This window comes from Schistocerca serialis, chromosome 7 (assembly GCF_023864345.2).
Source record: "Schistocerca serialis cubense isolate TAMUIC-IGC-003099 chromosome 7, iqSchSeri2.2, whole genome shotgun sequence".
Classification (NCBI taxonomy): Eukaryota; Metazoa; Arthropoda; class Insecta; order Orthoptera; family Acrididae; genus Schistocerca; species Schistocerca serialis.
This window is the reverse complement of record NC_064644.1, coordinates 366,185,220-366,257,308: the sequence shown is the minus strand read 5'-3', so window position 1 is coordinate 366,257,308 and position 72,089 is coordinate 366,185,220. Positions and strand designations below refer to the sequence as shown.

At 42.2% G+C, this 72,089-nt stretch overlaps 1 protein-coding gene across 1 annotated transcript; it reads right to left on the bottom strand.

Annotated features, from left to right (window-relative positions):
- Positions 1 to 12,486: 12,486 nt before the first annotated feature.
- Positions 12,487 to 58,489, bottom strand: LOC126413093 (vitelline membrane protein 15a-2-like). Its single transcript, XM_050082988.1, has 2 exons — positions 58,351 to 58,489; positions 12,487 to 12,704 (listed from the first exon to the last, which is right to left on the bottom strand). The coding sequence occupies exons 1-2, from the start codon at positions 58,487 to 58,489 to the stop codon at positions 12,487 to 12,489; spliced, it is 357 nt and encodes a 118-aa protein (XP_049938945.1).
- Between the last annotated feature and the right edge of the window lie 13,600 nt (positions 58,490 to 72,089).

The window sequence follows — 72,089 nt, the reverse complement described above, 5'->3', positions numbered from 1 at the left end:
GACCACTTACTGCTGCATAAACTTTACTGGCGTAGCACTTTAGCATTGAAAGAAACAAGGGATCCTGCCTGAATCCCAGGTGTATGTGTTATAATCAAATAAAGTTATATGGTTCTAGAGACGCTTTCAAGACTCGAATTTCTATGATGTATACATGCAGATGAACTGACAAGTGACTCTTTATAAGGTAAAACAAGGTGGATACTGTAACAATAATGCGTGAAAGTATATTCTATCTTTAAACTGAACAGCGAGCTGCAAAACCAACAGTTACTCCATCCGCTTACATCATAGTGAAAATTTGCATATAGGGTGTTCCACAAAATAGTACCGACAGTTCGACAGTATGCTTGGCAAATCGGTAGTGAGACATTGTGTGGGCATGGCAGAAGAGTATTAATTTTTTATGAAATGTGCTACAGTATACGAAAAACTATGTTTAGTAACTAATCTAATAAGCCAAGGAACACACACGAATAAGATTCAGGAAAGTATCAGTCACTGCACAGTGCTACGACACAGGTTACAGATTTTTGTCGTCTCGTAGCTCCGTTCTTCCTGGAAGACTGCACCCACCTGACATATCATAAAAACTCAGCGCATTTTCTGTGTCCGTGGGAAGTGCCCGTCATGACGACGCACAGATCGAATGCTCCACTGTATGTGCGCACCACATGAAACCAGAAGTGTGCGGATACACAGGCGCACAGTATTGAAAACGCATTATATGACCAGTTCCCGTCAACAAATAGTGGTTGTATTGTCAGCGTGAATTCCAGCACAAATGCATGTGTAAAACATGATCGAATGGCTGTAGCCTTAGTCTTGCCACATGAAAATGGACCAACAATCAAAGACCGCAAATTTTTGGGAAGTACTGATCCATTCTTCATCTTCTCCCAGTTTGCAGGACCAATTATTTACAACGAGGACCTTGTGGTGCGGGCATTTTATCCATTTTATCATGATGACAATGTGTTTACTGAATCATACATGGTACCTTTTACAATTTTTGTTTTGTTACAACATTTGGCACAGTTGTTTTGTAAATATGTATAACTGTCGATGCACAACACGAATCATAATGTTAAACAATGGTTTCTGCGGATGAATGAAGAGCTTAGTGCACTAATTGCCACAGATGGTTCCATATTATCTTTTGCAATCGGTACGGATACGCTTGCCAGCTTATTGAGCTAGATAATTCTACATCATGTAACTGGCATGCATTACATTTTTAAATATATTCTCTTGTACATAAGTGCACTCTCTGGCATTAATAGTTTCTTATATATAACTTTTCACAGGAAGCTCCTTCGGGGACTGTATGATCACCAAGCATCACTGAGGAAGAGAGAGCATTTCCATGGAACATGGAGGCAACTTGCTTTGATGTGTCACACAGGGTAACCCACTCAGCCAGGATAATATGAATTTCGCATTACTTTCTTCGAAAGTACCCACTACACAGAACTCATATTCCACGTGTATTCACTCCCTGCTGTGTTTATTGTCACAGCTGTCTTGACGTAGGGAGTGTTTCTAAGCATTTCAACGTGTTTAGCATTTGAGGGTACTTTTGAGAGTACTTGCACAACTGGGTGAATAATGTGTCAGCTACTGTACAAATACATAACATTAACAGCAGCGTATGTGTCCCACTTTGATAGCCATATTAAAGTGCCACTTCCTAGGTAGGAAGTCAGTGCACCGGGCACTGCCAAAGTCTTGTTTACGAATAAAGCAGCATACCCACTGAGCCACTGTGACTTCAGGTATTTATTAATTTCTATTTACAATCACAATATCTGTAGGCATCGGAAGAGGCTACCGAACTACTGTCTCAGTTGCGTGTCTGTGTGATTGCTGGGGAGAGTAGGCATCATCTGAACACTACCACACGCTATCTATCATGTGTAACAAAAAGCCGCATAGACTACCACTAGTGTAGTGATGTATCAAACATACGTGTTTAGATGCGTACTGCACATCAAACTAGTTGACACCTCTTCCATACATTGAATGACTGCTAGAATATCACTTTGGTAGTTAGCAACTGAAATCATATATTGCACGCAAGGCATGATTTCTTACTTTTAGGGCGGTGTGTGGTTTGTCATCATTGCCTGTTGTATCCTTCTGACTTGTCGAGAGTGGTGCAACTGTCATGTGTGCATTCACTGCGGCCATCCATGACTGGGCATGAACAACTTATGTGCGAGTCAGAGGCAGCTGCGGTAAGCCCTGAGCAACCCAGTTATCAAGAAAAAATACACATTACTCCAGTTCCTCGTTGACTCTCTCTGTATTTGTCACAGTGTGCTAATGGGTCAGTCTTGTATTTTCATCATGTTCTTCTTCCAAAGTGGGAGAATATCAGTAACATTGCAACAAATTTTTAACTGCAGTGGGAAAAGTTTCAGAAAATGCTTCTCCTTCTGATGTGTGAGTGGATACCTTTGTATCTCTAGTAGCCTGTGACTAGTGCCTACACAAATATCTCAATGACATGATGTGAAGGGGAAAAATAAAAACCATTTTATAGAAGATATTTTTTATTATTCAAATATACCTACAGTGTCAGTTCACCATCACAAGACTACAGTCATTATATTCTACAGTATTTCACAAATGAATACTAAGTACATGCCTTATGTTCACATTTGCTGCATTCAACCATATAAGAACAACGAAATACTTCGATATTCTTTCTCTAAATTCCACTTCTGTGTAATTTATAATTACAATGACGAAAGTGGCACATTTTGGCATTCGACGAGCACAGCAATTTTTGCGTTGTTGTAACTGAATCATATTTACACTGTGCTCATGCAAACAACTTACAAAGTCATAGAATATGGCTCTGACATATAGCTGCCAAGTAGTCAGTCTGCCTTTCTGTTGTTGTAGCTGACTCACTTTATAGCTCGTGCAAGATGATAGCTCTTGAATGTTTTATGTAAATCTATGTGTTTCCAGAAGTTATTTTCAGCATTACTTCTCGATACATATTGGCTGCAGACATCCTCCTTCCGAACACACGGACAGTAACAGGTGTATGAGATGGATGAAAATTGGTCATCATGATCCTCTCAGCATACTCCATCAAACAACGTAGGTAGTCCTACTTGTACCGTGTATACTGCACTTTAGCATCACCATACAGAGCTTTTGCAATCACTTATTGCACGAAAGTCACATCAGGTACTATTCCTACATTCATGCATTTCGATGTGCTGGTAGTCACTCTTTAAGTATTGCTTCGGGACAGTACCCTTGAACTACTTAACTCTACCTCAGCGAGTTCAAGCATCTATTACAGTTGCAACTGTTGCCGCTGCCGCTGCCGCAGCTGCGGCTGTGACGGTGCAGGATACCCAAACGGCAGATCCAATAAATCGGGAAGGTCGACTGTGGGCTGCTGCTGCTGTGGCGTCACATGCAATAGATTCTCATCCGTCATTCTTGCTAATGCTGCATCAGGAGACCATTGGACTGTTAACACACAGAAACAAAAATCATATTTATTCATGAAATTACACGCAATGTGTAATTGTAAGCAGATACTGAATAATAATATTACTTAATTTAAAACGAGACTGACTTGCTCATTTAACTACGGTTGGAGTCAGTGGCTGATAATGGCCAGTGATCTTGATTTCTTCACTACTATGTACAGACCTCTTATGATGAAACACACTCAATTGGAATAGGAATAAAAAGGGTAGGGAATTTGGATTCCTTTTGGTATAGCTGAGAGTGGAACAGAGAACGTGATTTATAATAGTCTAGGTGGGAGGGAGGGTTTGTGCATTTTTCAAGTCATCAGACTGGTGTAAGTCTTTGGGAGGAGGGTAAACTTGGCTTTGGCTTTAGAAATCTCACAGCAAATGAATGAACCTCATTTTTCAGCTACTTTTAAGTTACACACTTGCTCTTCAGGTGTGGGCAATGTATCTGTTTACATCATGACCTTGAACATACTGCACACGTCCCAGGAGGCTTAGCTCTGGTAAGGGGTGGACTTCTAACAGGTGTCTGGTTAAATCCACACTGCGACCATTCATCACACAATTGCCCAACAGGCATTTGTGGGATAGGGCCTACCGGGTTGCATGGCCGAATTGCATGGTGAGCTTAAGATAAGAACGTTATCTTGGCCAGAACCGGCACAGACCCACTATTATATTTAAATAGTAGGAAATTAAATACACTAATAGTTATTACAATTTCAGTACCAGAAAGGATCTTGCGAAATGTAGCACACAGGGCTGCCAATTACCTCTGCAATAATGGCTTTGACCAACCTGGTCAAACAATTCAAGTGAGCTAGCATGACAGGTACAGGTATGTCATTCCATGTTCCTTGAATTCTATGTCACAGTTCATCAATGGCTGGCACACAGTGGGACGTAAGCCTCTCAGCAAGCCATTACCAACTGTTATCAATGAAAGATTTGTGCGACGGACTGGTTAGGCCAACAGCCGAAGACAATATTTATAGACGGAGGCCACGGCATGATGGACAATCCTTGTTCTTGTATTACCTTATTACGAGGTGACATAACGTAGATCTTGAAGACAGGGAAAAGCGACTGCTCTAACACGTCAGAAACCTAAGTGATATCACCCAAATTATCTGCTACATGAACCATAAACTCTCGTGCTGCGCACACAGTAGCAGTTTCCACCATAACGCCAACCCGGTCTACGTGATAATGACGAATTCAGTCTGGCGCCGTTCGATCTCTCAGGGCGCTTCACACACGGATGTATCTATTGCGAATATGAATGTAGAACCCCCTTTCCAAACGTCGTAACGACACTACTTCGTCACATATTCTAGTTCGTGCACCACTATTAGCGCGCTTCCTTCTGTTGTAGCATCAAGATACTCTCCAGAAATGGTCGCAATGGTGAAATTAAGTGGTGTCCCAGACGGCGTAGCTCTGTTTGCTTTTATTTTTTCCTTTGTGTAGTGAAAGCATATGAGGATACTGAACGGGTAATTCGAAACGTAATCGCAAGCGAAAATTAAATAATAAAATGGGATTGAAACGAAATTGTAAATGTTGGAGTAGAATAAAGGGTTACGGTAGAATATGGGATTGCTAGTCGAAACGGGAGAAGGGAAAAATTAATTGGGTTCTGCAATAAATTTCAGATGCCAAAAACGAATTCTCTTCAAGAATGACAAGAGGAAGAGGTACACAAAGGAAAGGTCGAGTTATACGGGAAGATTTCAGTTACACTACATCATGTTCGGGCAGAGATTCTTAAATGTTACACTGGATTGTAAGCCGTACTCAAGAGCAGGTATAGTCTCAGATCATTATTTAATAGTGATGAAGAGAAGGCTGAAGCTTAAGGTGTTTGTGTGGATGAATCAATACGCAAAGGAGACGGATACTGAAGTGCTAAAGAATGAAGACATATGTTTGAGGTTCTCTAAAACTATAGATACTGTAATAAGGAATATCTCAGTTGGCAGATTAGTTTAAGATGTTTGGACATCTTCATAAAAGGCAGTCACAGAAGTTGTAAGGAAAAACAGAGGTAAAAGGGGGGTAAACGCCAAGTAATCATGACTAACGAAAGAAATACCTCAATTGATCGAAGAAAGAAGGAAGTACAAAAATGTTTGGGGAAGTTGAGGAATACAGAAATACAATTCGCTTAGGAACTAAATATACTTGTGAATGCAGGGAATCAAGGCAAAATCGCTGCATGAAAAATATGAAGAAATCGAAAAAGAATTAACAGTCGGAAGAATGCACTGAGAATACTCAAAAGTAAAAACAACCTTCGATGAAATGAAAAGCAAGGGCAGCAGCATTAAGAGTACAATAGGAGTCCCACTGCGAGCGCAAGACTGGCCTGATGACGTGATAAAAGAACAAACAGGAGTAGACAGGGTAGAGATGGGGAATCCAGTATAAGAGTCAGAATTAAAAAGAGCTGTCGACGACTTAAGAATGAACAGATAACATTCCACCGCAATTTCTAAATCGTTGAGAGGAGTGACAACGAAATGAAAATCCAAGTTACTGTGTAGAATTTATCATACTGGCGATACACCACCATTCTTTCGGAAAAACGTCTTCCACGCAATATTGAAAATAGCGAGAGCCGACATATGTGGGAATTATCGCAAATTCAGCCAAACAGCTCATGCATCGAAGCTGCTGGCAAGAAAAATGCAAATAAGAATAGAAAGAAAACTGAGGATCTATTAGATGATGATCATTTTGACTTTCGGAATACTGAAGGCAGCAAAGAGGCAGTTGTGGCAGTGCGGCCGACGAAAAATCATGACATATTCACTGAATATGTCGACTTGGGAACAACGTTGGACAGTGTAAAGCGATGCAATATCTTCGAAAGGGATAATCTATCGGGAAAGGCGAGTAATATAGCCTGCAATATGTATGTGGACTGAGAGGGAATGAAAAGAGTGGAGGACCAAGAATGAAGTGCTCGGATTAGAAAGAATATAAGACGGGGAATAAGACAGTGATGTAGTGAAACTTCCTGGCAGATTAAAACTGTGTGCCGGACCGAGACTCGAACTCGGGACCTTTGCCTTTCATGGGCATGTGCTCTACCAACTGAGCTCAGTTGGTAGAGCACTTGCCCACGAAAGGCAAAGATCCCGAGTTCGAGACTCGGTCCAGCACACAGTTTTAATCTGCCAGGAAGTTTCATATCAGCGCACACTCCGCTGCAGAGTGATAATCTCATTCTGGGCAGTGATGTAGTGTTTCGTCCCTACTATTCAAGCTTCACATCGCAGAGGCAACGAGGGAAATAAAAGGAAGAATAAACAGTTGAATTAAAATTAGATGTGAAAGGGTATGAATTACAAGATTCCCTGATGACAGAATTTGTTGAATGCAATAAACAGTCTAATGAGTACAGAATACGGATTCAAGGTGAATCGAGCAAAGACAAAAGTAATGCGAAGAGACAGAAATTAAAACAGCGCGGATTTCACCAACGGATTTGGGAATCGCGAAGTAGACAAAGTGAAGGAGTTCTGCTACGTAGGCAACAAAATAACAGATGAAGGATGATGCAAAGAGGATGTGAAAAACAGACTTGCACTGCCAGAAACGCCATTCCTGGCCAAGAAACATCTGCAAGTTTCAAACATACGCCTTAATTTGAGGAAGAAATTTCTGAGAATGTACGGTTGGGGCACAGCACTGTATGGTAGTGAGATATGGATTGTGCGGAAAGAGGAACAGAAGAGAATCGAAGTATTTTAAGCGTAGTACTACAGAATAACTCTGAAGATTAGATGTACTGATAAGGTAAGGAATGAGAAAGTCCTGTGTAGAATAGCTGAGGAAAGGTATATACGGAAACCACTCTCATGAAGAAGAGAGAGGATGATAGGTAGGCCATATATTAAGATATCGGGGAATACCCTCCAAGGTATTAAAGGGAATTGTAGAGGGTAAAATCTCTAGAGGAAGACAGCGATTGGATCACATCCACCAAACAACTGTCGACGTAGGCTGCCATTGCTACTGTGAGATGAGAAGTTTGGCACAGGAGAGGAATTCGTGGCAGGCTGCATGAAACCAGTAAGAAGACTAATGACTGAAGGAAAAAATTTTAATTATAAATGAAATAAAGAAGAAAAGGAAAATAATGAAAAAAGTAAATCAAGATACAAGTCCAAATTTTGGCTTAAAGCACATAACGCGGCAGTGCAATGCTGCACGGCCGAGCGATAACAATATATTTTTCCTGTTAGTAACAGCCGCGTAGTGCCGTTGCGATCCTGCGTTCAACGTGGCCTTTCTGAACCCCTCTACTCCATATCTATATGACATTACTTGGACCCTGACCAACGAAATCAGCAAAATCTCGGATCGATTAAGCACTATCTGCTGTCGGATTCCGACAACTCGCGATAAAAGATCCTAGCACTCAAATGCGGTTGCTGAATGAGAACTGCCGTATGATCTGTCTATACGTTGTAGTTGATCCCTTCTACATACTGTGGCGGCTGCAGCTATAGGCTCATCTCTTGAAAATCCAAGGAAATTCATGCAAATTTGAAGTTCGTTGCATACCGCCTTCATGGAGTTGCTATTGTAGTACCCAGCAATTTTGCTTCCCACATTAGCTTCGGTTACTATGAAAGGTCTGAAGGTTTCTGGTACTGAAAATTATTTATCGGCTGTTTGAACACTGACAAAATATAATGTTTTTCAGCCTACAACTTCCCTTGATGATATGCCGTTTCTTTTACAGATTGTGGGGCACCCACTGCATAGGCATTGTGTTATGCCTTTAACCAACTAGCCCATCCAATGTAGGATATCTTCAGACATTTTAAGCTTTATTGTCATCAGTTTTTAATTTATTATACGTTTTGTGTTTTATATTAATTTTAGTAATCTACTAACGACCAAGCTTTAGAGAATTAATGCTCTCATGTAAGCCTGTAAGACTGATCATAATAATCGGATGCAGAGTGTTTATGTATAAAAGTAATTTGTATGTTTCTAGTTGCAATAACCTTCAAAGGATATTAGTGAATGAGCTCGTGTAGTATATTTACGTCTCTGACTTTCTTGATAAGCGGGTACTGTGGTACCAATTCCTGTTTTGTTATTTCGTAGAGCTCAATCATTTACAAATGAAATTTCGCCCAAAGCACACTGAACTCATATATGAAGCTTAATATGAGACCCGTTATACAGTACCATGTTACGCAACTGACATCTACTGCATTAAGTTGTACAATTTTTGTGCCATATTTCATTGTGAAAAGCTTTTCTTTCATCTATAAGCGGTGATGAACTCACGTGGGGGTGGGGGGGCTCACAGAATTGCGTTCTTGTATCCGACTGAGTACATGTCTCTTACGATCTGTATTCACGTCCTCTCCGAGAAATGTCGTATCCATTCCTCAGTAGCAAGAGATATGTTTTATGCGGCTGTTGTTCCTCTACCGGAAAAATTTTCGTCGACAAATGTGTTTACCCCTTGAGAACAGTGTTCCACCGCTGAAATTCAGTCCTACTTCTTCCTTTCTTTCCGTACTGCTACACCAGTGGAAGAAAGGAACAAGGACAAGGGGAATACTACGGGATTTGCCAGAGTGTGCGAAGGCGATGGTCGAACTCGAAAATGGATATCAACTGCTGCGGCAATCATTTTAGCGACCTTGCGAATAATGTATTACGTCCTGAGGAATTGGTTTTCGCAATAGATTTCCAATGTTTACGGAACCAGAGGGAAAACAATTTTCAAATGAGTGAATTGACTTTTGTCTCCCTCTGAGTGCAGTTATCTGAATGTTAGTTTATTATAAATGAGTATTTCGGTGAAAGTGAGTCACGAATTGTATTTAAAAAATCATAAAATCTTCTCCAAACAAACTGTTTCCGAAGTAGTGCACTTCCACCTTACAAATATGACAGTTGTAACAGTTTTTTATTAATTTTTTACCAAGAGAATACAAGTGACTGTGTTACTAACGTGACAGAACTGTGTAAAGAAAAGTTTCCTGAGTAGGTTACTCATAAATTTTTCGCCGAGGCATTTCACATTTTCAGGTGGAAATTACATAGCTACACTCTTGGTGTCAGTACAGGGCACAGATAGGTTTTACTGAAGCAGGTCTATTGGAAATATGTTGACGTAAGGTTTGTGAGGTAAATGATTACCAAGAAGTTGAGTCATAAAGTTGTTTATTTTATGTGCTCTTCACTATGTACGACGTGTTACACTGTTCCACAAAGGATTAATTTTCACTAATATAACGAGTTTCAACCTACACTAACGGTTGTTTTAAAATCTAATTATGTAACTACTACAAAGGGCAACCTCTCAGCGTAATGAGGAAAAAAGGAAGAAGTACAAGAAATATTAGTCTTTGAAAACGCCTTTTGTACAGTAATGAGCAAATACAACTAACATGGGTAGAGTAAGCAAGTGACTGACACCTAAACCTGTTCATTGTGCACTGCCTGGAAAATGTGAAACCCCCAGAAGAAATGGTAGGTTGTGAACGTGATTTCGTACAGGCACACGTAATGTTCTGATAGTTCAATTACTGGGGTTTGCAGTTTTCTGTGAAAGAAAGTTTTGTTCGCGTTTTATGTTGTTAGCAGGCTTATTAGGATATATTTTTGTAGTAAACGTCGACAGATGTTGAGTCGTCGATATGAATGAGACGGAAATGTGTGCTCCTGTAAACATTAACAGCACGTGACAGAGTTTGAAACAGGCTCTCACTGTAGGGATCCATTTGGTGTGTAGGTCGAATCGTGCAATATCCAGGTTTGTGGGACAATCGTTTGTGACAGTGCCATATGTTGCATCGTACTTCAACGTGGGGGCAGGCAAACTTGTCATCAAGTTCCTAGTCGACCACGTCTGACCAAAGCAGATGAGGATCGCTGTACTCTGCACAAAGCACATTGCACCCCTTCATATCTGCGTCTGCCATCTGAGAACAACTAATGTAATCTCTGCAAACAATCTGTGATATTCCACACCATTGGTAGGAGACTAGGAGTACCTGAACCGTGCCACGCAAAGGCTGTCGTTAACTGGACACCACAAACGGTTGCGTATGGAGTTGTGTCGTGGTCTCGAAGCAAGGACTGTTGGCGAATGGCATCGTATTACGTTCAGCAATGAGTCGTGGTTCTGCCCTGTCCCGAATGGACATTGTCGACGACAGAGAGGTCCCACTCTTCCAAATCACATTAGAAGCACAACAGTTGCTGCTGATATCATGGTGTGAGGAACCGTCAGGTACGACTTCAGGTAAAGGATGTTAGCTACTAGGAGAACCGCTGGTGGAAAACGATGCGACACGGACGCCCCGCGCTTTCATAAGTTCTCTCTCACGTGAAAGTTTCATGGTGACGTTTTTCAAAGAACTATGCTCGTCTTCAATTCTTCAAATGGTTCAAATGGCTCTAAGCACTTATGGGATTTATCATCTGAGGTCATCAGTCCGCTAGACTTAGAACTACTTAAACCTAACTGACCTAAGGACATCACACCCACTCACACCCGAGGCAGAATTCGCACCTGTGACCGTAGCAGCAGCGCGGTTCCAGACTGAAGCGCCTAGTACCGCTCGGTCATAGCTGCCGGCTTCTATAATTCTCTGCGTGGTGCTGAGCCAATAATACTCCCAGCTCTGTCCCCCACAGAACATGCGTTTGCCCAGCTCGGACGTTAACTCTGTCCCAGTATCCAGGAAATCGAGGGCTATTTACAACAGGAGAGGTTAAATGGCTTTTAACTCAATTTCCAATCGCATCGTTCCATTTATCCAATGCAGAAGGGATGCAAAGCGTCATACATATAATTACCCTCGTACTGATGAGTTTAAATTTAACTCCTTTTTGCAATCACTGAAACATCTCATATCCTTTCAAGCTTCGAAGTTTATTTTCGTTCTTTCCTTCTGGGTGCTTCACTTTGTTGTCTCACAGTGCATTTCATTTTCAGCTGCAGTCCTACTGTTACGGCGTTAAGTCAGCGCCGGCACGCCAGTCGGGAACGACAGGGAAGAGAAGGCCGTGAGAAGAAGTCAACCGATCGCACGCTGAGCGACTTCTCTTCCAGGACGTCAAAGCGACAGCAGTGGCCACTACGTGAAGAGGACATAAGCGCCGCACGCGATTGGTTACGGCCCACTTGGATAGCAGCTTCAATGTTAGGCATTGCAATTGCAGCTTCAAGATTAGCGACTTCAGTAGCAGCTTCAAGGTTAGCGACTTGGGTAGCCGCGTCAACGTTAGGCACTTCGATAGCAGTTCAGGAAAGAGTTTTGTCAGTTCGAGATTAGTAGTCACTGGAAAGACTGATTATACGGATCATTTCGTATGTCGACCTCTGCTTGCGTCACATCTGTGTAACTGCCCAAGTTAAGTATTTCTAATTGTCTTATTTTAATAAAACTTACTAATACGACTTGTTTGGTTGTTTGTCTAGCGAACCGACTAGCCAGAATTCCTAGGCACAACAAATCCAAGTCCACCCAAACTAATTTTCGAATGAACATTGTGAAGGGAATGTGCATAATGGACAGGCATATAGACGTATCTCATAAAGGGCCACCAATTACGATGATACGTAAAGCTGTACATCTTTAATTGGCCAAAGAGTACTTAAAGTGGGCACTAGCTGCAGTGACTTGTGTTGTGCTGTATGACATATCGACAGCAGGTCTGCTATATTTGTCTTGAAAGCCATTGGCCGCCGATGGGCGTTGGGTCATTGGTATACCGATTTCATCAACAAGCCTGTCTACCCAGGTCGCGCCTGACAATACTGACGACGCGCCAGCGCCTCTCTGGGACCTGCCATGGGTTAGCCTCATTGTGTCACAAAATGATGACTCGTATGTGATTAGAGGCATTGCGACATCATAACAAAAGTGCCATAAACAATTATAAATAACCGTTGATTTTAGCAGAGAGAAGAGGAGTCAGGCAGCACCTATCATAACTTGAGGGTCACCCTGGTCGCCGCCAGGTTACAGGACAACAAGAAGCCGATGGCGGTCTGGGCCGCCATCTCCGTCAGACCAGCTCCCAATATAATGTCTACCACTTGGGAACTTAGGGTGTCCAACGGATGAGCCGTTTTCAGGCTCTCTTCAGCTGCAGCTGGGCTTCTGCCTTGAACAGTAGTGGTTTTTGCAGGGGCTGTGCAGACGCCTGCAGGTCAATATTTGGGAGAACAATCCAGTACCCATCATCATCGCCCACTTGGCGAAATTTTCCTTTGGACCCTGATGATCCGTACCTGCCATCGTCACCCCTCTTGGGTTAGCTCTTCTTCTGGATCCTGATGGTCACCACGATATTCTGGCAGCTGTAAGTGGCACTTCTACTTGTAGCATTTTGCCTAAGTTTGCAGACTAGGATGCACATTACTGACAAGGGAACCTCCCCATCGCACCGTGTGAATCTGATTTTTATCATCTCTGAAGTGTCCTCGGTATATTCATCGTGAAGATATGGAGTAGTAATATTTTACTGTGACCAAGTATGAGGTGCACTTGTTGAGGGGTGGCAGGAAGTGGTGAGGGCGGTGCTGTGATGCTGGAAGTGGTTAGGAACCTGTGATACAGCGTTGCTCAAGGGTTGATGCTAAGGACCTCTGGCATGGAGAGCTTTGGAAGTAGGGTACTTGCGGTGTGTCTCGCTGTGACGGGCCCAGTGATGCTGCTCACAAGGGAACCTCCCCATCGCACCCCCCTCAGATTTAGTTATAAGTTGGCACAGTGGATACGCCTTGATAAACTGAACACAGATCAATCGAGAAAACAGGAAGAAGTTGTGTGGAACTGTGAAAAAATAAGCAAAATATACAAACTGAGTAGTCCATGGGTCACATAGGCAACATCATGGACAATGTAAGCTGAGGAGCGCCGTGGTCCCGTGGTAGCGTGAGCAGCTGCAGAACGAAAGGTCATGTGTTCAAGTCTTCCCTCGCGTGAAAATTTTGCTTTCTTTTTTTTGCATAGTTATTATCTGTCCGTTCGTTCATTGACGTCTCTGTTCACTGTAATAAGTTTAGTGTCTGTGTTTGGCGACCGCATCGCAAAACCGTGCGATTAGTAGACGAAAGGACGTGCCTCGTCAATGAGAACCGAAAACATTTGATCGCAAGGTCATAGGTCAACCGATTCCTCCACAGGAAAACACATCTGATAAATTGTATACGATACTGGTGACAGCATGTGCGTCACATGACAGGAATATGCTGTCGACCCACCTAACTCGTACACTTGGCGAATGGGTAAAAAGATTCTTGTACCTTGCCCGATTTAGATTTTCTCGTGGATGTGATAATCACTCCCAAAAAAGTGATGAAAACATAAGAGTTTGTCACATAAACAGAAAAAAAAATTTAACTTTTCACTCGATGGAAGATTTGGACCAAGGTCCTTTCGTTCCGCAGCTGCTCACGTTACCACGAGACCACGGCGCTCGAATGTTCCCAGTGTCCTTGATGTTGCTTATCTTCATATGAACTACTCAGTTTGTATATTTTGCTTATTTTTTCACAGTTCCACACAACTTCTTCCTGTTTTCTCAATTGATCGGTGTTCAGTTTTTCAAGGCCTATCCACTGTGCCAACTTATAACTAAATCTGAGGGGGGTGCGATGGGGAGGTTCCCTTGTGAGCAGCATCACTGGGCCCGTCACAGCGAGACACACCGCAAGTACCCTACTTCCAAAGCTCTCCATGCCAGAGGCCCTTAGCATCAACCCTTGAGCAACGCTGTATCACAGGTTCCTAACCACTTCCAGCATCACAGCACCGCCCTCACCACTTCCTGCCACCCCTCAACAAGTGCACCTCATACTTGGTCACAGTAAAATATTACTACTCCATATCTTCACGATGAATATACCGAGGACACTTCAGAGATGATAAAAATCAGATTCACACGGCGCACAAAAATATTTCTGATTTGAAAAAGACTCTGGCAGCCACTAACATCTCCAATGGTCCACTAAACCACACTGTATTTCATTGATGGCTACGGAGTAATGACCGGCCAACTCGGGTATGGTATACAGAATGATGTCTACGAAAGACAAGAAGTGACGGACCATTGCTATGCAAGAATAAACTGTAGACGCAGCGTCATTTACGAATCAGTGAAAAAGAATTTTCGTATTCTGCGTTACTGGACACTTTAAAAGGCTAGCTGAGGGAAGTGAATATTAAACGACGTTTGACTCTCAACACGTAGACCGAGCTTCTTAGCAAGCTTTATTCATGCTACTCTAAATGCACATGGAGCCATGGCCACTCCAATTCCATAGTCAGCTGCGCGACGTTTCCCTTGTGAGGATCCATGGCGTGAACAAGCCTGTCTATGTTGTCCCATAGATTCTCGATCGACTTTAAATTCGGGATGTTTGATGGTCAGGTGTGTACAGTAAACTAATCCTGCTGCTCTTCGAACCACGCTCATAAACTGCGATTTGCGCGACGTAATACATTATTCCACTGGTAGATGCTGTCGAGAAGAAACAAGCTGCATGTAGGGCTGGACATGAATCCCAAGGATAGATGAGTCCCTGTGCAGATCTACTGTTCAGAATGACAAGATCAGGGAATGCCCCTGCTCTTGACCCTTCTGACAATTGTTGCAGGGTGTTTGCTTTCAGACGTTCACGCCAACTACGACAATGGTCATTTTGTCCGATGGAGAATAAAACGTGATTCGTCTGAAAAGGCCATCTGTTGCCACTCAGTGGACTCCAGTTGCGGTAGTGACGGGCGAATTCCAGCCTTCGTCGATGAACGGCAATCATCATGGGTGCGTGAACCAGAGATGTCTGCGGTGATCCACGCACAGCAACGTTCGCTGAATGATTTTGAGGGGACATTGTTGGTAGCCTTATGGTTCGTGTGCCTGGTCAGTTAGTCAGAACTTTCACTTCTGTTCGCTTGGACGCAGCCCCACAGCTGTTCACTCCTATCATTACGGCTCGTGGTGCACCACAGTTCGTTTGCCTTGGTGACATTTCGCCGTGCACGGTATAGTTAACAATGCGTCACGCAGACATCTTACAAACTTGACCGTTTCGGAAATGGTTCCACCCGTGGCTGAAAGTCAATGACGATGTCCTATTCGACGTTAGATAAGTCGCTCTTTTTCGCCTTGCAACAACGACTACACTATTTTCCACATCTCCACAATATGCTTTATATACCCTCCACTGCTAATGCTGCCACCTGCCGTCTTTATGTAATTACTTCACGTTGTGGTTGAACATCATTGTGACTGGACGCTGTTTTACTGTAGTTTTTGAAGCTTTCCCACTGCACATAAAGCAATCCGTGTGGTACCTACAACGAATGTCATTCCCAGTTCTCATACGAGTTAACAGGATTTTTAAGCTAACATTTGGGAATCGTTGGCATCTAGTCCATGAAACACAATATGAAGTTCACGCTCATGATCATTATTCCTCTAGCCTTACCCCTTAGGACTAATGTATGAGAGCAACTGTCCCTCTAGTATACAGAGCGGGACAATTAGGTACTTTTTCATACCATTCCTCGAAATTTCATCGTGATCCGAGGCAGTAAAGAGTGTTTATGATTTTGCAACCCTCCTGTTTCGTGCCGTCCTGTGATGGAGGAGTGGAACATAGACATATCCTTGAATAAAACAGCAAAGAGTCGCTTTAAGACCCTCCCTCCCCTCCCCTCCTCACAGTTTGGCAACAACCTCTGTGGCAACGATGCACCTTTGTTGAGCACGATAAAAATTTCGCTGTCAGAGACTTTAACACCCGTTCAGCTGAATGGTGAGTTACTGATGAGTTAGTGGCTAAGAAGAGGCAACCCCTCCGACACACTTGTTGTTTTCAACCGCGAAATGTATGGGACTCAACGCTTAGATGGAAGGTGGAGTTTCACGGACGCCCTTCAAGTTACATTCTGAGGGCTCATTGTGTCTATTATGAGCGGGAGGGTGCCTAAAATGTTTCCCTGTGTCTATTCTGAGCGGGAGGGTGCCTAAAATGTTTCCCCCTCAACGCTTAGATGGAAGGTGGAGTTTCACTGACGCCCTTCAAGTTACATTCTGAGGGCTCGTTGTGTCTATTCTGAGCGGGAGGGTACCTAAAATGTTTCCTCCCGGGCAGCCAGAAGAGAAAGGTGCGATTTCGCTGCTGAGATTCACAAGCAGGAATGAAATGTGGGTCAGAGGTGTTATGACTACTTTTCATTCGATTCACGCGTCCACGATGGCGCTGGGCAGTATTGTGGTGAAATTTGGCGCCAACATAACATCATTAACCCAAGTGACACCTCACATGTACTTCTGAGCTGTAACCTTTTTTATCTCATGTGTCAACGTACTCCTGTTCGAAGCGTTGGCGAGCGCGAGTATTACGTCGCAAGGCGCCAGGTTTTTGCATCATTATGGAGAAAGGTCATATATACCTCTGATCCAGATATCAAACTTCGGTGACGCAATCGGAAGCAACTGCGGGGTTTCGAATAAGTGTGTTCAGTGCAGTGCATTTGTCGTGCACGGTCTTAGCTGTTTCATTCCGAATTCCATTTTTTCTACTGCATGTTAGTTTCCGCTGGTTGGTTACAATTAAAATTGTACGTGCGTACTTTGAAGTGTGTCTTCTTTCATTGTGGACGTTAATATCCACTGAACTAAAATTTGACAGTGCCAAAAGAAAAAATACGATGACAAGGGGCATCAGCGCTTGATAAAGGAACATTGGTGCCACGTGGCGGGTTCCTCCGTGGGCCGTACCTCCCCTTTGTGTGTCTGGAGGCGCAGAGGACAGGGCAGGACAGAGTAGGGTGGGGCGGGGCAGATGGGAAGCCTGCGCGGACGTGACGTTTCTTTGCGGCACGTGTCCGCCCCGCGGGTCCGGCCTGTGTTCTGTGCACCGTGTGTCTGGGACCAGTGGCGCCGCGACGGGACCGGTGGCATCTCAGCGAAACAAAAACAGAAGATCAGCGCCAGACGCGTCGGCCAAGGCCGTAGCGGCGAAGCCAGACCCTCGCGAAGCCGCTTAGCCCGCCTCAGTGCTCCCGTCCTTTCTGTCTCCGCTTTTTGTGCAGCACGCGGGTACAAAATATTCTCCAAATATTCTCAGCTGTGCCACATTTAGTGTTGTTGGATATTGTTAGTATTCGTTACTGAATATAGAACATGCCCGAGACCCCTGGTAACATTTTCTTTCCGCCTGAAGCGTTTCGTTACCTGTAAATAGTCTGTGCTCAACTACGTTCGACTCTCAAGATTTCCTTTTCCTCCAATTCTTTACCCTGACATTCTTTACTCGCATGACTTCAGATGAAGATGATTTGTGGAAGATGGCTCAAAACAACAAGGTCATCAGCGTATATTTAGCGCATTTAATTCGTATCCGGCTTGGGTCGATTCAACAGAATTCATGGTCTCCACTTCCTTCTTTCCAGATATATTTCAGACGCGTCCAATGAATTCAGATGCCGCGTGCGAGCTATATATATTGTAACTTGAGTGGCAGCTGTATGACTTCCACATCTCTGGACTGAATTTATACTATCTGTTCAAAATTATCTGAACAGCTGTTAGTGAAGACTTTCGTAAGGTGTCTAAAACGGCGGAAGTTGTGGGGGCGTTGCAGTACCCAATGCTAGTCGTTTTACTGGACAAATTTAACTTCATCATTTATTAATAGAAAAGAAAACTTAACTTTATACGTCAAGAGGGAATTCAGGCTGACTGATCACAACAGCGATCTCTAGATATATTTCTTACATTTTGCTGTAAAACAACAAATCTTTAAAATTGTAATTGCTATCAAAAATTATGACTATAAGTTCTCATCCACATTACATGAAGAAAAAGTAACAAACTCATGCATACAACGGAGTGCAGTTGCCCAATATTAAACAATAAGACAAAGGTTTCAGCTAATTCTTTACAGTGAAAATTCACGTAAAACTTTACGCAAGAACATACATGGCAGGTACATCAGTCGATTTACGGTACATCGAAATTCTTGCATACTCTGGCGCTTTAGAGTTAACTTACTCGCAGGAAACTCTATACAGCAACATGTTGGAAATGTAAACCAACTAATTTCAGTCACGTGGAAATCCTTATGCCTGAATAAAGCGAGTTAGTTCTTAGAAACATTTAAGCAAGTGATGACAAACACACCACAACCCACACTAAGTTCAACAAACAGAAGCGTACGAGAACTAAACTTGATACGATAGAGAAGACAGCTGACTTACACGAGCGACCAAACAACTGACTATTAAGTTTAATGAGACACTAACTAACATGGGGTAGGTAACGGCAATATAACTCCATGAGTAACACGAGACAGCTAAAGCCTCAAAAAAGGAACACGAAACCGCAAGAAGGATGGTGACCAACAGAAAAATGTCCAACGAAATGACAAAATATCAGAGACTGTAGTGGTCTCATACAGATACGACTTTATGTTTATAGACAGAAGTGGCGAGTGAAAATTCATCAAAGACATGAATGTAACCCACGTATCCTGCTGACAAGGTGCGTTAGCCACTGAGCCAGCTTGGCACACCAGTTCATACAACTGCATGGATTACCCTGGCACACCTACCTTCTAGATCAAAATTCTCACTGCTGCCCAGCCTACTTTAAGTTCCCCCTTACACACGAACAGAATTACCCAGGCTCTGCTGTTCTTCAATAGCACCTCAGCATCAAACGTAAATGGTGGATCCGGCCTGAAACCCAGGTGCAGGTACTTATACAAATGAAATGACACAATTTCGATCGAGTTGGGAGTCGTGACAGGGTAATCCGCGCACTTGTATGAACTGCTGTGCCAATGTGGCTTAGTGGCTAAAGCACCTACCGAGCGCGCAGGATACTCGGATTCGATTCCCGCTCTTGGTACAAACTTTCACTCGCCACATCATTCTACATACATAAGAACAATGTCACTCACGCATCTGAGTCCGCAGCTCGTAGTCTATTCACTAGAGTTACTGCCTCTGGGTCACGGCGTCCCGATTTCGATTCCCGGCCGTGTTGTAGATTTTCCCTGCCCGGGGACTGGGCTTTTGTGTTGTCCTCATCATTTCATCATCGTCATTCGTGAACGTAGCTAGATTGGAATGTGTAAAAGAAATTGAACTGTGTTAAAACTGGGCCTTTGCATGGGCAATGATAACCGCGTAGTTGAGCGTCCCACAAACCAAAAATCATCATCATCATCATCATCATCATCACGCATCTGATCGACGATTAGCAGCCTCTACTGAGCATCATGCTAATGTCCACAGAAGACCGTAATCCAGACACTGAACAGGGAGAAAACGGCATGCTGATAGTTTACACCAGTTGCTGGTAAGTCCATAGAGGTCATCTGGGCGCCGTATTCGGTATACGACATGGAGGTAACGAAAGGCCGACAACCTGATACCGATGACTGTTGCTATACAACATCTCATATGGGCCCCGTCTTCCGTGAAAAATATCGAGAAGTGGCAGACAAACAAAAAGCCTTCATTTGGTGGGCACAGCTGATGACTGCCCTACGTGCTCAGTGGTCGAGGTCACAACTTCGATACACACTCCAGCCGCTACTCAAGGCACTGCAGCGGATCATGTGTTTCCTTCGTCGTTCCTAGTTTCCATACTTAATGTGTGCACCAGGCCACTCTGCCAGACTTCTGCTTCGAAGTTAGATTACCAGTGACACAGAGTACTCGCAGAAAACCTCAGTGATATCAATTGAGAGAATTGCTCAGTGAGTTCACACTTTGCTTTTACACAGCTTCAGCTCTGCTGGGGACACTTTCAGTAACTTATGTGATGGTCTGTCAGGCAATGGCAGCCCATTCTTCCTCAAGAGCCGAATCCAGAGAAGACAGTGATGATGAATGTTGGGATCGGAAGCAAAGGTATGGTTCTGACTTTTCCCAAAGATGTACCATTGGGTTCTGTTCAGAGCTCGAAACAGGGCAGTCCATTTCAGGAGTGTTAGTATCCACAAACCATTGATTTTCAGAGCCTCTTTTATAAAAGGGTGCGATGTCCTGCTGACACGAGCAGTCATCGTCCTCTGCTGTACGCGGTACACAAAGCGTTTTCTTAAGCGCAATAAACGGACAATACCTAAGCGGTAAAAACACCTCCATTCGTTAACACCACACCCTTCATTCAACGCTGCTGGCGCCAAACATGATGGAAAGTCACATTCTCCAGCAATTCGCCAAACCAGAACGCTTCCACAGCGAAAGGTGATTCAAGACTCTAAATGACTCGTTTCCGGTCATCTACTGTCCGTTGACGTCGTTCTTCACACCACCTCAAGATTCACTTTACACTAATTTCAGAGATGTGTGGCTTATGAAGAGCTCCTCGACCATTGTGATATCTGGTCTATTGGCAATGCTTTTCAATCTGCGATTGGTTTCTTCCACTTTTATCCTACTCCCCGCCCCCTTTCACAGTGATGAATTTTCTTCTCACCACATGTAGTGGTCAATTCCACATTACATAGGGGTGTACAGTTACTTTTTATCAGGTATCTTACAAATGATTATCATAAATTTTTCAGTCGAATGTGATATTAAATTATGATGTGTGTTAAGTGAAGAGATAGACAGTGTTTGACAACTACTAGAAATGCAGATGAAATTAATTCACATTAAGAATAGTGTAGTTCATTTCATCATTGTATAGTGTAATTATCATGTAGGAGAAAAGAAGCAAACGGTGCATTATCTTCAAAGAAGGGTCGAGGAATAAAACTATTTGATGTCTACAGTCACAGTCAGAGGAGAGTTCGCAACAAATTTTAAGAAAATACACGGTCCAGTCGCGTTAATGTGACCGCCGCCTATGTTTGACGTCTATGCGCAATAACCACTCACACACGCCAGATAGCAGCGCTAGCATTGGAGGGTGTATGAAGCTTGTCGTGGAGATGTGGAAACAATGGAGCCGTTGTTGTAATGCTGAAACGGAGCGATTTCCTAAATGATATGACAGCTGTGTTTGGTGACAAGATGGAACCATATCCGAGACGGTTACGTCTTTTAACTGTTCGCGGCCGCCGCAGTTGTCACAACTGTGATGCACCATGTGTGCGATGGCTGCGGAGATGTGTTCGGGCGAATAGACGTGCAGCTGTTGAGGAACTGACGTCCCCGATGAACCAAGGGGACACCAACAATAACTCCAGAAAGACCGTTCAACGAATGTTGCTGCGTATGGGCCTCTGTAGTATGCGCCTCGTTCATGCACCCATATTGATGCTGTTCAACCGTGACGAAGGCTGGAACTCGCACGCCAGTACCGCATACGGACGTCGCCTGAGTGGTGACAGGTGGTGAATTATGTTTTTTGCTCCATCGGACGGATGGCCGTTAGCACTTACGGCGTGAAACGTCTGAAAGCAAACACCCTACAACCGAGAAGGAGCGTTATGATTTGTGGAATGTTTTCGTGGCATTGCCTGGGTTATTTCCTCGGTCAAGAAGGCACGGTGGATCTACACTGGTTTGCATGTATCCATGGGGACTACGTCTACCACTACATGCTGTTTGCTTTTCCTTGCCATGCTGGCATCCACCAGTAGGGCAAAGCAACGTTTCACTCTGCTCGTAATGTGCTTGCGTGGTTCGAAGGGCTCCTCTTCATATTTTGACTGCAGTGCGCTGCTATAATCCTTCAAGCTACGCTAGAATTTAGAGTTAGTATAGTTCCGTCAGTTCTCTTCATAACTCTACTCAGTGGCTTGTAAACAAAATTACAGCGAAGCCAGAGTGTCGTCGATCGCAAGGCATCATCTTGTGTTAAGCAGTACAACGGAAAAACAGCCGAAGTTGCAAATTTGACTTTTATTTACTTGATGACTAGTTTTGGGCCGGGACCTTTACCGTCATCCAGGGTGTCGAAACGGTATTTCCCAAAATCTAAGATCATTGTCACGATAACATACTGGTAATGAACAGTTACCGAGCATGCACAATTGGCTTTTACGGCCCTATCCAAACTTCTATCACGTTCACTAATACCCACATTTGTTTTCTATGAGTTTTACAAACGGATGGAATGGTAATGGTAATAATAACATTTAAAAGGGGCGATAAGGAAGTTTCCATTCCAATTCCATGCAGTCCAGAACCTAAATGCCTCTCAGCGAAGATCACCGTGAGCAATGAGGCCGTCATCTCACCGATTCCCCAAACTCCTTTTTTAAGGGACTGAAAGCGTGATAATCGCAAGGGGATACGTCAGGATTAAAGGATGGGTCCTCGATTACTGTCACTTGAGATGGCGTGACTTCAGCTTTATGATATTTCTTATACACTACTGGCCATTAAAATTGCTACACCACGAAGATGTGCTACAGACGCGAAATTTAACCGACAGGAAGAAGATGCTGTGATATACAAATGATTAGCTTTTCAGAGCATTCACGCAAGGTTGGCGCCGGTGGCGACTCCTACAACGTGCTGACATGAGGAAAGGTTCCAACCGATTTCTCATACACAAACAGCAGATGACCGGCGTTGCCTGGTGAAACGTTGTTGTGATGCCTCGTGTAAGGAGGAGAATGCGTACCATCACGTTTCCGACTTTGATAAAGGTCGGATTGTAGCCTGTCGCGATTGCGGTTTATTGTATCGCGACAATGCTGCTCGCGTTGATCGAGATCCAATGACTGTTAGCAGAATATGGAATCGGTGGGTTCGGGAGGGTAATACGGAACGCCGTGCTGGATCCCAACGGCCTTGTATCACTAGCAGTCGAGATGACAGGCATCGTATCCGCATGGCTGTAACGGATCGTGCAGCCACGTCTCGATACCTGAGTCAACAGATGGGGGCGTTTGCAAGAGAACAACCATCTGCACGAACAGTTCGACGACGTTTGCAGCAGCATGGGGTATCAGCTCGGAGACCATGGCCGCTGTTAACCTTGACGCCGCATCACAGACAGGAGCGCCAGAGATGGTGTACTCAACGACGAACCTGGGTGCACGAATGGTAAAACGTCATTTTTTCGGATGAATCCTGGTTCTGTTTACGGCATCATGATGGTCGCATCCGTGTTTGGTGACATTGCGATGGACGCACATTGGAAGCATGTATTCGTCATCGGCATACTAGCGTATCACCCGGCGTGATGGTATGGGGGGCCATTGGTTACACGTCTCGGTCACCTCTTGTTCGCATTGACGGCACTTTGAACAGTGGACGTTACATTTCAGATGTGTTACGACTCGTGGCTCTACCCTTCATTCGATCCCTGCGAAACCCTACATTTCACCAGGATAATGCACGACCGCATGTTGCAGGTCCTGTACGGGCCTTTCTGGATACAGAAACTGTTCGACTGCTGCCCTGGCCAGCACGTTCTCCAGATCTATCACCAATTGAAAACATCTGCTCAATGGTGGCCGAGCAACTGTCTCGTCACAATACACCAGTCAATACTCTTGATGAACTGTGGTATTGTGTTGAAGCTACATAGGTAGCTAAACTTGTACACGCCATCCAAGCTCTGTTTGACTCAATGTCCAGGCGTATCAAGGCCGTTATTACGGCCAGAGGTGGTTGTTCTGGGTAATGATTTCTCAGGACCTAAGCATCCAAATTGCGTGAAAACGTAATCACATGTCAGTTATAGTATAATATATCTGTCTAACGAATACTCGTTACGTGGGCGTGTGTTATCATGAAGGAGCAGCACCCCTTGCAGCACCAGACTACAACTGTGACTTTCCACCGACATGCTATCCCGCACACATCCTTCATATCCGACGGATGTCCACCGATGTTTGTCCTATCTCAACCCAGAAAAGAATGATAGCCTGTTGGTTGTTTTGGAAGCATTTGGTACTAACGTCAGCATAGTTCACATTTCTGCATTTGCCGCAAGCATGTGGAAAGACACAAGTGCCGCACTAATACCTTGTCTACGTGTCGGCTATTATACACCATAATCGGAGTGGCGCTTAGTTGCAAAAGTGCTGCAACACTGCCCTCAAACGGAAAGATTTTGATCGCCCCTTACACAAACAATTGCCGTGTGCCGTAACCTATTTGGATCAGATATCTTTTGGAATCGCTGGTATCTGATTATTCAGTCTTCTTTTATGGTAGACCTACTAAATTACGATAGTTTTCTGTCCACATTCACTTTTCCTCAAATGTGAGCTTAGCAAAAAGGTATACTTTTCGTAATCTTCTTAACACCCGTGAGATATGAAGCTAATATCTTGCAACACCACCTTCAACCATGATAATGGCCTCATATCATCCAAGAAGGAGTGCAGAGGTATCTTCACGTAGCTGTAGCCACTCAGTGATGATTAGATCGCGCATAGTTACTATATTACTGGACTCCTGATTACTATGATTCACCCCGAGGCTTTTTCTATAGACAGACATTTATATTCGATTAACGTCGGGTAATTGAACGGGCCGGTCGAGGTTCAGTAGAGTATCGGAGTGTGTGACAATCCAAGAACGTATGAGTATATCCGTCTCAGTGGGACACCGTTTGGAACACGCACGTGTTGACAGCGTGCCATCATGAAGATCAAAAACAACAAAGTGAAACACTTACTTATGGAAAACATTGAAATAATGATTCTGGTTCATGTTTACAGCAACTCGAATCAATAGGCCCAAGTCATGGCACGAAAACAGTCGTTAACATAAAAGATACATCTGATCGGAACTACGCTGTCCAATTATATTAATGTGACTGTCAAATGCCTGAATAACCACCTTTTGCAGATTTGACATGCAGAAGGATTGTCAGTGAGGTTCTAAAAGATACCGGTATGGGTGAGGGGCCATTCCCACACCATTGCTGTGGTCAGTTTCTCTGTTTCAAGGATGAAGTTCCATGGCATTAACAGCACAGTGGAGGTGGTCCCACAGATTCTCGATTGGGTGGTTAATCCATCCTGGTGCTGTTTGAACCTACGCTGAGAGCTGCGTCAAACGTGCAGAGTGCCATTGTGCAGAGTAGAATAAACTGCATATAGGGTTGGACATGCTCTCGAGTGATAGATACACACTTTTGATGATCCACTGTGTCCTCCAGAAAGGCGAGATCACTCAGATAATGCCAAGAAAACATTCCCCATACCAAAAGGCTGTCTGCTCCGGTCCAGACAATTCCGGAGTACCAGCGAACGGGCATCTGTCCGATGGAGCATTAAAACGCGGTTCAGCAGGAAAGATCACCGGTCGCCACCCAATGGACGTACAGTTGGGACATTGGGGAGCGCAGTTCATCCTTCGTCACCGATTAACAGCAGTCAGCATAGACGCATAAACGAGGGATCTGCTGCAGAGGACGATACCCAACTACGTTTACTGAACGCTCGTTGAGAGAACACTGTTGGTAACCCCTCGGTTTCTCTAAGCAATTAGTTGCTAGAAACTTGCGCTTCTGTTCGCCCGTACACTTTTTCACAACCATCGTTCAGCCTGCTCATTTATGACCCACGTTGCCTCGGCGTTGATTTCCGATAGCGCCGTTTTGCCACGCACGGTATACTTTAAACACGGCAGCAAGCGGTTTACAAACTTAGCCTTTTCGGAAAAGATTCAACCCTTCACCCGAAAGCTAAATAACGCGCCCTTTTGAACGTCACATGAGTCACGACGTTTCCGCATTACAACAACGACTGCACTGTTGTCCGCGTCTCACCGACGCTGTACACCTATCCACATTGCTAGTGCTGTCAACTGCCACCTCTGATTGGTTGTTACACGTTGATGTCGAACATATTCAGTGGTGACATGGGTGTTACTGCACCGTATTTATTGTCTACACACTGACAGTAAACTGGCTCTTTTGTCTGTCAGTACATTCGACACTAGCATCCTGAAAAAGGCAATACTCTCCGCTACTCAGCTACCGTCAAATGTATTTTTTGTTTGGTGAATTGGAGATATACGGTCTTATACGGCGCTTTGAGTAGTGGGCATTTCCGAGGTACTCGATTCAAATTACTGTTGCATGGAGTTCGGAAACAGATTGAGATGGACCTGCATACAATGACAGCAGCAGTTCATACCGAGTTAGAAACCTGTTGCCACTGACAGTATTCGACACTCGTTTCCGCTCCATTTCAGTTGTGATATTTTTAGTAACACTATTCTTACGCCTTGGCACACAGGTATGGCTGGAATACCACTAATTGAAAACACGTTGCACAGTCCACTTACATAAACAACAAAGCGGATAACTTCACTCACGGTGATGTCCTAAAACGTTGCTACTTTCCTCATTTCTGTTCGTCCTCTAGTCGCTTTACTTTACTGCAATGAAAACTTACAATCGACTGACACATGCACAAAACACTTCAGTGTCATCACTTATGTCAGTGGCGAAGGGTAACATGAACTGGTGGTGCGACTTATATGGCATCGGAAGCGGAGGAAATAATTTTCCATAATGTGTAAGAGTCGACTAGATCTGGTTCAAATTCAGAAAGATAATATTGACGTCGGTTGAGCGTTTTAAACCACGTAAATTAATAAGAAAGGGACAGATCCTCCATGCCACGCCGAGGAAGTGTGGACACGGTTACAAAATCTAAGAAAAAATGACGCTACAACTACAAGAACACAAAATCTCCAAGATTGGTGACTGTTACGTATGTTCGAAGCTTAGCATGGACTTCAATGCAACCTAATATTAATAGTGTGCGCAGTAAAACCGTGTCTCTAAACTTACATAAGATCCAAATACGTTCTGATAGTGTGTAAAGCACACTGATCAGCCAGAACATTGCGACAACCGACTTGCTATCGATATAAACCCGTCCAGGAGACAGCAGCGCCACTGGGCGAGGAATGTCCGCTAGCCAGACATCCACAGCGTATGTAGTATTCACCTACATCTACATGATTACTCTGCAATTCACATTTTAGTGCTTGGCGGAGGGTTCATCGAACCACAATCATACTCTCTCTCTACCATTCCACTCCCGAACATCGCACGGGAAAAACGAACAACTAAACCAATCTGTTCGAGTTCTGATTTCTCTTATTTTATTTTGATGATCATTCCTACCTATGTAGGTTGGGCTCAACAAAATATTATCGCATTCGGAAGAGAGAGTTGGTGACTGAAATTTCGTAAATAGATATCGCGGCGACGAAAAACGTCTTTGCTTTCATGACTTCCATCCCAATTCGCGTATCATATCTGCCACACTCTCTCCCCTATTACGTGATAATACAAAACGAGCTGCCCTTTTTTGCACCCTTTCGATGTCCTCCGTCAATCCCAACTGGTAAGGATCCCACACTGCGCAGCAATACTCTAACAGAGGACGAACGAGTGTAGTGTAAGCTGTCTTCTTAGTGGACTTGTTGCATCTTCTAAGTGTCCTGCCAATGAAACGCTACCTTTGGCTCGCGTTCCCCACAATATTATCTATGTGGTCTTTCCAACTGAAGTTGTTCGTAATTTTAACACCCAGGTACTTAGTTGAATTGACAGCCTTGAGAATTGTACTATTTATCGAGTAATCGAATTCCAACGGATGTCTTTTGCCACTCATGTCGATCACCTCACACTTTTCGTTATTTAGCGTCAACTGCCACCTGCCACACCCTACAGCAATCTCTTCTAAATCGCTTTGCAACTGATACTGGTCTTCAGATGACCTTACTAGACGGTAAATTACAGCATCATCTGCGAACAACCTAAGAGAACTGCTCAGATTGTCACCCAGGTCATTGATATAGATCAGGAACAGCAGAGCTCCAGGACGCTTCCCTGGGGAACACCTGATATCACTTCAGTTTTACTCGATGATTTGCCGTCTATTACTACGAACTGCGACCTTCGTGACAGGAAATCACGAATCCAGTCGCACAACTGAGACGATACGCCATAGGCCCGCTGCTTGATTAGAAAACGCTTGTGAGGGACGGTCTCAAAAGCTTTCCGGAAATCCAGAAATACGGAATCAACCTGAGATCCCCTGTCGAAAGCGGCCATTACTTCGTGCGAATAAAGAGCTAGCTGCGTTGCACAAGAACGATGTTTTCTGAAACCATGCTGATTACGTATCAATAGATCGTTCCCTTCGAGGTGATTCACAATGTTTGAATACAATATATGCTCCAAAACCCTGCTGCAAACCGACGTCAATGATATAGGTCTGTAGTTCATTGGATTACTCGTAGTATTAGTGCTGTTCGTGTCATTGTGAAGGCGCGCGATATACCTGACTTTGACAGAGGGCAGATTATGTTGGACTGGAGGCTCGGTATGAACATTTTGGGAACTGCGCTGGTGGTCTCGTGTTCGAGGAGTGCTGCGGTGAGTGCCTTCAACATGTGTCGAAACCAAGGTGAAACCACAACCAGACGTTGTGGGGTTGGGTGAGCACCCTTTATTACAGGTGTCGAACGTCGTAGGGTAGCAGGATGGTAAATAAAAGACAAGCGGCAATTTTTGGGCGGAATTAACATCAAACTGAAATGCTGTGCAGAGCAGAAGTGTGTGTGAACGCATTGTGGACGGAACCATGCTATCGATGGGCCTCCGCAGCTACGACCCATGCCTGTGCCAATGTTCACGACATCGGTATCTACTACTGAAACGGGCACTGGACGTCTGGACGTTGGCGCAGTGGCAGAGCGTTTTCATGGTCCAATGAATTCCGATACCTTCTCCATCATGCCGATAGAGGCCGCACATCCGTCGTCTTCCGGGGGAACAGCTCCTCGGCACCTGTATTGCGGATCAGAGACAAGCCGGCGAAGGTTCCCTTATGCTATGGGAAACGTTCACCTGGGCATCCATGGGCCCAGTGGGGATCGTTCAAGGCACCATGTCCGCCGCCGGCCGGTGTGGCCATGCGGTTCTAGGCGCTTCAGTCTGGAACCGCTTGACCGCTACGGTCGCAGGTTCGAATCCTGTCTCGGGCATGGGTGTGTGTGATGGCCTTGGGTTAGTTAGGTTTAAGTAGTTCTAAGTTCTAGGGGACTGATGACCACGGATGTTAAGTCCCATAGTGCTCAGAGGCATTTGAACCATTTTGAACCATGACCGCCAAGGAGTATCGTACGCTGTTTACTGACTAGGTACACCTCTTCATGACGATCATGTTTGGTGACGGCAGTGGCATTTTTCAGAGAGAAAGTGCGCCATGTCACAAGGCCAGGAGTGTGATGGAGTGGTTCTAGGAACACAATGGCGAGGTGATGTGCTGGCCCCCAACTCACCATGTCTGAACCCGATTGAACACATGTAGGATGCGACTGAAGGTGGCGTCAGAGTTCATTCCCCCCCCCCCCCCAATTAGATGGAATTTAAGGTAATTAGATGACTTCTGTGTGAAGATGTGATGCCGATTCCCTGCAGCGACCTACCAAAATCTCGTTGCTTCCATAGCACAACGCGTCGCCGATGGTATCCGTGCCAAAGGTAACATGCTGGCTATTGGGTAGGTGTTCATAATGTTCTGGTTGACCAGTGTTTAAGAGACACACTTCGCGTGGTGAGCAACTGTAAGGATGAGTAATTTGAAAGTATAACTTGTGCTTAGATGTAAAAGATACAAAACGTCCTAACAACCAGAACTGATTGAAATTTGTGTATGCCGGTTAGGGACAACGTAGTGAGGCTTTAAGGGACGCAAATGTAGCCCTGAGTGCCCAGCAGGCAAAGTGATTCTCATCGTTTTCTTTCAACGTCCAACGTCTGAGATCTGATACTCGTCGATTTCTTGGAGCATGGAAAAACTTTTAACAGTGACGTGTACTGTGAGACAGTAGCTACGTCCCCTTAGAAAAATTGTACATGACTGTGCTTAAACTGTCACACAATATTTTTAGCGCAACGCAATCTGACTTTCAATAATCCCTAAAAAGAAAAGGCCCTGACTAACATTAGCCTATATCTTTCACAAATCACTTACCTCACAAAAATCTTCATTACTCGAACTACTGCAATATAGCGAGAGCCACTACTGCCAGCTAAATAAAAGATTCTAACTACTGAGGGCACTAACTACTGATAGGCATAGTTAGCAAATATGACAGACAGGGTCCTTTCCACATGTTGTGCAATCCGAGTGTCCCGAAATGCAGATTTCAAGTTTATGTTAATAATACTTACCTGCAAACCTATCTATGTTAGAATGATGTTTAAAGAACTTTGTTGTTAATGAATATATAGGTCTGGCAAAGTTGGAAGATAATGTTGAAGTTGGTTTAGTAATGAAGTTTAATTATTTGAGGCAGATAAAATAGTAATTAAATGAGCAGGAAATAAGCTAAAAAGAGTAGCAACTCACCTATTGGAAATCTTGAGTGCTTAATGAATACTTTAATCAATATGTTCTATACAGTGAACATAACAGTTTCAGGGTCTCTCCCCCCCCCCCCCCCCCTTTTCTTTTCTATTCATGTAAATTCTGAAATGTACTGAACTGATTTGACCAGCAAAGTTAAAGTCGAGATAAAACCAAAAGTTAGTAGTGTTTTACCTTTTTCAAAATTGACATTGTATGTGTGTTTCGAAAGTGCTATTTCTAGGGTAACCTATGCCCGATTTTAATCAGATCAATAGACAGTACGAAGCTTTTAGTAAACATTATTGTGTATTGTTGTGTATTTATGGCTCGTCCATATTAGTACAGAAAGTGAAATCATTAGTTCAGTACATTTTCTGGTTCTAAAATTTACCATAGTATGCAGTGTTATTACGTGTTGGTTTGTATGAACGTACTTCAACTTGTACTGGAAGAAACTCAGTTAATGCCTAATTAGGCTGGCGACCGTATTATTAACAATTTGGTAGCATCTGCTGTGTTGTTTCTTGTCCGTCCTAACGTGTAGTTGCACTTCAGACTTGCTTGATGTGGTGTCACCGCCAGACACCACACTTGCTAGGTGGTAGCTTTAAATCGGCCGCAGTCCAATAGTACATGTCGGACCCGTGTGTCGCCACTGTGTGATCGCAGACCAAGCGCCACCACAAGGCAGGTCTCGAGATACGGAATAGCACGCGCCCCAGTTGTACGGACGACATGGCTAGCAACTACACTGACGAAGCCTTTCTCTCATTTGCCGAGAGACCTTTAGAATAGCCTTCAGCTAAGTCCATGGCTACGACCTAGCAAGGCGCCATTAGCCTTACATAGTTTGACAGTTATCGTATGAAATGTCTCTTCAAGAATGCTGGATTCACATGAAGGAATAAAAGTTAAGTATTCGAGGAGCTGCATACTTTTCTTATTAGCATTCACTACTTATCCTGATCCAGAATTCACGCCCGTCTGCGTTAGATAGCGTGCATTTCGGCCTCCTCTATCTACAAGGTGTTGGCACATTTGCCAACACATCATTGGCAACGAGGAACACGTGTTCTTTCTAATTGCTTACATTTACTTGTGTCATGGCTTCGCCAGATGTACTGTCCGAATTTTACCGCTTGCAGAATCAGCAGACGCGGGCGTTATTGGATGCCCTTGGACAGCTTGTCCAGGGTCAACGTGCCATTCAAACCGATGCGGCAGCCGCCGCTTCACCGCTACCGCAGCCACAACATGCAGTTGCACCGCCGTTTCGCTATTTTGATGCGGCGCAAGAATCGTGGACCGAGTGGTCACGTCAGTTTGGATTCATCTCGCCGCCTACAGAATTCAAGGCAACGAGTGGCAGCCTCACTTATTGTCTTGTGTCGGCGTGCAAACGTACCATGTGATAGTGAAATTGTTTCCCCGACGCGACGTAGCAACTCTGTCCTACGATGAACTTTTGTCGGCATTGGACGCCTATTTCAAAGAAACAATCAATGTCGTTGCAAAGAGGTATACTTTCTTTCGTACAAAACGTATGGCCGGTCCAACTAATAGGGAGTGGGTTGCAACATTGCAAGCCCTTACAAGGGATTGTGCTTTTGAGTGTGAATGTGGACTCCCTTATTCAGATACAATGGTACGTGATACAATAGCACAGAACGTTTCTGATGTTCGCATACGGGAGCAGATTTTGAAACTAGTTAATCCCTCCCTTCAGCAAGTGATAGACATACTGGATAGAAAAGACACGCTTGACTTTGCTCAGGAATCCTTTGCAACTTCGCCAGCCGTGTGTAACATTAACCGGCCAGCCGGGCGCGCTGCGCGGCCTGGTAAACTGCCCTCGCACACGTCCGCGCAGCTGCCGCTACGCTCTAAACCAGGTGTGCCGTGCCAGCATACAAATGCAGTGAAATCATGCCCGTGGTGTGCTACTAGACATTCGCATGTCAATTGCCCATCACGCCAAGCTATTTGCTTTTTCTGTAATAAGAAAGGACATGTTCAAAGTTTTTGCCAGAAAAAGCTCCGATCAGACAATCTTAATCATTCCAGGCCCTTTGCTTCGCGTCGGAATCGAACCAAGGACACTCAGGCTCGTGGACCTTCGCCCATGGACATTCATGTAGTTAATTCCACTCCGCCCAGTGCCACTCTTTCTAACAGTGACTGTGTTCGTCCCACACAAAGTGTGCGTCGACATCGCCGGAAATCACGTCAATTAGCAAGTGATTCTGTACCAGTGTCTGTTCACATTGCACAAAACAGTCGCTCTTGTCGTCAGCAGGACAATAAACTTTTTGTAGATTTGAACTTTAATGGCAAGGTCATACCATTCCAGCTCGATACCGGAGCTGCAGTTTCATTGCTCAATCATGACGCATACAAACAACTGGGCAAACCTCCGTTGTGTTCCGCAAATGTTAAGCTAACTACCTATTCAAGACAGAAAATTCCTGTGTTACGACAGTGCAGCCTTCTTGCAACATGCAAGGGACAAACAAAACTTGTATCATTTTACGTTCTTCGTTCTTCTACTGCAGTGAACTTGTTTGGTTTAGATTTATTTCAATTGTTTAACATGTCTATAGTAAATCAGGTCCTATCAGTGAATCAGACTGTGCCTTCAGACAGTGTTTCTCAGCTATGTGAAGAATTTGCAGACATTTTTGCACCGGCCTTGGAATTATGAAGCACATTTGGAACTTAAAGTGAACGCGCAACCGAAATTCTTCCGAGCGCGCGATGTTCCCCACGCTTTGGGTGATGAGGTCGCAAGAACATTACTCGATTTAGAATCGCATGGTGTAATCGAACGTGTGCAAGCTTCTCTCTGGGCCTCACCCTTAGTAATTTTGCCAAAACCCTCCGGAAAACTGAGACTTTGTGTGGACTTCAAGGCAACAGTGAATCCACAACTCGTGATTGCAATTTTTCCCTTGCCCCACCTGGAAGATCTTTTTGATAAACTGTGCCCGGATAAATACCTTTCCAAGTTGGACCTAGCAGTTGCGTACTTGCAAATCCCAGTGGACGCCGAATCCCAGCGCATCTTGGTGGTTAACACGCATCTTGGTTTGTACCGATTCAAAAGACTGCCATTCGGGTGTGCATCCGCCCCTGCATTGTTTCAGCAATATTTACAAACTGTTCGTGCGTCGGTCCCTACTGCTTCGAACTATCTGGACGATATTGTGATCTCCGGAAAGACAGCCGACGAGCATTTAGCACACCTACGAACATTATTTCAGGTATTGCGGCAAAATGGTCTTCGCTTGCGGAAGGACAAATGTGTGTTATTTGCTCGGGACTTGCCGTATTTGGGACATGTCATCAATGCCCAAGGCATGCATTCGAGTCCAGAGCACCTCCGTGCCATACAAGATTTGCCTTCACCACAGAATGTGAAGCAGCTACAGAGTGTGTTAGGTAAAATTAACTATTATCATCGCTTTCTGCGCAATGCCTCTTCCATTTCAGCTCCGCTTCATCGCTTACGCCGTAAGGGTGTTCCGTTCGTCTGGACGACGGAATGCGAACGCGCCTTTCGCCAGTTGAAATCGGCGTTGCTTTCAAATACCTGCCTTACGCCATTCGATCCCCAGAAACCCCTTTTGTTGATGGTAGATGCATCGGATTTCGGGATCGGTGCTGTGCTTGCGCACAAAGATGGCTCGCATGATCGCCCTATTGCCTTTGCGTCAAAATTGCTCTCGTCTGCGCCAAGAAATTATTCCCAGATAGAGAAAGAAGCTTTGGCTCTCGTATTTGGTGTTACTAAGTTCCATGATTTCTTGTATGGTCGTCACTTTACCATCATCACAGACCACAAACCTTTGACATCGCTTTTTCATCCGAACAAGCCTGTACCTCCGCGTACAGCGCAGAAATTCATTCGCTGGTCTATTTTCCTCTCGCAGTACCGCTACGATATCTTGTACCGGTCCACTGCTCAGCACGGAAACGCCGATGAGTTGTCCCGTTTGCCTGTTGCTGAGGATAAAGCATTCGATTCTTCCGAACTTGCTTGCATGTTCATTGATTCGGAAACTGATGAAGTGGTCGAATCGTTTCCGATTGTCGCTACAGCCACAGCTGCTGACCCTGTCCTTGCTAGCGTTTTGCGTTTTGTTGCTACGCAATGGCCTTTGTCAAAGTCTCGGATCGAGGATCCGTTGGTTCGCCGATTTTTTGCTCATAGGGAGAGACTTTTTGTTCGACGTGGTGTTTTGTTGTTACGTTCTGATAATGATCAGTCCAGAGTCGTGGTCCCACGTTCGTTACAGTCCTCAGTTTTACGGCTTCTTCACCAAGGACATTGGGGTATAGTGCGAACGAAACAACTTGCTCGTCAGCACTGTACTTGGTTCGGAATCGATGCTGCGATTATGAATATGTGTTCCTCTTGCATGGCGTGTGCCGAACAACAATCCGCACCGCCGCGGAAGGTCTTTGCATGGCCAAAAGCCTCTTCCCCTTGGCAACGCTTGCACATCGATTTTGCTGGTCCCTTCTGGAATGCTCTATGGTTGGTTCTGGTAGATGCCTTCAGTAATTTTCCTTTTGTTGTCCGGATGTCTTCCACGACGTCCTCCGCCACCATCCAAGCGTTGTCTGCCATCTTTTGCATTGAAGGTCTTCCGCAGACTATTGTTTCCGACAATGGCCCACAATTCATGTCCGCAGAATTTCATTCTGCCAGGCCAGTGGTATTCAACATCTGACATCCACGCCGTTTTCGTCTCAATCAAACGGTGCCGCTGAACGATTGGTCCGGACTTTCAAGTCACAGATGTTGAAGTTGAAAGAGTCGCATTCTCAGGAGGACGCGTTGTTGCTCTTTTTGTCATCGTATCGCTCTCAGGCGCGAGATGGTCGCTCGCCGGCTGAGTTGCTCCACGGTCGTCCTCATTGAACCTTGATGTCCTTGCTGCATCCGCCGCATCAGGTTCCTGTACAGGGGCAGACTCCTGCTTTTGCGCCAGGCGACGTTGTATTGTATCGCAACTATCGAGGTTCATGGCGTTGGCTCGCTGGGCGCATAGTTCGCTGCCTCGGCCGCGCGATGTATTTGGTTTTGGCGGCCTCTGGTGAGGTGCGTCGGCATCTCAATCAGCTGTGCCTCTGTCGTCGCACGGGTTCTGCCGCTCCCTGTCTGCTTTCAGCGACGGTGCCGTCCGGTCAGCGCCCTGGGGACCCATCTACTGGCTCGCCTCATCCCCAGGTGTTACCGACGATACCTTCCATTTTGCCCCATGGTGACGCGCCGCCGCAGCCGTCGCCGCCGCCGCCTGTCCTCCCGCGGGCGCCGCCCGCATTCGATGCTTCGCTGCAGCCGCCAAGCGCCTCCCTGGGTCACGTGCCGCCGATCGCTTCCCGTGACCAGCTGTCCTCCGCCATGGAACTCTTGCCCGCTCCGGACCACATGACGTCATCGCGCGTCGGGTACCCCGACGCAATGGAGGTCGACACTTCGGCCCCTCCTGTCTCTTTACGGGCGCATACACCGCATGTTGACGTGCAGCCTGGACTAGGTTTTCAGGCGTTTCCTAGCTCCCCTCGGACCGATTTGCGGGGGAGGAATGTGGTGTCACCGCCAGACACCACACTTGCTAGGTGGTAGCTTTAAATCGGCCGCGGTCCAATAGTACATGTCGGACCCGCGTGTCGCCACTGTGTGATCGCAGACCGAGCGCCACCACAAGGCAGGGCTCGAGATACGGAATAGCACTCGCCCCAGTTGTACGGACGACATGGCTAGCGACTACACTGACGAAGCCTTTCTCTCATTTGCCGAGAGACCGTTATAATAGCCTTCAGCTAAGTCCATGGCTACGAACTAGCAAGGCGCCATTAGCCTTAAATAGTTTGATAGTTATCGTATGAAATGTCTCTTCAAGAATGCTGGATTCACATGAAGGAATAAAAGTTAAGTATTCGAGGAGCTGCATAATTTTCTTATTAGCATTCACTACTTATCCTGTTCCAGAATTCACGCCCGTCTGCGTTAGATAGCGTGCATTTCGGCCTCCTCTATCTACAAGGTGTTGGCACATTTGCCAACACATCACTGGACGTAACATTGTTGTTACTGAGTGGGTGAAAGTCTGATTTTGCCTCCATTCAGGTACATGTGGTCAACATATATACCAAAATCCTTTCTTATAAGGTGAAGCCCGTCAACTTACCATAGTACAGGCTTTAATAAGTATCGTGCACAGTAGCGTAGTGTTACAAGTCCATAAAGACAGTCCTGATCATTCATCACAGTAAAATTGCAGTGTTTTTCTCAAAGTCTGAGCAGTAAAAGAAAATGCCCACGGAAGTAGAGCATTTCCATGCAGTCTTGAAGAAGTAGTATTGCCCTTCCAACGTCAAGACAGTGCTGACTCTCGACATGCAGACAGGTTATGGGCCACAACAGAGCAAACCCACTGCAGAGTCAGTCGAAGTTTTGAAGAATATTGGTAGGTAGGTCATCAGAGAGCAGACCACTGTAGTCCTGGTAGAGAGTATGGTATTGGTGGGTCATCAAAGGTTCAGACCCACTGTAGACCTTGTAGAGATAATGGTACTGGTAAGTCATCAAAGGTGTAGACCCACGGTAGTCCTTGTAGAGATGGCCAGCAGCCATCTGTTGTGACTGTGCAGGTGCACAATCACCATTGAAGTGTCTTGCGGATAATATAGAAAGTCCATAACCACCACTTGTGCACTCACAAAGTTTTTGGAATTTTCCTTAGAACCAGCAATGCTGTTATCCACTCCCTTGCTGAATTATTAACACACATGCAAACACTAACAGTCCCTACTTCTCACATATTGTCCATATACTATGACCAACAGACACGTGTGCAGTGAAATGTAACTTACAAGTTAATAATATGATGAACTGGTATCAATTACAATTTTATAACAGAAGAATACAATAAGAATGGTACAAAATACATCATTAAAAACATAATAATACAGATAACATTTGTAGTAATAGGGGCTTTATAAAAGAATAGAAATAAACATATACATCAGTGTTACAGGAATTATGACATAAGTAAATACATAAAAGATCAGAATAACTTTTGAAACATCAACTTCACACATGAGCATTAAAACAAAACATAACAAAAAATGTCTAAGCATCTTTACAAGGTAAAGAACATAGTATTTGAAAAATTCTGCAACATATATCTTATTAGCTAAACACTTAAAGACAGGAAAAAGACAAATACACAATGGTACATAAACTCATAGCAAAATAATACAAAAGGAAAGACAGGGTTCGTTTTCAGTGTGACATTTGGTACTGCAGTCCAACCCAAAACTTCATTCCATAGATCTTTCATCTTATTTCAACATTTGTTTCCACCAAAAAAATCCTGTCCAAGCATGCTTTCTGTATTTATATGTTCACATATTTCTTACCTCATTATTTATTTTCCATTATCTTATATCATTTATTTCCAAGAAAATCCTACCTAAACTTGTCTCTAAAACCTACTTTTTTGTTCATATCCTCTTTGAAAATACTTTGTTGGGCAAATCATAATCTAATAGCTTCTCAATGGATTTCTTCCAAATCATCACAACTCGTTCTCTTATATAGCCTACCCCATTTTAAGCTAAATTAAATCTACTGAGATCAGATATATATCCTAAGGGACGAGGCAATGCAGCAGCACAAAACAATTAACACAAACAGCAATGACAAAAAAATGGAAATTGGCAAAGCAAGCAGCAATATTACAACTAATATAAGGCAATGAGCAGCAAACAAGAAAAATAAATCAGTAGTAAAACTGGCTTAACAGAGTAATGTAAAGTGAAATTTAGTAGCACTATGCCTGGCAAACAGCAGCAGCAAATGCAATAACTTATATCTAAACATGACATAGCTCAAGCAGAAAAAATATTACACTAAAGACAACAGTGCAGACAAGGGAAATGTATATTCACATCTTAATGTCTATGTAATTAAAGTGGTGCACCACAACTTATTCTACAAAAGAAATTACCAAGTACTTGAAAAGAAAATTCTGTATGCAATTCCTGTGAAGGGAAATGTTTTTTTTGTACTCCTTCATTTTTTTTAAGTACATCATAAAGTTCCTATTTACTGGATCTGTAGGCATAGAATATCTATATTAGTACATCTATAAAATTTTATTTTAACCAATGCTGCAGTGCAGCTAGAAACTAGATATTAAACAAAAGGAGCAATCTCTCAACTACAAAGCAATAGATGGAAAATGTTTCTCATCATTTCACTAGGCATCTTAGTAAGTATCATAGATTAAGAGCTACACTGTGTAATCATGTGTTTTCAAGTTTGAGCATGTCGTACTTGCGATGCTTTCTACATAGGCATGTCAATAGCGAGGTTAATGGTCTCTTTTTGTCTCTGCCTAATGGCTTTTTCTCAAGGCGGCTGGCACACCTGGCCACTCACAACGCATTACGTCACGCTCACTTACCTTTCTTACCGAAATATTTACGACAGCAGTTTCCGCTACAGTGATAGTCTCATATAAAAATTTCACAGGTCGAGAATTTGCGTTACAAATGTGTAGAAACAAAATTCTATAAATGTAACAGTGCCCAAAAAATTTTCGCCGGCATTGTGATACATTCACGCAGGTACATACATTTCATAACTCTTAAAGTATGATCCTTGGTTTCCAACAACCTTTTTCACAAACCAGAGTCCCTAACCACTACTCATTATTCCTTACCTCATTACACATATACATATTCGTCGACACATCTTCAATATTTCATCATAATAAATACGTAGAATAATCAAATTCCTCATATAGCATCAGCTTATTGATCATAAACATAACTCAACAGCATAACACACATTATCGTAATAATAACATCATAAAACCTCAGCCAAATCTCAAAATCGTCGTAGCTTCCTCCAATAGCTTCAAAACCTAAAAAAATTCTCTGCTCATGTCAGAAGTGTCATTTACCTTTAAAAATTACTTTTACTTTAAAAATCATGATCCCACACCAAATACATCATTCAAAGCTCTCATAGTATCACAATGGTTCCGAAAACATATACGAACAGTTTACAAAGTACAGACAAAATAAAATTTCTTAAGTGTGAAGTTATCCAACTGTGTAGTTACGTAAACATCTGTCACTGATGTAGTAAAATAAATATTTGTCTCTCTCAGTTAAATGATCAGATATCTGTGTAATTCTGTGTTAGAGAAATATGGTACCGATGTGTACAGTTGTATAACCAAATACCATATTAGCTAGGGCTCCCTGTGCTTGGCACACACATGGTACACAAAGTAAGCGTGTACCCCCCTGAGGATTAATGAATAATACCCTTAGGTGTTACAGACTACAGCAATGGAATGAAATGTATCACGGAAAACCTTTGTATCATTGTACTTCCAATATCTTTAAAAATAAATGTTGTAAGTACAAAATTAATCACTCAAATACGTGTACTGTAGCGCTAAACTGTACATCTTGTTGTAAGATAATCTCTGTGGTAGTGTTGTATTTATCGTCCTCCGAAAGCTAAGTTCTGCAAAAGTCAACGTACTTACCTCATGATAAACAAAAGTGAAATGCTGTGCGTATAGATATCTTAGTTATTACGCTTATTGCTGTGATGAAGAAAGTACTGTGCTGTAATGTATTGTTGTGCTACGGAAAAGGCAGTCTCATTGTAGCTATACCACAAAAGTTACTACTAAAACATGTTTTACTTTCCAGATTAATTCAGAAAAACTGTGCAGATATAAAACAGATACACCGCAAAAGCAACATTGTGAATTGTCACTCATTAGTAGCGTCGTGATAAAATCGAGTAGTTCTCACATAAACTAACCATTGGGTCATCTGGTATCTTACAGAAAGTACTTTAAAAACAGAATGTATCTTCAAGTAAACCAAAATGTTGCATTAAAGTCCCATTAGCAGTACCAGTATATGTCCTCAGTATGTAAGTCTGATAGTCGTTACGTAATTGTGCAACTAACAAGCAAGAATGTACAAATGCAACACTGTGTCGTCTGTTCACTATAACAATGGAATCGTAATTTCTGTTAAAAAATGTTCCCTAGGTTCTAGACTGGATACTTCACTTCAAACATTGTTGCATGTTAACAACTTCTTAAGTCTGACGAAGCACACTAGAAACGTGAAGTGAAAAGTTTTATGGTAAAGACAAAGTTAAAAAGCAGATTATCTTTCAATAAACGGTTTTACATGTGAACGGAATTATCATGCGGTATACGTCGGTGAGGAATGCTAAAATTTTTCTCAAGGTTAGCGTCTATGTTATTTTTCTCTGAGCCAGCCGGCGCACGCGGCTGCCTGCGGTGCGAGTCATTGTCTGTTCCTTTGTTGGCGCGCGTCGTTATTGGGATCAGGAGACCTAACTTCTACAAATTCACCTTGACGAGAAGGCCCTGCCCTGTTTGAAGCTCGCCAGTTCTGATGGAATTCAGGTCTGTCGTTTTGTCGGTAGTTTACATAGTTTCTTGTTTGTCGGTCATGTGGTGGAGAATTTCTCCCAGAATTGTAACTGCATGGTGGACCGTTGCGTCTGAAGTTATTCTGTCTCCCTTGTTAATAATTATTTTGGATCCCATATTGTCTGTTTCTATGGTTGTCTCTGTCACATTCATTACTATGGAAAAGCGATCTTTCTCTGTAACTATATTCCGCCAACGCTTGTCATTCGGATGGTGTCTGTTTTGGTGACGGTTTGTGTTGTGACAATAGCCTTGTCCTGTCAAGTCATTATTTCTTTCATCGCGGAATTGTGACGGATGTGACCTGTAATTGTGGTGTTGCTGTTTTCGCGTTCCGCGATTGTCAGTGTCAATTTCCAGTACTTGTAACAGTCCCTGAAAAGCTTCAATGTCATCTTTGCAACATCTTGCCAAAATAATATGTCGTAAAAGTTCAGGTAATTTGATTAAGCAAATGCGGATGAGTTCTGAGGGGCTGTATGGGTTTGACAGGTACTGATTCTTGTGCAACATGTCTTCAAAACATTTCACAAAACTGGAAAATTCAGATTGTTCGAAATGTTTCATCATTATGATGCTATGTTTTACTCGGTCTTGTGTAGCTTGAGACCAAGATGCTGAGATGAAGGCATGGTAAAATTCTCCTTCACTGTGACAATCGTGAATGACCGATCGCATTCTTACAGCTGGCTCATTCTCTAAATAGCCACACATAGATTCTAATCTGTGTTCTAACGACCAGTTGGGAGGAAAACAATGAGAGAATTGATGGAGCCATGCTTGTGGATGAATGTCGTTGCCAGAATTCTTAAATGTTTTGAATTTACGTGTAGTAATGAACAGCTTATAGTCAAAGTCATCATGTCGGCGAGTCGCATATCGGTCATTGTTACGTCGTTTCGGCGGTTCCATTTCAAAATTCGGTGCACCTTGCCAATTTCTTTCATAATTTCCGAAATGCGCTGTGTTATTATTTTGTGGCTGTTCCGTATTTCTATGTCCCTCTTCCCGTATTGGGGCGCGTGTCCTCTGAAATACGTAATTCTTGTATTACCTGTGTCAGCTGATCTTGTACTTCCTGGATTTCTCTTTGGTGTTGCGTATTAATTTGATTCTGATTTTCTTTGAATTTCCTAATTTTTTCGCACTCATCTGTGTCATTAAAGACTACCAGTTTTGAGTAATTCAGATTATCATCTACCGTTGTGGATAAGTTAGTGAACTGATCCGAAAGTTCGGCTACTTTCTCCGATAGTGAACACATTTCCTCAGTGTGTTTTTCTGAACCAAGTTTCAGAGTCTCCATTTGTGTTGAAATCGAATCTACTGTGTCCTTTAAGTTTTCCTGAGTTTTTGCAAGTTGTGTAACCGAATCGGTAGATGCAATTGAGTCAGTTTTAGCCCACAAGGTGTCATGACTTACATGAACAATGGTTTGCAGTTCTTTTATGGCTGCTTCGTGATTCTGTAATGCATTTTCATGCCGCGAGAAAATAGGTTGAAAATGCTCACAAATTTGTGTTTTTACGTCATTACAGACTTTTTGACATTTCGATTCAATGTTATGTAACTCAGTAGTTAAATCTTCATGTGTTTGTTCAAGTGTGGTGTCTAACTTCCGAAGATTTTGTTTCATTGTGTCTAACTTTTGAAGATTTTGTTCCATTGCGTCTAACTTTTGAAGATTTTGTTCCATTGTGTCTAACTTTTCAAGATTTTGTCCCATTTGTTTCTGATTTTGTTCAAGCGTTGTGTCTAACTTTTGTAGCCTTTGTCCCATTTGTTGCATTAACTGTAATAACAGTGCACTGGTGTGTGAAACATGTTCCTCAGTGCTATTCGGCAGTGCATTTGAACCGGCAATATTCGCATTTTGAAAAGCAGAAAATGTGTCTTGATTTATTTGAGAAAATGGTGAGGACGCAAAACCTGAATCTACAGTATTTGCAAGATTGTGTCCTGTCACTTCGGAATCCGGAGGCGAGCTGTTGCCGACCGATCGAACGATAATGCTTCCCTGTTCACTAATTATTTCACTGCCTACACCATTATTTGCAGCCTGCTCCATTTCCCTGTGCACAATTACCAAATTACTACTTTGAACATTAGTTAATTCATTACACTGCGGCGCTAACTCACTGCTTTCGTCTTCACTGTCATTTCTCAGTTTACTTTGAAGCCTAGTATTACGTTTTTCACACGCCATTATTGTCACAATATTTCACACGACAACACAGAAACACACAATTTGAAGAGCAAAAATAAGAGAACACATTAACATAGCACTGAAAATAATATCTAGTTAATTGCAAGCGCAGCAGCGAAATACTTGGTGGAAATCTACATGCATGCCACAACAACAATGAAAGACTGCAACTAGTAAGGAGATTCTCTCTACAATTATGCGCTAGCAATAAACAAAATCTACACTAATTAGACAAACTACAAGAAAAAAATAAGAAGATTCCAGTGAGGTATCCTCGGCTAAGGGTCAACATATGCAACTGTGCTTAAACTGTCACACAATATTTTTAGTGCAACGCAATCTGACTTTCAATAATCCCTACAAAAGAATGGCCCTGACTAACCTTAACCTATACCTTTCACAAATCACTTACCTCACAAAAATCTTCGTTACTCGAACTACTGCAATATAGCGAGAGCCACTACTGCCAGCTAAATAAAAGATTCTAACTACTGAGGGCACTAACTACTGATAGGCGTACTTAGCAAGTGAAAGATTTTGATACAGAACAAATTATGTATTTATCTTAATAGTCATAGTATATATAGCAGTTCATGACATCCAGTCTTACAAATTTCAAAACTCCGCCATCTCTCTCTCCACATCCACCACTGCTGGCGGCTCACCTCCAACTGCGCAACGCTACGCGCTGTTAACAGCCAGCTGCCGCTGCCCAACACTACAATGGCAGACAACAATGCAAACTAGCTACAGACTGCACACAGCACAGCCAGTGATTTTCATACAGAGCGCTACGTAACGTTGCCAATAAGAAAACATAAACAGCCTGCTTACACAGTCTGTACCTTATGCAAGTCCACTATGAGTAAACGGCCTGGGCTGCTCAATGAGGGCTTGCTGCGACTTCATAATAACGCGCCTCGATGCGTCTTCAGTGTCACAGAAAGTATAATAAAACCTCAGATCCTTGGATCGTCATGAAACAGTGAAAGAGAAGTACTTCTGAATATAAATTTCAGGTATACCCACAGTTTCGCTTCGTATGTTTCTTCTTGAACACCTCTCAAAGATACCCTCTGTGTATGAAAGCAATTTAAATAAAGAAAACGAAGGTAAGTCTCCCATATCATAATGTCTACAAATTTCATTCCCTTTGGACAATGCTTACAAAACAAGTAAATTTTCACAGCAGTTACATGCAACCGCTCACTTGGAAAAAAGTTACGTTATCTAAGTTGTGTGATGGACTCATAGCTTCCTCCCACAAATGTCGGAGTTCATGGTAACAGACAAGAAGTCATCTGCTGAAAGCAACATAATATGTGGGGTTCTCCAGGAAGTGTTACAAGCTGCTGTTTCCAATTTGTATACACAATTTAGAAGACAATTTGAGAAGCATCTTAGATTGTTTGTAAATGATACTCTCATTTACCTTTTAGCAAAGTCGTTACACAATCAAAACGAGTTATAAAATTATTTAGCAAAATATCTACACGGTATGAGAAGGGGTAACTGACAATGAGCAGGAAAAAATGGGGCGTCCCCTAGTAGAAAAAAATACACTCAGTTTCAACTTATGCAGTTAGACATTTTCGTAGCTGCGTTTGCTTTCACTAACAATGGAAGTATCACAAGTGTAAACAAGCGATCATTATTAAACTTGGCGAGAGAGGGTACTATAATTCAACTCTTGTATATTTGTATGTGCCCAATTTCACTTTTAAGGGTAAAACATACCACGAAAAGTAATTTGACATTTTAGGTTTAGGGGGAGTATCTTTCAACTGAAGATATACAAAAAGTATTTTTCATATAAAAGTTGATAATTAATAAAAATTACTGAAATCTGTAAAATCAGACTATGAGCTGTACACAATGTGTTTCCGGAATATTTTGACATAATCATTATTATTTTAATTACTTATTTTAACTACAGCTGTTTCATGTTTTAAATTGGTATTTTACCTTTAACATCAATTACCTCTTCTGCTTATATTTCATCGTTTCAGATACGTGAAATTTTGTAACTGAAACTAAGAGGTAACTTACGGTACTGTTACGATACAAAATCTTTACAATACTGATAATTTATAAATGATGCTAAAAAATAATGTTATTTTATAACATAGACATGAACTACACGAAATTTCTGAACATAATATAAAACATGCAGAACACGTTATGAAAGGGTATTCCTTAGGATTTCAAATTATCATGTATGATATGCTAAATATTTCAGTATTTTGGCAAGCCTTAACGAAGAGAATTGATTACGTACTAGAGACTGCAGCTTGAGTACATTGTTTCGCATGAGGAAATTGGCATCGTAATCATTCAACATATCTAGATCTGAAAATCTTCTCAAGGAGTTCTCCAACATCGAAAGCCGTATACGTTCCATGGTTGTATTTGTACTGTCGAGCCCCCTGGGATCACCATATGGGCAACTTTCTTCCTTAATTTCTCTTTTAACAAAAGTTTTTATTTTTCAAAAGTCAATGACGGTGGTGGGATATTTTAAAAGATTTCAAATTATTGGAAAAGTGCATTATAGAGATTTCAATTACGTTTATTAAATATCAAATTTTATATGAATAACATTTTCGTGTGCCATCGGTTGAAAGATATTGTTCTAAACCTAATATGCCAAGTTACTTTCCAAGGCATTGAAGAAAATACGGCTTGCACTATAAGGCCGTCCCTACAAACCCGCCAAGTTCCGTGCGGATCGTCTATTTACGGTTGGGAATGTTCGCTTGTGAATCTGACCAGCAGACGTATCAGGCGTCGCAGAACGACATAAATAACGTAAAATATCGGGGTGGTAGAAGCTTACGCGTGACCGACAGAGATAATCCTTGTCCGAGATAAAATTTAACTATCGTCCGTACAGATAAAACTATGACTCTGTAGAGCTTTAGTTCATACGTCACTAACTTTAGAGGCTTCTATTTTTTGATAAAATTTCCCTTGTATCTCTAATAAAGATACCTCTGGAACTTTTACAACGCCCATTTCTTGTAGTTTTATGTCGCTCTCCAAATTCCGAACAGGCAGAATGTAACACGAAACAGAATCATAAGTACCCCTGAAGATATTCGACACAGCTCTGGACAAAACCTCAGAAGTTTCGTAGGCCACGACGATACAATCAGAAAGATTCACCAGCAGCCACTAGAACCTGTCACAAAGGCCTTCGTTGTATAAACACCTGTCTTAGAATCTAATGGAGGTGGCTTGCGTCGGCTTCCGCCGACATGATAACAAGTGTCAAGCGTGCATTTGTGTCGTGCGGATAACTCCGACGACTGATGACACGGTGTTGTTTACGTTTGTGTTGTTGCGCACGTAGGTAAGACCAAGGGTGAAACATGGTTCTGACACGTAACCTAGAATCGTAATACCAACCTGTGTGTGCTTTCGAAATGAGTGCTGGATACAGAGTGAAAGCTCAGCCCAACCAAAAACCCCAAATTCCTGCCACCCTTTGCCCCAAACGAGACAAATAACAGCTTGTCTTCTCCAGCAAAGAGTATAGGAGTAATAATAGATGAAAAACAAAATTGGACTGAGCACGTAACTGTAAAGTGCAAGAGGGCATCATTATCACCTGTGCCCCACATAATCTCTGCTGTCTCGACCTGAAAAAAAGTTGCACAAACGTTTACAGCTATTCATTAATGGATGTATTCATGCAATTCCTTTGTCAGGAAATCTCACGGCGCCTGGTTCACATGGTTCTAAGCACTATGGGACGTAACATCTGTGGTCATCAGTCCCCTGGACTTACAACTACTTAAACCTAACTAACCTAAGGACATCACACACATCCTTGCCGAGGCCGGATTCGAACCTGCGACCGTAGCAGCAGCGCGGTTCCGGATGAAGCGCCTAGAACCACTCGGCCACAGTGGCCGGCTTCACGGCACCTGGAACTGTTTGACTGCCTGGGTTCCTCATAAGGGGTGTACAAAAAGTCTTTCCGCAGTTCCGTATGATTGTTAGTCGCGCGTGCCCTATGACTGTTCGCCTGCCTGGGTTACCTCCCTTCGCGTGGACTCTCCCAACATTCTACTGTTTTGTTTATCTCGGCCAGCGTCAGTAGTATCGTTGGTGTGTGTCGTTACGTGTTGACGTGAACGTTCAAGTTCAGTTCCTTTGTTCGTTTGTTTCGTTTTTGCCGCTGTTAAAATGCTAACCATTGAAGAAAATGTGTTTTTAGTCGAACAAGTGTTCAAAGCTGGCGGTAAATACAGAGTTTCAGTTCGTCAAACATTTAATTCAGTTTTCCCGGAGACAACACTCCCACATCGCGATACCGTGCGAGATTTGATTAACAAATTTCGAAGTTCCGCTTCAGAGATAGATCCAACGAGAAATGGTGGTCCTAGCGTTTTGTCTGAGGAAAAACTACTCGATTTTTCCGATGACGTGTCCATAAATCCAAACAAGTCAGTAAGAAAACTCGCCCAGGAAATTGATATGATTACTGCCCACAGAGCTGTAAGGAAAAAATTAGAACTTTTCCCATACAAAGTGGCAGCCGTGCAAGAACTGAAAAATACTGATCGTGGAAAGAGACTGCACTATTGTCAATGGTTCAGAAATTTCGTTCAATAAAATGGAAGGGATATTCATAATGAAACGTTTTTCACTAGTGAGGCGTGGTCTCATTTATCCGGGTACATAAACTCGCATAATTCTCGTATGTGGAGTACTGCAGATCCGTTATGTATTCATTAGGAACCACTTCATTCTGTGAAAATAGGAGTTTGGATTGCAATTTCTAGACTTCGGTTTGTGGGTCCTATATTTTTCAACGAAATAATAAACGCACAACGATAACGCAGTGATATTCTGTACTCATTCATAGGAGAATTCGTGTTAAGAGAAATACTGAACGGTTATTTTCAACAAGACGGTGCGACCGCGCATACAGCTCGCGTTTCAATGTCACTGCTTGCTGATGTATTTGGTGATCGCATAATTTCACAGGGACTTTGACCTATACGATCGCCTGACCTAACACGATCTGACGTTTTCTTCCGGTATGCAGCGAAATCTTCTGTCTATAAAAACCATCCAAAATCCATCGATGAATTATAAACTATTTACTATTAAAAACAGTCTTGATCACGATTTATTTTATAAGGTGACCGGTTTCGACCACTACTGTGGTCATCTTCAGACCTACAAGATGTATACAAAGCACTAATTAGAGGGCTACATGCATTAATGAAAATACATAGAGTTATACGGCTATAAAGCTATAAAACGTTGAATTACCATTGAGTGGGAACCCCTTTCTGTTGGAGAATCACGACTGGAGAAACCAGAGCACGTCTTACTTTATATAATGGAGGCTCCACCCACTTCTGACTGCATGATGTCATTATTAACCAATGAGTTATAAGTCGAATTACAATTTAAAATTTCTTAGTTAAAAGAACATTGTTAAGAATTAGAAATAAATATACATTAAACTTAGCTTATTTAACAGCTATTGTCAATTAAAAAGCGTTAAAAATATTTAAAAATGTAGGAAAATGAACTTCAGTTTGGCAGTACATGGGTTGCCATCTCGTGGCCTGTCAGTGAACCATTTGGAACCACTGGTTGCTATGGTGAAGTTAGACGCCGTTGCAAAGATGAAGGAGCAAGCTTCTTCCACTGAAGTTGTTGTAGAGTCGATAGTTGAACTAGTGGTTGCCATGGTGAGGACAAACGCCAATGTAAAGATGTGGCAGCAGGCTTCTTTCCAATGAAGTTGTTGCGAAGTGGAATGGAAAAGACTGTGGCGTCAGACAATGTATTATTGAGCAGCAACTTGTCTTTATTGAAACGAAAAGAGTAAGCTACAATAATCAGTAGCTGATATATATAACTCATGCTGCACAAATACGCTACGAAGTAGTTGACCGTATATATGAAATATTATCTATGAAGTTAGTATGTAGATTAAAAGTGCCATTTTTTTTTTTTTTATAAGGCATTGCTATTCCGCAAGTTACATACCAGTCATATAAGCAAATAAAATTGAAAGAATTTAAAATTATAAAATTATTAAATTATGAGCCATTGTCAATAATAAAATAAAACGATGTGAATTAGCAGTTTAAAAGCATAAAAGCAATATTTCTAAAACAGATAGTCAATCATAAAATAATGTTTGATAAAATACAATTACAATGTAAAGATAAAATATTTGCTAAAAGTCTTAATAATTTGAAAGACCTTTTTTTAAAACAAATACAGAAGAGTAGACATTCTAAAGCAGATCATCGAAAAGCTCAAAGAAATGTTTGTCTTTGAACTGAAGTTGTTCGTTTAAAACAGATAATGGATTACTTTTGTGAAGTGAAAAAATTTCAATTTCTTCCAAGGTATTTAGCAGTGGTCCTTTCGGCACAGTATGTAATATTTTCAAATTGCTAGAAATGCAAACCTCAGAATGATTGTATTCATCAAGATGTTGACCGAATATTAATTTGATACGTGCAGCACCAGTAGTATGTTCTCTGAAACGTGTTAAAAAGTTTCGGCCAGTTTGGCCAATATACTGTTTCTCACAGTCATTACATATTATTTTATAAACACCTGACTTTTGGTATCTATTTGAGTCTCCAATTGTGTGTTTCAGTTTCATCTGTAGGGGGTTATTAGCTTTAAATGCTATTGCCACGCTTGTGTTCTTAAATAATTTATTTATTTTATCTGAGATAGGTCCCATGTATATCATTTGTGTAAATCTCTTCTTGGAATTTATAATGGCATCATTTTTTTCTTGTAATTTTTTTACATAACAGATCAACCTGATGGGAATTATAATTGTTAGCAACTGCCATCTGTTTTAATGTATCAATTTCCTTTAGGATTGCATCATGTTGGAGAGGTAATTTCAGTATCCTATGTATCATAGTTTTAAAAAATGCCATTTTGTATCTTAATGGATGGCATGATGTAGCATTTATTATTACGTCGGTTGATGTGGGTTTTCTATAAATAGAAATATTATGTCTTCCATTCTGTTTTGTAATTGTGAGGTCAAGGAAATTAATACTATTTTTACTTTCATGTTCTACTGTAAATACAAGTTTTGGATGTAAATTATTTAAGTTGTTAGCGAAAGCATCAATTTCTTCCTTAGAGCCGTTATATAATAGCAGTGTGTCGTCAACATATCTTTTATAGTATATAATTTTATTTGTTATTTCTGGATTATTTTTGAAAAATTGGATTTCAACATAGTTGACGAAGATATCTGCTATAGTGCTAGCCAGGGAATTTCCCGTTGCAAGTCCATCTTCTTGTATGTATATTTTATTATTAAATGAAAAATTATTAAAATCTAGAGTAATTCTTAACAGTTCAATGAATTCTACTATTTCTTTGGGGCTCATGATTTTGTGATGCGTTAAGTTATCATTAATAATAGAGATAGTCTCTTGAATAGGTATATTCGTGTAAAGATTTGTGATGTCTAACGATGCAAACCTTGCGTTTTTTGGAATATCCACATCATAAATTAACTTAGTTAATTCGAAACTGTTTTTAATACTATAATTTTCTTCATAAACATAGAAGGATTTTAAGATTTAATTGAGCTTTTTGTTTAGGTTATAAGAGGGACAGTTGGTATTGTTAACAATTGGACGAATTGGTAAGTTTTGTTTGTGTAATTTGATTTGCGATCTCAACTTAGGTAAAGTGGGGTTCATAACTTTAAGTGTTATTTTATCTTTAGGTGCAAGTAAAGAGTCATTATCATCAATCAGTTTTTTAATTTTTGTTTGAAATCTTGAAGTCGGGTCTTTATTAACCTCAGTTATTCCATCAGCGTTAAAAAATTGTGAAGTTTTAGAAACATAATCATCTTCGCTAACAATGACTAGAGTATTCCCTTTATCTGCCTTGATTGCAGTAGCTTTATTAGTTATTAACTTCTGGTTGATTTGCTTTACAAGTTTTAATTCATTATTATGTTTATTTTTATCTTTTTCATTAGTAATAACATTCTTAGTTTTACGTGCAATGTCACATTTTTCAGACCTACTAAATTGTGCATGTTTTGCAGCAATCTTTACATCAGCAATCACACGTTTAATATTTGCATTGCTCAATTGTGGAGCTAAATTATATTTTAGGCCTTTGTTTAAAAGTGTTGTCTCGGCAGGAGTAAAAGAAATTTTGGTTAGATTGGTTACTCTTGGATGAAAGTGATGTACATTTGGTGAAACATCTTGTGAACGCATATTTTGGTGACTAACAAGGGCTGCAATTTTCTTATTATGCTTATTAGAAATAGTTTCTTGCACTGCATTAATTTTCTCATCTGTAAAGTTAAGTAGCTGTGAAAATATTAATGGTGACAACTGACTGCTAATTTTTAAATGTAAATTGTACATTTCAAGATTTAATGCATCTTTTTCTTTATATGCATCTTTAATTTCAGATCTGATCCACAGAATGCTACTCTTCTGTTGTAAAAACTTTTCTATATTTGATCTGGTATTAAAACTAATTTTTACATAATTAGGAATCACATTATTCATCAGGCATTGTTTGTTAAAAGATATTTTGGTATTAAGTTTCATAATTTTAGTGTGTAACCCTCTAAACTTCTTGTAATCTCCCAATACCTGACTAGGCAATAATTGAATTACTTTTGAATGCGTTATGGGAACAGCAGTGATCAATGTCTTGTAAATAATTACTATTAAAAACAGTCTTGATCACGATTTATTTCATAAGATGACCGGTTTCGACCACTACTGTGGTCATCTTCAGACCTACAAGATGTATACAAAGCACTAATTAGAGGGCTACATGCATTAATGAAAATACATAGAGTTATACGGCTATAAAGCTATAAAACGTTGAATTACCATTGAGTGGGAACCCCTTTCTGTTGGAGAATCACAACTGGAGAAACCAGAGCACGTCTTACTTTATATAATGGAGGCTCCACCCACTTCTGACTGCATGATGTCATTATTAACCAATGAGTTATAAGTCGAATTACAATTTAAAATTTCTTAGTTAAAAGAACATTGTCAAGAATTAGAAATAAATATACATTAAACTTAGCTTATTTAACAGCTATTGTCAATTAAAAAGCGTTAAAAACATTTAAAAATGTAGGAAAATGAACTTCAGTTTGGCAGTACATGGGTTGCCCTCTCATGGCCTGTCAGTGAACCATTTGGAACCACTGGTTGCTATGGTGAAGTTAGACGCCGTTGCAAAGATGAAGGAGCAAGCTTTTTCCACTGAAGTTGTTGTAGAGTCGATAGTTGAACTAGTGGTTGCCATGGTAAGGACAAACACCAATGCAAAGATGTGGCAGCAGGCTTCTTTCCAATGAAGTTGTTGCGAAGTGGAATGGAATAGACTGTGGCGTCAGACGATGTATTATTGAGCAGCAACTTGTCTTTATTGAAACGAAAAGAGTAAGCTACAATAATCTGTAGCTGATATATATAACTCATGCTGCACAAATACGCTACGAAGTAGTTGACCGTATATATGAAATATTATCTATGAAGTTAGTATGTAGATTACAAGTGCCATTTTTTTTTTTATAAGGCATTGCTATTCCGCAAGTTACATACCAGTCATATAAGCAAATAAAATTGAAAGAATTTAAAATTATAAAATTATTAAATTATGAGCCATTGTCAATAATAAAATAAAACGATGTGAATTAGCAGTTTAAAAGCATAGAAGCAATAATTCTAAAACAGATAGTCAATCATAAAATAATATTTGATAAAATACAATTACAATGTAAAGATAAAATACTTGGTAAAAGTCTTAATAATTTGAAAAACCTTTTTTTAAAACAAATACAGAAGAGTAGACATTCTAAAGCAGATCATCGAAAAGCTCAAAGAAATATTTGTCTTTGAACTGAAGTTGTTCGTTTAAAACAGATAATGGATTACTTTTGTGAAGTGAAAAAATTTCAATTTCTTCCAAGGTATTTAGCAGTGGTCCTTTCGGCACAGTATGTAATATTTTCATATTGCTAGAAATGCAACCCTCAGAATGATTGTATTCATCAAGATGTTGATTTCTAGCAATTTGAAAATATTTCACACTGTGCCGAAAGGACCACTGCTAAATACCTTGGAAGAAATTGAAATTTTTTCACTTCACAAAAGTAATCCATTATCTGTTTTAAACAAACAACTTCAGTTCAAAGACAAACATTTCTTTGAGCTTTTCGATGATCTGCTTTAGAATGTCTACTCTTCTGTATTTGTTTTAAAAAATGGTCTTTCAAATTATTAAGACTTTTAGCAAATATTTTATCATTACATTGTAATTGTATTTTATCAAACATTATTTTATGATTGACTATATGTTTTAGAATTATTGCTTTTATGCTTTTAAACTGCTAATTCACATCGTTTTATTTTATTATTGACAATGGCTCATAATTTAATAATTTTATAATTTTAAATTCTTTCAATTTTATTTGCTTATATGACTGGTATGTAACTTGCGGAATAGCAATGCCTTATAAAAAAAAAAAAATGGCACTTGTAATCTACATACTAACTTCATAGATAATATTTCATATATACGGTTAACTACTTCGTAGCGTATTTGTGCCGCATGAGTTATATATATATCAGCTACAGATTATTGTAGCTTACTCTTTTCGTTTCAATAAAGACAAGTTGCTGCTCAATAATACATCGTCTGACGCCACAGTCTTTTCCATTCCACTTCGCAACAACTTCATTGGAAAGAAGCCTGCTGCCACATCTTTGCATTGGCGTTTGTCCTCACCATGGCAACCACTAGTTCAACTATCGACTCTACAACAACTTCAGTGGAAAAAGCTTGCTCCTTCATCTTTGCAACGGCGTCTAACTTCACCATAGCAACCAGTGGTTCCAAATGGTTCACTGACAGGCCACGAGAGGGCAACCCATGTACTGCCAAACTGAAGTTCATTTTCCTACATTTTTAAATATTTTTAACGCTTTTTAATTGACAATAGCTGTTAAATAAGCTAAGTTTAATGTATATTTATTTCTAATTCTTGACAATGTTCTTTTAACTAAGAAATTTTAAATTGTAATTCGACTTATAACTCATTGGTTAATAATGACATCATGCAGTCAGAAGTGGGTGGAGCCTCCATTATATAAAGTAAGACGTGCTCTGGTTTCTCCAGTTGTGATTCTCCAACAGAAAGGGGTTCCCACACAATGGTAATTAAACGTTTTATAGCTTTATAGCCGTATAACTCTATGTATTTTCATTAATGCATGTAGCCCTCTAATTAGTGCTTTGTATACATCTTGTAGGTCTGAAGATGACCACAGTAGTGGTCGAAACCGGTCACCTTATAAAATAAATCGTGATCAAGACTGTTTTTAATAGTAATTATTTACAAGACATTGATCACTGCTGTTCCCATAATGCATTCAAAAGTAATTGAATTATAAACTGCTATATCAACTTTCACTGCTTCTGTTACAGAAGAAATGTTACAGCTTTGGTTTGGAAACATGGCTAGACAAATTGAATTGTGTATTCAACAACAGGGGGGAGACTTGCAACATTTAATGCGAGAAATTGTAAGTAAAAATGAATGTTCAATAAATTAATAACTTGTATTTCACCGAGTTTCATTTCGGTATATTCACTGCGGCATACGGCACGCGCGGCTAACAATTATACGGCACAGCGGAGAGACTTCTTGAACTCCCTGTATCTATGAGGTTCGACTTTATGGTAATATTTCACCATCGTGTCTGCTTGCAAAAAAGAGCAGAGAATTTCACACACAATGTCTCCTCTACTACCTCTTTAATGTATGCTGCCGCCACATATTTCCTAGATTTTAGCGCTCTTGTATGGACAAAATGACGAAAACAGTCTTCCCATCAGAGCAAAATCCTTTCTGTCCCACTCCACCACTTTCTGGAAGTCGCTTTCAGTAGCAGGAACCCGAATCTGGACAAAATTTTCCGAAATGTATGAGAGACCTGAATAACATCTCCAGCTTCAGAAGGCAGGTAATGTACTAAAGCAATGTTAACGAATACGGATGATCTTGTCGTACCTACTTGTTACCCTTAAACATCCTTCTGTCCGACGAGATGTTCCTCATTTCACGGTATTCGTAGATGTTGCAGTCTTGTTAAATTTCGTTTCCCCAGAACTTCCTGTATCATCAAACACCTATCTAGTGTACTTACAAACTCTTTTTATATCTGACACTATTATTTTTGTTATTATTGTCACTTTTATTAGTGGCAGCAGCAGCAGCCGCAGCATAGCTCGCGCAGGATACGATGGCCGATGCGCAGTGGCCACTTCTTGTCCAAAACAATGGGCGAGTTCATTCGTTTGCCTGATAAGTATTTTTCACCTTTCGGCCGTTCAGCGATGACAAAATGGAGACGCGAAGCCTGCAGTCTTTCTGAAATGATTGTACAGACCATGTGGTAAAAACGTTTCATGTTTGCTTCACTTATAGCTTTATATATCAGATTCATAATGATGTGCCCATCGCTTCGTTAATGGTCATAGTTATTGTGATATTTATGTGAAAGTAAGGCATTGTGTGAAATTCGGAAAATAGAGATCGTTATGAATTTGCTTTTAGTGCATATTACATAATATATTGTGTTTGAGATTTAAATAAGATATTTAATTTTTTCTTTAGACTTGGGTAGAGGTATCTGTCTGTCACTAATCTTGAGAAAATTGTTGTAGCACACTTATTTGCAATCGCGCCGCGCCAGCGATAAAGTCAAACATTCCTCAAATTTCACAAACGATTTCAGAGGTCGAAATGAGATTGTGGCAAATTTGCTATTATGTAAAACTTCACTATGTACCGTGTTATTCCAATAACTACCGACTTTTAGGGTGAAAAAATGCAGTTTTTAAGGGCCCTCGATAGCTGGTGAGGTGCGAAGTGCTATGGGTTTAGAAATGTCAAGACATTGTATATATTATGCCGAGGATGTGCTTTTTGGTCAGCTGCTGACCTTACTTTTCCCCAGTTCTCACTTGATGTACTTAATAAACCACTGTGTCAGGATTCTCTCGCAACTCTGTCTGGACAACGTGATAGTGAGGTGACACAATTTAAACTTTGCTTGTTTTGGCAAAAGAGGCAAATTTTGACATTGCAACCAGAGAAATGTGTAGAAATTCGTCACTCATGACGCTTCTCTGAAAGTTACAAATGGTTAGTAAGCCAGAGGGAAATAAATCTCTGTATTTCCGGGAGAATTGTTTCAAGATACTAATGAAAGCTGAAGTGACGGTAGATCTTTTTAAATGGTCACCGTGCAAGTGCGGGCACGGAGGTGCAGCAATTATAGTTACAAAAAATGTGAGCATAGGCTTCAGTTCAGAACGGCACGTTTTCTCCCGTGCTCGGCATTTCCCCTACAACGTCTACGCGTAATCCCCACCACTACCGCTCTCCCCATGTGTGCCCAGTCATCTACGCTTCTACCAGCAACTGTATTCTGCGCGGACTATTCCAATACAGCCACTATACCTTAATATTTAATACTAATTCATATTGTCCCTATGGACGCTCAAATTATATTAATACTATTGTAATTGTTATTTCTTAGGTAACTATGATGTAGAATAGGTACTGTACGTATTAAGCCCCTCTCTGGTGTGAGTGATATAAATAAATAAATAAATAAATAAATGCTACTCTAGAATAGCACCAAGGAATGTGCCGAGACCAACGTCTCCATTAAATAGACGGATCAACATAACCTGTGTCATATGCCATCACTTTGTGAGACACAGTAGAATTTCATTCTGGACATTAGTCAGAGGATCTAAAGCTGTGGTGTGCGTACTGCAAGACCTTCGGTACACACACCGTCAGATTATTTGACTTGTCGCTCTAACGAAGTAGGTGAGTGTCAGCAATATGTCTCGTGGTCTTATCGTGGCGTGTTTCTCTTCTGCCGTTAGGTCAGACGATAGAGATGCCACTTGCACGCTTAGAGTAGTAGATTAACGGTGACCAACTTTAAACAGAACTTGATTCATTTTCACACACATTTATTAAAATAATAAAAAGAGTAGACATTACGTAACTTGATTCAGGATGCTGTATACAATTGACAATCTGATGTTCCTTTGGTCTTGGTACGTTATAATACATCGAGAGCTCAGGTATCACTGCGCGAGTGTGATCCGTGAGGAGAAAGGGTTCTACGTTAGCAGCAATCTCATTGGCTGCGTTACATACTAATACGCGGATCGGCGGAAGCAAATTTGCTCCGTCTCTAAGACAGCGCCATCTCATAGTGCGGAGACAGACGAACGCCGCGCCTGCGCTGTTGTGCTTAGCAAGGCGCGCTCTAGTGGGAAAGTTGTGTACGCGCTGACTACGCGGAACTATGTACACAATACAAACATTACGCCACTATCATTCCTCCCCATTCCAGCAAAATAATAGCACTGGAAATTTCATCCACTTCTGGGATTCGAACTAGTTTACCTCTGGCTACAGAGACTACAGAGGCGGATATGTAAATTTAACGGTCAGCAGTTTCGTATCTCGTTTGAAGTCACCAGTTTGGATTAGCGACCCTGATTACAGAAGTGGATGAAGTTCTGAGAGGCGCTTTGATACCTGCTAGACATTTATCTGCGCAACAACTACCTCCAAGAGCGCCGCCGTTCAGCTCATAATTTCGCCCCGACGTTCCATTTCTGCGAGGGCGTGTTCGTGTTGATGGCGGGCGCCTTGTTAGCAGTGTGACAGCGCGCGGCGCCGCGAGCTCGCAAGGGAAATACTCGGCCGCGGGCAGGGAAAGTGGTGCGCGCATCTCTGCGGCCGCGACAGCGAGTAAGGCGGGGGCGGAGGAGGCGGCGGCGGTGGCGGCAGAGCGGGGGCGGGCCGAGCCGCTCCCAGCGGGGCCGGTGTTTGTCTCATTGCAATCCCCGGCCCATCCCGGTCGACAGCCTCAAGCCGTGAAAGCAATTTCCTGAAAGCGCGCCGCCGCCGCCGCCGCCGCAGCCGTCGGCCGACCTAAGAAAAGCCAGCTGCCCCCCGCCGCCGCCGCCGCCGCCGCCGCCGCCGCCGCCGCCGCCAGTCGCGGAATTACACGGCACGCCGGCACATCCTGCCCGACCTCCTGGCCTTGTCTTTCCCGAGCCGGGCTCCCCGCAACCCAGACAATGGCTACAGCGAAAAAACATACACCGTGGCGCGAGAAACATGCTTCCGTTCCGAATAACAGTGGCTTAATTTACTTGCGTTGTTTAAAAAGCAATTCTCGCTTGAGGTCGAGCAGACCATGATTCCTTTCAAATAAATAGGTTCGCAAAATGGTTCTGCCACAGCAAAATACAATTTTTCTTCCATATATGTATTGCTTATTTCACCAAAATCAATGGTTTCCTTTTACGAATTATGGCTATAAAATAGCCGGGCAACTGCTGTAAAACTATTACAAACATATATACTTATGTATTGTCGCCGGCCGCTGTGGCCGAGCGGTTCTAGGCGCTACAGTCTGGAACCGCGCGGCCGCTACGGTCGTAGGTTCGCCTACTGCCTCGGGCATGGATGTGTGTGATGTCGTTAGGTTAGTTATGTTTAAGTAGTTCTAAGTTCTAGGGGACTGATGACCTGAGAAGTTAAGTCCCATATTGCTCAGAGCCATATGCGTTGTGACGCTCAACATATTCCCCTCCCCTATTACTACAACTCTAAATGCGAATGTTCGATGTTGGGCACAGCCCTGGAAGACTTCCTCTATGAGGTCCTTGAAGACACGTGTCGCTTTCCCTTTCACTTCTGCAACGGTTTGAATCCTTTTTCGTTTTAATGCAGATTCGATCTTCGAGCAGGTATAAAAGTCACATGGTATTTGGTCGGGCGAGAAAAGGAGAGCGGCCTAACATGGGGCGAGCTGAACTTCGCTAGAAACATCTCAACAGACAATGCGGTATGAGCCAATGCTTTGTCTTGGCGCAGAACCCCGTGATTGGTTCCTCCATAATCTGGATCTTCTTTTTTTTTCAAATTTTCTGAAAAGATTGAGCAAGAACCTCAAGGTTGTAACGTTGATTAACAGTACGACTTTCAGGAATTCAGTGAATATATATATATATATATATATATATATATATATATATATATATATATATAGCTCTCGGTGCATGTATTGGCGGTTAGTTTCTGGATCACAATTGCGCCATACGTTATCACTCTTTCCAAGAAACTAGGATCATTTTCAGTTGTATTCAAAGTGTCGCTACAAACATTTTCGCGAACTTCTTTTTGTTCGATCGTGAGAATTTTTTGCACGAGATTCGCACTTATATAATTTGCCGTAAGCATTCTTTGTGAGTAACTACAGTTTCAGAACAATCTGCCGACGGCCATATGGAATCACATTACCTACTTTTCCCACGTTTTCCGGTTTTGATGTTGAAAGGCGTACCGTGCGTGACTCATCTTGAACGCCTTATCTGTAGTCTTGGAAAACGCGTGAACCACTCAAAAACTAAAGCACTGTGATGAACAATGAGCCATGGCGGGACTGGCGTCAGTAGTATCTCTGACATGAGTACGATCGATTTCCTAGTGCAGAGGGTTGTCTTTGGGCTGTGGGCGGCTCGAGATATAAGGGTGTGCCGACCGCGATTAGGGGTGAGGACACAACGGTTTGAGAATGTTATGCCGCGGTGCGCGAGTCGGCGATTGGCTCACGGACAGAAGCGAAGACGGCGTGTCTGAGGCCGGGCAGCGGTTGTCACGTGGTTGCACTAGAGTCGGCGGGAGTTGGCCGGCGCTGTGAATTCTTCGGCAACCTCGCGAGCTGTACATCTACATCTACATCTACATCTACATTTATACTCCGCAAGCCACCCAACGGTGTGTGGCGAAGGGCACTGTTCCAGTCGCGTATGGTTCGCGGGAAGAACGACTGTCTGAAAGCCTCCGTGCGCGCTCTAATCTCTCTAATTTTACATTCGTGATCTCCTCGGGAGGTATAAGTAGGGGGGAAGCAAAATATTCGATACCTCATCCAGAAACGCACCATCTCGAAACCTGGCGATCAATCTACAACGTGATGCAGAGCGCCTCTCTTCCAGAGTCCGCCACTTGAGTTTATTAAACATCTCCGTAACGCTATCACGGTTACCAAATAACCCTGTGACGAAACGCGCCGCTCTTCCTTGGATCTTCTCTATCTCCTCCGTCAAACCGATCTGGTACGGATCCCACACTGATGAGCAACACTCAAGTATAGGTCGAACGAGTGTTTTGTAAGCCACCTCCTTTGTTGATGTACCTCATTTTCCAAGCACTCTCCCAATGAACCTCAACCTGGTAACCGCCTTACCAACAATTAATTTTATATGATCATTCCACTTCAAATCGCTCCGCACGCATACTCCCAGATATTTTACAGAAGTAACTGCTACCAGTGTTTGTTCCGCTATCATATAATCATACAATAAAGGATCTTTCTTTCTATGTATTCGCAATACATTACATTTGTCTATGTTAAGGGACAGTTGCCACTCCCTGCACAAAGTGCCTATCCGCTGCAGATTTTCCTGCATTTCGCTACAATTTTCTAATGCTGCAGCTTCTCTGTATACTACAGCATCATCCGCGAAAAGCCGCATGGAACTTCCGACACTATCTGCTAGGTCATTTATATATATTGTGAAAAGCAATGGTCCCATAACACTCCCCTGTGGCACGCCAGAGGTTACTTTAACGTCTGTAGACGTCTCTCCATTGATAACAACACGCTGTGTTCTGTTTGCTAAAAACTCTTCAATCCAGCCACACAGCTGGTCTGATATTCCATAGGCTCTTACTTTGTTTAGCAGGCGACAGTGCGGAACTGTATCGAACTCCTTCCGGAAGTCAAGAAAAATAGCATCTACCTGGGAGCCTGTATCTAATATTTCTGGGTCTCATGAACAAATAAAGCGAGTTGGGTCTCACACGATCGCTGTTTCCGGAACCCATGTTGATTCCTACATAGTAGATTCTGGGTTTCCAAAAACGACATGATACTCGAGCAAAAAACATGTTCTAAAATTCTACAACAGATCGACGTCAGAGATATAGGTCTATAGTTTTGCGCATCTGCTCGACGACCCTTCTTGAAGACTGAGACTACCTGTGCTCTTTTCCAATCATTTGGAACCCTCCGTTCCTCTACAGACTTGCGGTACACTGCTGTTAGAAGGGGGGCAAGTTCTTTCGCGTACTCTGTGTAGAATCGAATTGGTATCCCGTCAGGTCCAGTGGACCTTCCTCTATTGAGTGATTCCAGTTGCTTTTCTATTCCCTGGACACTTATTTCGATGTCAGCCATTTTTTGGTTTGTGCGAGGATTTAGAGGAGGAACTGCAGTGCGGTCTTCCTCTGTGAAACAGCTTTGCAAAAAGGTGTTTAGTATTTCAGCTTTACGCGTGTCATCCTCTGTTTCAATGCCATCATCATCCCGGAGTGTCTAGATATGCTCTTTCGAGCCACTTACTGATTTAACGTAAGACCAGAACTTCCTAGGATTTTCTGTCAAGTCGGTGCATAGAATTTTACTTTCGAATTCACTGAACGCTTCACGCATAGCCCTCCTTACGCTAACTTTGACATCGTTTAGCTTCTGTTTGTCTGAGAGATTTTGGCTGCGTTTAAACTTGGAGTGAAGCTCTCTTTGCTTTCGCAGTAGTTTCCTAACTTTGTTGTTGTACCACGGTGGGTTTTTCCCGTCCCTCACAGTTTTACTCTGCACGTACCTGTCTAAAACGCATTTTACGATTGCCTTGAACTTTTTCCATGAACACTCAACATTGTCAGTGTCGGAACAGAAATTTTCGTTTTGAGCTGTTAGGTAGTCTGAAATCTGCCTTCTATTACTCTTGCTAAGCAGATAAACCTTCTTCCCTTTTTTTATATTCCTATTAACTTCCATATTCAGGGATGCTGCAACGGCCTTATGATCACTGATTCCCTGTTCTGCACTTAAAGAGTCGAAAAGTTCGGGTCTGTTTGTTATCAGTAGGTCCAAGATGTTATCTCCACGAGTCGGTTCTCTGTTTAATTGCTCGAGGTAAATTTCGGATAGTGCACTCAGTATAATGTCACTCGATTCTCTGTCCCTACCACCCGTCCTAAACATCTGAGTGTCCCAGTCTATATCTGGTAAATTGAAATCTCCACCTAAGAATATAACATGCTGAGAAAATTTATGTGAAATGTATTCCAAATTTTCTCTCAGTTGTTCTGCCACTAATGCTGCTGAGTCGGGAGGTCGGTAAAAGGAGCCAATTATTAACCTAGCTCGGTTGTTGAGTGTAACCTCCACCCATAATAATTCACAGGAACTATCCACTTCTTCTTCACTACAGGATAAACTACTACTAACAGCGACGAACACTCCACCACCGGTTGCATGCAATCTATCCTTTCTAAACACCGTCTGTACCTTTGTAAAAATTTCGGCAGAATTTATCTCTGACTTCACCCAGCTTTCTGTACCTATAACGATTTCAGCTTCGGTGCTTTCTATCAGCGCTTGACGTTTTGGTACTTTACCAACGCAGCTTCGACAGTTGACAACTACAATACCGATTTCCGCTTGGTCCCCGCATTTCCTGACTTTGCCCCGCACCCGTTGAGGCAGTTGCCTTTCTGTACTTGCCCAAGGCCACTAACCTAAAAAAACCGCCCAGCCCACGCCACACAACCCCTGCTACCCGTGTAGCCGCTTGTTGCGTGTAGTGGACTCCTGACCTATCCAGCGGAACACGAAACCTCACCACCCTATGGCGCAAGTCGAGGAATCTGCAGCCCACACGGTCGCAGAACCGTCTCAGCCTCTGATTCAGACCCTCCACTCGGCTCTGTACCAAAGGTCCGCAGTCAGTCCTGTCGACGATGCTGCAGATGGTGAGCTCGGCTTTCATCCCGCTAGCGAGACTGGCAGTCTTCACCAAATCAGATAGCCGCCGGAAGCCAGAGAGGATTTCCTCCGATCCATAGCGACACACATCGTTGGTGCCGACATGAGCGACCACCTGCAGATGGGTGCACCCTGTACCCTTCATGGCATCCGGAAGGACCCTTTCCACATCTGGAATGACTCCCCCCGGTATGCACACGGAGTGCACATAGGTTTTCTTCCCCTCTCTTGCTGCGATTTCCCTAAGGCGTCCTGTAGACGTGCCCGCTCCCTTGGAAGGACACGCTGTTACGGTGTTGCGAAGCGATGCTTTTACAACTTCACAAAATCGCTCCATTATCAAGATACCATGGTAAGTACGCTATGTACTAAGACCGCTTAGTTAACTGTCATTGTGATTTCTCTTGGTGCAGTAAGACGTTACTAGACGTGTGATGTTGTGTATGTTTGATTTCATCTGAGGCCTCTTACTAAGCGTGTGCTCTGCTTCCGTGTAATATCGATGTATTTGCAGTTGTGTGTCCTTAAGTTCTAGTCAGTGTCGGTTCTCGTGAGCCATTTCATTTCCCACTCTTAGTGTTTATCAAGTACTGTTTCACTTGAAGGACTTGCTACTGAAATTAGTTGTTGTTTAGCCTTGATTTTATAGAGTTAATTTACTGGTCTGTCTTATGTGTTAAAGTTAATAAAAAGTTTCCCGCCTAGTTTTGTAGGGTGTGGTCTGTGTTTCAGTGAGTTGAGGCAGTGGGCAATCGAAGCGTAGAGCTTGTGTGTTCCTCTTCGGTAGCGTTCGCTTCGTTCACATTTTTGTGGCCTGCTCGACGTGGGGTTGCAAACGGACCTACGTTTTGGTTCGAAGTTAAGTATTACTTTTCTCAGTCGGTTCCACCGTTCGTGGTTAACCTTCGGCTATACAAGTTTGGGCTTTGTTTATGTTGGTACACATTTTCTGTTGTGTCTTAACTAGAGTCCCTTTGTTAAAGTTATGGTCATATTTTGTCTTAGTGGCGGTTCTTAATGTTTGCCTGATGATTTATTAACTTATAATTTTATGAGGACAATTTAATCATCACTGTCACTTGGTTTATGAATCATGAAGGAAGACTGTATACATGAAAGAGACGTGGAGACAAAGGAAGATTTGAGACTGATTATGTACTTGTGGGACAGGGATTTCGGAAACTGGTTATGAACTGTAGATTAAAACTAAAGAAACTGCAAAAAGGTAGTGAATGAAGCAGATGGGGCCTGGATAAATTGAAAGAACCATAGATTGTAGAGCGTTATAGAGGGAAGAGGGAGTATTAGGGAACGCTTGACTAGAACAGGGAAAAAGGAATACAGTAGAAGACGAATGGATAGCTTTGAGAGATGAAACAATCAACGCAGGTGAGGATCAAATAGGTAAAAAGTTAAAGCATGGTAGAAATCCTTTGGTGACAAAAGATATATTGAAATTAACTAATGGAAGGAGAACACATAAAAATGCAGCAAATAAAACTGGCAAAGAGCAATACAACTGTCAAAAAATTAGAAGCAAATATCACAAGGGAAAATACAAATGCTTTTGACAACGCTGACTGGAATACTCTCTTTGACATTATGAAGGTAGCAGGGGTAAAATACAGGGTGTGAAAGGTTATTTACAACTTGTATATAAACCAACGGCAGTTATAAAAATAGAGGGCATGAAAGGGAACCAGTGGTTGTGAAGGGAGTGAGATAGGGTCGTGGCCCATCCCCGATTTTATTCAAACTGTGTATTGAGCAAGTAGCAAAAGAAAGAAAAGATAAATAGCAAATATGTATTAAGGGAGAAGCAATTAAAGTTTTGAATGTTGCCGATGACACTGTTATTCTTCCAGAGACAGCAAAAAAAAAATGGAAGAGCAGTTGAAGAGAAAGGACAGTGTCTTTAAAGATGTATATGAGATGAACATCAACAAATCGAAAGCGAGAGCTGTGGAATGTTGTCGAATTAAGGCAGGTGATGCTGAAGGAATTACGTTATGAAAAAGACACTTAAAGTAGTAGGTGTGTTTAGCTATATGGGCAGCAAAATAACAGATGATAGACGAAGAAGAGACGATGTAAAATGTAGACTGTCAATGACAAGACAAACGTTTCTGAAGAAGAGAAATTTGTTGACATCTAATAGAGACTTACTTGCCAGGAAGTATTCTCTGAGAGTATTCGTATGGAGTGTAGCCGTATATGAAAGTGAAACATGGATGATAAACAGTTAAGACACGTTGAAAATAGTAGAACACGTAACTATGAGAAGGTACTTAATAGAATTAGAGAGAAAAGAAATTTGTGATACACCCCGACTAAAAGAAGGGATCAGCTGATAGGACACATATTGAGGCATCAAGGCATCACCGATTTAGTAGTGGAGGGAAATGTGAGGAGTAAAAATCGTCAAGGGAGATCAAGAGCTGATAGCGGTAACGAGATTCAGAAGGATTTGGGCTGCAGTAGTTACTCGGAGATGACGTGGCTTGCACAGGACAGAGCAGCATGCAGAGGTGCGTGAAACCAGTATTTGGAGTGAAGATGACAACAACAAGTAGAACATGGGTACCAGAGTAAAACACAGCGTCGAATGAGGTGTAGAATTTGAGGGAATCATTCTGGACAAGTTACAAAAAAATGTTCAAATGAGTGTGGAAACTTATAGGACTTAATTGCTAAGGTCATCAGTCCCTAAGCTTACACACTACTTAACCTAAATTATCCTAAGAACAAACACACACACCCATGCCCGTGGGAGGACTCGAACCTCCACTGGGAGCAGCCGCATAGTCCATGACTGCAGCGCTTTAGACCCCTTGGCTAATCCCGCGTGGCAACAAGTTACACTTTTAACAGTTTATTGCAATAAAAGGAAACCAGTCCAGAATTTTAACTTGTCTCAAAGAGCCCTTCTTAATACCCAAACAGCAAAATTAAGAACTTCGAAATGAGGCTTTCAAAATTACATTGCAGTAATCATAGTAAAAATTCGAGAGCTGTACTATTCACACAAAAAACTGATTCATTACATAATGTCAATGACACTATTTTCAGTTACGTGCTCCATATACAATTTGGACGGATGCTTGTGGTCTAGGGGTAGCGTCTTTAATTAGTAATAGAACGTCCACGAACTCCTCCACCACTTAAAATGGAACAAAACTCGTCAGCGACGGCAGCCGAAGACTACCGGCCTAAGAAGTCACCCTCATTCAGCCAAAGGCTTATCAAAGAGAGCGGAAGGATGTATACAAGTTCAGACCACTCGCTTGTCCTTGGGGTGGGAAACTGACCCTAAAGTCGGAAGAATCAGCAGTTATCAACGGCATGAGAATGCAGAAGGCAATGGAAACCACAGCATAAAGACACATGTTGTGTATTTACAGAACATGTGTTCTCTGAATGAAAAAGTGACATGATGGTCTCTCCACTGGCAAAACATTCCGAAACAGTCCCCCATTCGGATCTCCAGCAGTGGACTGCCGAGGGGGAGGTGACCTTGATAAAAAGATTCAATAGATAATGAAAGGATAGCGTTCTATGAGTCGGGGCGTTGAATGTGAGAAAGTTAGAACTTGGTAGGGAAGCTAGAAAGTCTGAAAAGGACATGCTAAGCTTAATCCAGTTAGGGTCAGGAAGTGAAATGGTACGAAAACAAGGACTGATGTTGAGACGAGTAAAGAGTAATGTCAACAGTAGCAGAAAACGGTATAACGGGAGTAGAATTCGTTATGAATACGAAACCAGGGCATTTCTCATCAGAATCGACTGCAAGCCAACACCTATAACAACAGTGCTGGTGAAAGTGCTGACGTCGGAAGCCGAAGGAGAAGAGACAGGAGAAAGTATACGTGGATACCAAATGAATGTTTCAGTGCGTAAATAGAGATGAAAATCTATTAGTCATGTGGGAATGGAATGCAGTTATAAGGGAAGGAATAAAAGAAAGACTTAATGCAGAAATAGGCTTGGCAGTAGGAATGAGAGACGAGAAAGTCTGTTTGAGTTCCGTAATAAATTTCAGCTAGTAATAGCGAATACTCTGTTCAAGAATCACAAGAGGAGGAGATATGATGTGCAACGGCCGAGAGATATGGGAAAATTTTAGTTAGACGACAAGAAGGCCAGGTATAGATTTAGAAATCAGATATTGGATTGTAAGGCGTACCCAGGAGCAAATGTGGACTCAGATCACAATTTAGTAAATATGAAGAATTGGCTGAAGTTTAAGAGACTAGCCAGAAAAAACCAACGCGCAAAAAAGTGTGGTGTGGATGTACTAAGAAACGAGTTGATTAATGTTAAGCATTTCCTTTAACTTGATGCGCCTATTACTTCTGGAAATCAAAACTGGAATGGTGCACTCTAATCTTTAATAACAATCTACATCTCATTATTGTGTGTGTGTGTGTGTGTGTGTGTGTGTGTGTGTGTGTGTGTGTGTGTGTGTGTGAATTGCTAAGGGATTGAACTGCTGAGGTAGTGTAAACACTACTTAAACTAAGTTATGCTAACAACAACACACGCACCCATGCCCGAGGGAGGACTCGAACCTCCGGCGAGAGGGGCTGCGCAATCCGTCACTTGCCGCCTCAAATAGCGCGGCCACTCCGAGCGGCTCATCTGATTATTATTGATGGCATTAATTCCCTTTCTCAGCCCATTACATACGTCTGAGCTTCTCTGAGGCTACGGACACTCCGATAACGAGTAGCTCAGCAGACAGGACAGTTGATGAGGAATGGACATCACTAAAGAGAGCAATCACAGAAGTTGTACAGAAAAGTACGAGTAAGACAACTGCTAAGAAGCCGTGGGTAACAGATGAAATACTTCAACTGATCGACGAAGAAGGAAGTAAAAAAGAGTTCAGGTAAAATCAGGAATACAGAAATACATGTCACTTAGCCGGCCGGGGTGGCCGAGCGGTTCTGGGCGCTACAGTCTGGAACAGCGCGACCACTATGGTCGCAGGTTCGAATCCTGCCTCGGGCATGGATGTGTGTGATGTCCTTAGGTTAGTTAGGTTTAAGTAGTTCTAAGTCCTAGGGGACTGATGACCTCAGAAGTTATGTCCCATAGTACTCAAATCCATTTTTTTAACATTTCACTTAAGAACGAAATAAATAGGAAGTCCACTGAAGCTAAGGCGAAATGGCTGCATGAAAACCGTGAAGAAACAGAAAAACAAATGATTATCGGGAGAATGGACTCAGCATCTAGAAAAGTCAAAACAATCATTAGTGCAATTGAAAGCAAGGGCGGCAACATGAAGAGTTCAATGGGAATTCCACTGTTCAGTGCAGATAAGAGAGCAGATAGGACGGATGAGTACATTAAAGACCTCTGCGAGGGGGAATACATATCTGATGACGTAATAGAAGAAGAAACAGTATTTAAATAGATGAAGGACCCAGTGCTAGAATCAGAATTTAAAAGAGCTTTGGATGACTTAAGATCCAATAAGGCAGGTGGGATGCATATCATTATACCGTAATTTCTAAAATCGGGGGGGGGGGGGGGGGGGAGTGGCAGAAAAACGACCATTCACGTTGATGTGTAGAATATATGATACTGTTGGTAAACCATCAGACCTTCAAAAAATATCATCAACACAATTCCGAAGAAAGCAAGAGCTGACAAGTGCGAGAATTATCTCACCATCAGCTTTACACCTCATGCACCAACTTGATGACAAGAATATGTAAGGGAGAACGGAAAAGAAAACTGAGGAACTTTTAGAATTGTGCTACCTAGGCATCCAATTAACCAGTGATGGTAGGAGCAATAAAGACGTGAAAAGCGGACTAGGGCTGGCGGAAAGGGCATTCCTGGCGAAAAGAAGTCAGCTACTATCAAACGTAGATCTTAGCTTGAGGAAGTAATTTCTGAGAACGTACGTTTGGTGTGTGAGATACCTCAAAAGAACAGGATCGAAGCATTTGAGATGTAGTGCTACAGAAGGATATTGAAAATCAGGTGGACTGATTATGTGAGAAACGAGGAGGTTCTCTGCAGAATCTGTGAGGAAAGGAACCTGTGGAAAACACTGACAAAAAGAAGGGACCAAATGATAGCATATCTCTTAAGGCATTGGGGGTGTGTAGAACGTATGAGGCTTTCTATATACCATAAGACTTCCGGAAAAAAACATCATACAAATAATTTCGAAGATTGCAAGAGCCGACAAGTGAGACAATTATCGCACAGTTCAGAATAACAACTCATGCATCAAAGTTGCTGACAAGAATAATATACCGCAGAAAGGAAAGAAAATTGATGATGTATTAGATGACGATCAGTTTGGCTTTAGGAAAGGTGAAGGCACGGGAGGAGCAATTCTGATGTTGCCATTGATAATGGAAGCAAGACTGAAGGAAACCAAGACACATTCATAGGATCTCTCGACCTGGAAAAAGCCTTCGACAATGTTAAATGTTTCAAGTTGTTCGAAATTCTGACAGGAAATAGGGGTAAGCTATAGGAGGGAAAGGCGGGTAATGTACAGTATTTACAATAACCAAGAAGGAACAATAAGACTGAAAGATCAAGAATGAACTACTCGCATTAAAAAATGTGTAAGTCAGGGATGTAGTATCTCACCCCTAATGTTCAATCTATATATCGAAGAAGCAATCAGGGAAATAAAGAGGAGTTCAACGGTAGGATTGAAATTCCGGGTGAAAGTTTATCAATGATAAAATTAGCTTATGACATTGCTACCCGCATTGAAAGTGAAGAAGAACTGCAGCATGTGTTGAATGGAATGCACAGTCTAATGAATAAAGACTATGGATTGAGAGAAAATCGAAAAAAGACGGAAGTAATGAGAAGCAGCAGAAATAAGAAGCGCGATAAACTAAACATTGGAGTTGGGGATAGTGACGTAAATGAAGTTAAGGAATTCTGCTACCTATGCAGCGAAATAGCCTTTGATTGACGGAGGACATCAAAAGCAGACGACCACTGGTGAAGAAGGCATCTTTGAACAACAGAAGTCTGTTAGTATCAAACATAGGTCTTAAGGTGAGGTCGAAATTTCTGAGAACGTACGTTTGGAGCAGAGCATTGTACGGTAGGGAGACATGGTCTCTGGGAATGTCAGAGCAGAAGAGATTTTAATGCTCTGAGATATGGTACTACAGCAGAATGTTGTAAATTAATTTAATTAATAAGGTAAAAATGTGGAGGTCCTGCTCAGAATTGGAGAGGAAGGGAATATATGAAAGAAACGAGGAAGAAGAAGGGACAGAATGATACATCTGTTAAGGTGTAAGGGGATAACTTTCGTGGTACTAGAGGGAGATGTAGAGGGTAAAACTTGTAGAGGAGGACAGAAACTGGAATACATACAGCAAATAATTAAAGAAGTCGGGTGCAGGTGCTGCTCTGAGATGAAAAGGTTGGCACTTGAGAGGAATTCGTGAAGGGCCTCGTGAAACCAGTCAGTAGACTGATAACAAAAAAGGATTTATTCATTTTTTTAAATTTTAGTTATTATGAATAACGGTAACTTCTTTTTCTAAAATCAACACGAATAAAGCGATAAGTTTAAAATTGAAATAAGCTTTGACAATATTATTCAGAGGTGTATAAGTATATGATCACTTACGTAACACACTGGACTCGCATTCGGAAGGACGACGGTTCAATCCCGCGTCCGGCCATCCTGATTTAGATTTTACGTGATTTCCCTAAATCACTCCAGGCAAATGCTGGGATGGTTCCTCTGAAAGGGCACGGCCGACTTCCTTCCCCATCCTTCCCTAATCCGATGAGACCGATGACCACGTTGTCTGGTCTTTTCCAAAACCAACCAACCTTACGTAACAAATCAAATCTTTCACTAAAATACATACAGTAATCGATTAATAAAATTTTAATATCACTTGCCAGTACTCAGTGCAGGAGAGAACCAGTTACTCTTAGCTATCTAGAAACTGAAGTACCTTTTTTTTTTTTTTTGAGTCATCATTTTTCTGTTTGGTTTTATGAGGCCCATCACGAAATCCTTGGTGCTTCAGACTTGTCTTGGCCAGGAACGTATGATAAATACCACTGCAATTAAAACAAGATACAACGTGACTATCTGTCCTAGGACAAACTCCTACCACTTGCAATGAGAGGTAATGGGGGTCAGTACCACTACGAAGCAACTGAGCGTTATTAACACACTAAAAATTTCTTCAGGACAACGCCGTCTGAATACTGCTTCAATACAGCCAGAAGAAAACAATCCTGAATGGCCTTTACTGCGCTTTGGTGCCCACAGAACCGTTCACTCGCAAGAAGGTTCACGTAAGCCACTGAAAGCGACTGTGTCTTCTTGAATCGGTTGCTATTCCTGCTAGCCGCTCTCCTCATTTCCACATGGAACCAAATCGGAAGTCGCCTTGCTTTGCGCGCAGCCCAGAGTTAGAGAAAAAGTGCGGTAGAAGCAAATTGTGGGGGAGGGGGGGCGGGCAGAGGACAGGACAGCAGGTGCTATATGACAGACATACGCGGTGACTTGCCGTGTTCCTACACAGCCAGCTGTCTTGCTTCCTTGTTCGCTCTTCCTTATTGCCCTGTCCTCCAGCC

Excerpts from the sequence above, each read along its gene's own strand:
- LOC126413093 (XM_050082988.1), bottom strand. The coding sequence starts at position 58,489 with ATGAGACAAACACCGGCCCCGCTGGGAGCGGCTCGGCCCGCCCCCGCT. Across the intron at positions 12,705-58,350 it reads CTTTCCCTGCCCGCGGCCGA|GCGTCTGCACAGCCCCTGCA; the intron begins GTATTTCCCTTG and ends ATTGACCTGCAG.